Source organism: Ochotona princeps, chromosome 2 (genome assembly GCF_030435755.1).
Source record: "Ochotona princeps isolate mOchPri1 chromosome 2, mOchPri1.hap1, whole genome shotgun sequence".
Classification (NCBI taxonomy): domain Eukaryota; kingdom Metazoa; phylum Chordata; class Mammalia; order Lagomorpha; family Ochotonidae; genus Ochotona; species Ochotona princeps.
The window spans coordinates 118,456,260-118,517,207 of NC_080833.1; the positions used below are offsets into that span (position 1 = coordinate 118,456,260).

The 60,948-nt window shown below is 45.1% G+C and overlaps 2 protein-coding genes across 2 annotated transcripts; one reads left to right on the forward strand and one right to left on the reverse strand.

Moving 5' to 3' along the window:
• Positions 1-16,255: 16,255 nt before the first annotated feature.
• LOC131478178 (uncharacterized) lies at positions 16,256-38,474 on the reverse strand. The gene is made up of 5 exons (XM_058656229.1): positions 38,466-38,474; positions 38,145-38,364; positions 37,410-37,650; positions 20,206-20,302; positions 16,256-16,540 (listed from the first exon to the last, which is right to left on the reverse strand). The coding sequence occupies exons 1-5, from the start codon at positions 38,472-38,474 to the stop codon at positions 16,334-16,336; spliced, it is 774 nt and encodes a 257-aa protein (XP_058512212.1). The 3' UTR covers positions 16,256-16,333.
• On the forward strand, positions 38,173-56,957 carry LOC101522807 (mitochondrial pyruvate carrier 2). Its single transcript, XM_004589138.4, has 5 exons — positions 38,173-38,581; positions 50,533-50,573; positions 55,033-55,117; positions 55,542-55,653; positions 56,644-56,957. Exons 1-5 carry the CDS (start codon positions 38,473-38,475, stop codon positions 56,678-56,680), a joined length of 384 nt encoding a protein of 127 aa, XP_004589195.1. The 5' UTR covers positions 38,173-38,472; the 3' UTR covers positions 56,681-56,957.
• The last annotated feature ends 3,991 nt before the right edge of the window (positions 56,958-60,948 follow it).

The window sequence follows — 60,948 nt, forward strand, 5'->3', positions numbered from 1 at the left end:
CCACACAGTGGACACACAGGTGTCCCATGGATACGACGTCACAAGCGTGTATTTCTGTACATGCTCACACGTATACACACGCTCGCACACGTTCACCGTCCTCACACGCTCCAGCACACAGCACACAAATCCTCTAGGAGTGCTCACACACTCACACGGGATTTCACAATACCCATGCATCTACACGTTGATGCTCACACCCGTGAACACGGTGTACACACACATACACTCCCACACACAGCCCCTCCCTCCCCACACACACTCTCACATCCACTGACACATGTAAGTTGAGTATTTACACATACATCCCGCAATCCCAGGCATACCTAGCACAGCACTGAACATCACACAGACTAAAAATAAAGCACTTGAATTAGGAACAAAAAATCTTTTAATTCATCAACTTATTTCCAAGTTAACTACATTTTAAGCCATTTTTACAGTTTGTATCTATTTATTTTTGTTTTATTCGAAAGGCACAAAGAGAAAGAGAGAGAGACTTTTCCATTCACTGGTTCACTCCGCAAATAATCTGCCCGAGTAGGCCAAGGCCAGGTCAAAGGCACAAGTTTGGAATTCAATCCAGGTGGCAGGAACCAAAGCCCTGGAGCATCATGCACTGCCTCCCGGGAAGTTTCACAGGCTCTGGGATGCCCCCACCCCTCCCCGTGCCGTCTCCCCATGGTGGATTCCTCCACCTTGTTGCAGTGTTACAGTTCAAATTCAGTCAAGATTCTTTTCTTTGCATATATATACCAAGCATAGAGTCCAGCATCTTATTGTCCAGATAAATTCAACGGTTTCTTGGGGAAACCATCTGTGGTCTGAAGGTAGAGCTGGCAGAATATCATTCCGATCAATTGAAAGCCCCAACACAACATCAACAACAATTTACAACATTATAGAATTAATTGGGGCCCAGCGGCGTGGCCTAGTGGCTAAAGTCCTCGCCTTGAAATCCCCGGGATCCCATATGGGCACCGGTTCTAATCCCGGCAGCTCCACTTCCCATCCAGCTCCCTGCTTGTGGCCTGGGAAGGCAGTTGAGGACGGCCCAATGCATTGGGATACTGCACCCACGTGGGAGACCCAGAAGAGGTTCCAGGTTCCCGGCTTCGGATCCGCACGCATCGGCCCGTTGCGGCTCACTTGGGGAGTGAATCATCGGACGGAAGATCTTCCTCTCTGTCTCTCCTCCTCTGTGTATATCTGGCTGTAATAAAATGAATAAATCTTTTAAAAAAAAGAATTAATTGACATGGTATTGAGTAACCAATATGTTGAAAAAAAAAATGCAAGTTCTTAACCACATCCTGTAACTACTTCATTGACATTTCAATTTTAGTTTATACACAGAACCAGCTGCTACACACCTTAAAATGGCTATAGGGTACTATTCAGCTGCCTCATGTCTATTTTCATTTTAGTATTTAGCAGTTTATACTGTTGAAGCATAATTTTGCTGAACTTGGCAGGTTTTAGGATAGTCTAAACTGGCTTATAACTCTTAACAAGGCATTTGTCAACAGTTGAGGTGCAGAACCATTTTAGGAGGGGTGTGCAGAGAAATCTTCAATATCCTTAGTGAGGAGTAACTTATCTTTGTGTCCTACCTAGTAAGGTATATGTGGATCCACGCTGACCATTTCCTGTCTGGTTCTAAGCTTTCCTTGTTCTCTGTCTATCTATTCTAATTTTTTTTGTTTGTTTGCTTTTTTTGTTGGGGGGGGGGGGCTCTGGAGCGACTCTGATGATCATTGCAAGAGAGGGTGGGGATCCAAACTTGGACCTAAGTAAGGACCAGAGAAAGCTCCCCTCCCTAGTCCTGAAGGAAGTTTACTGTTCTTCTGTTTCTGCGGACCACTCAGGGCTCCTGGTTATCATTCCAATGACGCTGGTTCCTGCGAGGAAGGATTTGGGTTTCTTCCATCCCATGTGGGAGATCCAAACGGGGGTGGGTGACCTCAGAGTTCTCGGTCTCTGAAGGCACTCCAATTCCCAGTGGTCTCCTTGGCAGTTGGGATGTAGTCTTTGGTGGCCGTACTGATAGTCCTTGGTGAGGATCCAGGAGTCTCCAGGGTTGGGATACAAGCCCTCTCCTGTCCACCTGCTCCACTCTGGGCTCTGTGCATATGACCTCCTATTAAATGGTTGTCAGGATCGCTCTTGATTCCCCCCATAATGACTTTGTAGTTTTACTATTGTCTAATACTGATTTGAGTCTATGAGTTACCTGTTATGTTCCCGATAGGTTATACTTCACGTCTTCCTCACACAGTCTAAGGAGATGGAAGATTTCTCTGCTCTCCAGCCCCATTTACAAGTAGCATAGGGTCTTAAAAGTATATTAGGTTTTACAATTCTTTGATGTAGATCATAAGCAGTCTGACACACATTGATTGTACGTTCATTGGTTACATCACAATATCTTATTGCATGAGATACAGGCTGTTTGGCGTTGGAATAATATTACAGTTTACAGGTACTGTTTTTCAGATTGACATCATTTCATCTTAAATTAAGGCAAACGTGGTATCTAACCTTTTGGGATTGGCTCATTTCCCTTAGCATAATGGTTTCCAGTTGGGCTCATATGACCACAAAATATTGCATTTCTTTTTTTTTTTTAATAGCTAAGTAGTATTCCATGGAGTAAATGAACCATAGCTTTCTTATCCAGTCTTCTGTTGATGCGCATTTCGGTTGCTTCCAAGTTTTGCAATTATTGATTCAAGCACAGATTTCTGTGTGGTCATGGGTTACTCGGTGCTGCCTTGAGACTCAGGTCCCCACCAGCCGGAAGGACATCATCAGACGCAGCCGTCTCATGGGGGAGAGCCGGGTGCAGGGGCGAGGGGCGACTTCTACACACTGCCAGGGATCTGAGAAGGTGGCACTGGAGCAGACTCCAAGGGAGCCAGCAGACCACACTGTCTGCAGAAGATGTGACGTGTCTCCAGTCTTGGCAGGGGCGGGGTGGGGGCAGGGACAGCAGGCAGGTGCAAAGGTCCAGAAACATGCTCATGGACGTCACGTGTGAGGAATACACAGACAGGGCGGCTGGCACGCTGAGGTGCTTCACTCTGACTCAAAATAATCACAGAACACAATTCAGACATTGGGAAGATGTATTAAAATATTCACAAAGGTACAATTGAATAAGAAAGAGCAAACGACAGTGACCTTGATGTTTTTTCCCTACCTTTTCATCAAAAAACAAGAGTTGGGGATGTTGGTCTCCCCCTGAGCCCTTTCAGAGGTTTCATTCCACCAGCGAGGACATGCAAAGCAGAGGTCCACCAGCTGGACCCTCTGCGCCAGGCCCAGGACAAAGGGCTGCAGCCCATGAAGGAGGCAGTGTGAGGTTAGGTCACAGCTGGGGGAGTTGGGGCCCTGGCTGGGATGTCTATGTTGGCCTTTCCTGCAGATCAACCCTAGGAGCTGGCAGCCTTTCTGGCGGGGAGGGTCCGGGGCAGAATTTCGGCTGGAATACCTGAGTGCAAGGTGTGTGGTTGGGCCAGGACGTTGCCAAGTCAGGCATGTATGGGTGGGCAAGGGAAGGTGGACTTCTGTGGACAACCCCCTCAGCACCAGCTTCACAAACATAGGAGCCTGGAGCAGCCAGAGCTCTTGCTCTGAACACAGCCAAGGTCAGCCACGCGCCTGCGGAGGGTGCGGGCCCTGGCATCAAGCTGGAGAATGTGGATGATGCCCATGCATATCACCCCCCCCACACCACACACACACACACACACACACACACACACACAGGTAGGCCACAGGAGGTGCGGCGGGAAAGGAGGAAGCATGATGGGGCCACAAAGGAAGCAGGAAACACTCCCCCTGCACCTGCCCCACGCCGGCTCTGCATCTGCACCGCTGTTTGCCTAGCTGGTGCCACAGGACAACTCTCAAGGGAAAAAAGCCAATTCTCTTAAAGCACCACGCTCCACACAGCAGGAACATGCCAGGATAAGTCACCGTGTCACCTGCTCATCCCCAGACCCTCTGTTCTCTGTGAAATATCCAAACACATCGATTTGAGGTGGGGATGGGTCAGAGAACCGTGAGTGGGGGTCCCAAGCTCTGCACTCTTCCTTGTTGTTGATCAATTACACGTCAGCGAGAAGTGAGGGGATAATAAAAAGGCAAATCGGGAACAGCAGATTCCCAAAGTGGCCGTGTGAGCACGTGGGTGCTGAGCTTGGTGTCAGCCCCTTGCCTACAGGGTCTCTGGGGCACAAGGCGGTTTTGGTAGAGCCTGGAGTCTGCCTCCTGCTGGGCGCGGGGCTGAGCTTTACAGGGGGGGGGCGGGTGAACCCTATGGGCCCCGGGACAGCAGAGGGGCAGGCTGAGCTACCTCAATCTGCTCACAAGGAAAGAAATGGCCAGCCTTCACACAGGGGCTCTCTCTTTAAGCAGGAAGGAGCTCAGGAGAACCTCCGAGCCACCTGCCACTCTCCCCTGGGGGCCGGCCCTCCTCAGGCCAAGCCTGGATTTTCTGTGGAACTGACCCAGGAGTGACCTCCAGCATTCACCCTCTGCTTGCTTTGCTGTAATGAATCCAAGGCAGATCACATGAAAGGTGTGACACCAAAGGCCGTCTACATGATACGGAAGGCTAAAAAAATCACTTTGTATTTTAGAGAGAAAAACATCAATAAAAAACTTCTCAGACTGTCTTCAAGTGGTGTAGAGAGTGGACGTTTTCTATAACAGCCGTGCCCCAGCAGGCGGCTGCTGACACTGGGCTGGAGCCACCCTGGATGTACTACCAGAGCCACACCCCCACTCTCGACCTGTGGCAAAGCTAAGCCTGGTTAAGCCTTAGATGGAAAGGCCATGTTGACCGCACGTGTAAAAGACCTGCTCCTGTCTCCATGTAGGCAAAACCCTACATGGCAGTAACCTAATGAAATGGTAGAAACTGTTGTGAGATTTCCCAAGCATAAGTGACCCTGACAGGAAGTACAACAGCAAGACAATTTACATGCACATAGTCACACCACCTTCGCACGCGACACCACTGGCTTCTCATGTCGGGAAGATTAAATAGCATATTTATACAGATTCTTTTATATACATCTTTTTCTCCACTAGCAGCACACATGTGCTTGTCCTTGCCAGGGTCCCCAAGGCCACACGTGATTAACCAGAGTCCAGGACGGGTTCGTTTCTTGCTTTGCATGCGTTCTGGGCGGTTTTCTCTTAGTTTTTCCGGATGTCTGCATAGACCACGGACTCCGACTTGTTGATCCTGTCACTGTGACGTCCACCCGAGTGGTCTAACTGTGCGTATATGACTGGGCCCTGGAAGAGAGAAGCGGAATGAGGGCTGTGGAGAGGCCAGTGGCTCCTTTCAGTGTAGGGACAGAGGACGTAACTCAGAGGGGAACACGGGTTTCCTCGGCTGAAGGTTTTCAAGGATGCGCCCAGGAATGACAGTCAGGGTCTGACTTTAAAATGACACTGGGTATCTGCGGGCAGTGTGGACACTGTTGCATGGAAATGGTTACATTATTTGGGGCATCTGTGGGCAGTGTGGACACTGTCCACTGTCGCATGGGAATGGTTACATTATTTGGGGTATCTGTGGGTAGTTAGTTATCTGTGGGGATTTGTTACATTATCCTCTGTTTTTATATGTATTTGTAATTTCTTTGACAATACAATATTCCTTCTTAGAACTATCCATATAAATGTATTTATATCAGAGACAAAGTGACAGAGACAGACAAATATAGAGACAAAGAGGTCTTCTATTCGTTGTCCAGATGCTAAGCTGACCCACAGTCCGGAGCCAGGAGCTCTAGCCAGCTCTCTTATGAGGGTAGCAGAAACTCAAGTACTGGGCCCTCACCCACTGCACCCCATATGCAGCAGCAGGGAGACAGACCAAAAGTACAACAGCTGGTATTCAAATCAGTTCTATGATATGGGATGTGGGAACCCAAGTCGTAAGTTAGCCTGCTATGCCACAACAGTCGTCCTCTTTATCTTAGTGTCTGTCACAGAATTCTTCAAATGGAGAAGGAGAGAGAGGACCGCTGGGGCAAGCAGGGAGGAGGAAGGGCCAAGCGGCCCTGTTTGGTGGAAGAGGTCAGGGTGGAAGATTCCAGTGCATGTTGGGGATGCTACAGGACCCTTGCAGTCAACCTGGATTTCCGAAATTGTACAATAATAAACAGCATTCACTTTGGAAGAAGAGTTCAGTATAACCCAACATGTTGGGTTATACTAAGGGAGCTCTTGAGAAGTCTAATAGTGTGCTTAAGCTTACAACGTTGAAACTGAAAGCTAAGCAGCCAAAAACATGTGGAGCACCCCTACCCCCACCCAGGAGGAGCCCGAAGCTCCACTCTTCAGCTCCAGCCTCCACAGCAGGGACAAACCCAGCAGAGAGAGCTGTGCCATGGTGTGGGTCAAAGTGGAGTTCTTAAACAACCCTCAGGGTCTCAGACCCACGAGCACCTAGACAGAACTGAGGTCTCAATGCAGTCTTCCGTGAACTTGGCAGAGAAGCCCCAGTGGCCTTAAGCACATCTGTAAACTTGTAAGTGTCAGTTTCTTTACCCATGAGATGGCACTGCCATGCACAGCTCGGTCTGTGGGCACTTCTAATAATACAGCAACACAGACAAGATGGGCCTCAACATGCCTGAGCTGCTGCTATGAGCATCAAACACACTGAGGCAACTGCTCAAGGAAAGCGAATGGGCCGACTGGGTGTGTCTGTCTGTACTCCACAGGTGACACTCGGATGCCTGTCTCGGGCAACATGCACAGGTCACATGGCTAATACTAAATCACAGAGCCTTTTCTATGTAAAATTCAGAAAGCTACATGTTAAAGGCTAATGGACAGGAAACAAAAACAATAAGGTGGCCAGCCCTCCAGTTTGACTATATAATTGCCTAGATAATTAAAAAACCCATATTGTAATTCCTGAAGAGTCGTCAGGAATTTTAAGGCGTGATCATGGGAGGAATGTGCAATGTGTGACTGATGATAAAACGGCAGTCACCTTGTTCCTTTACTGCGTTTACACCCTTTGCCATGCAATGCTGCAGCTCTTTCCATCCAGCGTAGGAATCTAGTCCTTCCCACCCTGCACCCAGGCCAGTCTAGTGACTTGCCTTGACCAGTGGAATGAGGCAGAGATGATGTTGTGCAATTTCTGCACCTTGACTTTCCACTTGTTTAGAGATCTGGGGACCCATTCAACCACGTACTACATGAAGAAGCAGAAGTGAGCCTGCTCACTGAAGGGACACACATGGCCCAAGTGTCCTCTGTCTGGCCAGTGGCCTGCCAGTTATCAGACTGGGAATGAGACGCTGTAGATTGCCTAGCTTCTGGTCAACCCTCTAGCCAACTGCAGGTACACAAGGGAGCCAGCACAGATCAGCCAAACTCAGACCCAAACATCAGCCAGGCTGAGCCACAGAATTGGGAGCCAAAATGATGGCATGTTAGGCCACCACCTCTCAGGGTGGTTTGTCATGTAGCAGTAGGTAAGTAACTGATATACTAGGTGTAAAAAGGAAAGATCAGAGGCATCAAAGAAGAAAAAGAACACAGAATTATCTCTGAATAACAACTGATAAAATGCCATAAGGTCTTTGAATGGGAGCAGTCTTGTCTCGCAAGGCAGAACACAATAGCCTGCAAGACTGGGAACATGGACAGGATCCTTGCTGCTGATGGGCAAGGCTTTCTTCCAGTTGCTTACACTGCCTGTTACACTTCCTGCGTTTCTCCTTGGTGTGTAATCAGGTCTCCAATCCCCGACTCTGTCAGTGCACTGCCCGCAGTGGGCAGCCTATCCAGCAGGCGCTGGGTGACGGGACGGATGAGATAAGAGATCCTGAAGAAGTGTGCGATGTGGGTTGGGTTCAGGGATCTGCTGCTGGATTTTGCTCTGCGTAGAACAGCAGAGTCTGGTGCTGGGTGCTCTGTAGAAGCTGGAGGCACCGAGGCTCTGGGGAACACACCAGCTGCAGGAGCTTGATTTTGAGGGACAACGAAACTGCTCAGGATTTCGTCTGGAACTGAAACTGCCATTGGTAAGACATTCCCTTTTAAGTGTGTAAGATTAAAGGAGAAAACACCACCTCCACCACCACCAGCAGCAACACCACACCTCCACCAATCCAACACCACACCACCACCTACAAAAACTCATCGGTTAAGGTACATCTTGGCGTTCACCCTCCCCACAAAGAATCAAAATAACTAAGTGTAAAATGTGGGCATTTTGTCCCAACCATGTGCTGCACAGAAAGGCCTTACCTACCAAAAGTGTTTCAAGAAATTATCTCCTATATATTCACTTTTGAGTCCCACCTGCAGGTGGTTGGACAGGGCCACGCCGCGTCACTCTGTGGGCCTTGACACAGCCCACAGGTCCCACGTTCCCCAACCCTGCGTCAGAGGAACCGCGCCCGGCACTCTAGCAAGGGGTCCCCAAGAAAAGAACATCCACTTGCTCTGTGCATTCGCTGCTAACAAAGCACCTTTTGTCATTAGTTTCACTGCTTTTTACAAGCCAAGCAGAACAGTAAAACACAAATCAGCTACTTTTCCAGAAATCTCAATCCTGGACAATCACCATCTATTGTGCTTTCAAAACACTTCATCGTTCTCTCATTCATGTCTGGCCAGTCTCAAAGTTCCACTCATTCCACCTCTCCAACATTGTATAAGCACATTCACGATCAGTTCCCATCCATGTCACTTTAGACTGGATTCCTCATGACCTCTCACCAAGGCTATTTCAGAAGCTACTAACAAGCGCTTACTGTTTACAATCTTACTAACACTCTCACTTCCCTTGTGCACGCTGTCCCCTCTACACAATATGCTTTTCCAATTGTAACTTCTTACTTGTCCTTCAAATCTCATTAAATCACCCAGAAATAATCTACCTCCTTGTAATCAATCATCCAACACTACCAAAATGAACTAATTCATAAATCTAATCAGGTTTCTCTCAAGGCAAAACAATGTCTATAGTTCTCCACTGCTAAACAATTTGTTTACTCGCTTATTCAAAAAAAGTTTCCCAAATAACTGATAAAACTTTAGGCACTAAATATCTAACAGAGAATGTGGGAGGAGGAAGGTAGATACTAAATAATTCCCTACACATATGATCACATTACAGCGATAAAGCAAGTCAGAAAAACAAAGAAGCAGGGGAGAAGCCTGCAGCTGGGAGGTCACATGATCTCTGATTTAATGAGATCTGAAGGACAAGAAAGCTGCTGCAAATGGAAAAGTGTGTTGTGTAGAGGGGACAGCGTGCACAGGGAAGTGAGAGTGCCAGCGGAACTGAAGGTACGCCTATTTGAGAACTTAGTGAGGAGACAGTGGTCTGGGATGAAGTTCACAAGATAAAGTCAGGTTACCAGGCTTGTAAGCTAAGGCACGGGTTGGGTTTACAGGTAAGTGAATTACACAACTATATTTATGATTTTTGTTTAAGTTTTTCTCTGATTGCTAGCTGAAAACAGAGTATAGCCTGACTAGATCTAACCTGTCACTTAAGAAGTTATTACTCTAGTGCAGGAGCGGCAGGCAGTAACAGGCCATCTCTAATCTTGATTTTCACAGAAGTTATTTTAGGTAACATAAGCCTGTAATGTGAAGTCTTCAGGACTTTAGGAGCTCAACAGGCTAATTCTCCGCCTGCAGGTGCCAGCACGCCATATGAATATCAGTTCAGGTCCAGGCTGTTCCACTTCTAATCTGGCTCCCTGAACCCACATGGGAGACTCAGAAGAAGCTCCTGGCTCCTGGCTTCCAATCAAGTCAGCTTTGGCTGCTGTGGCCACCTGGGGCAATACGGAAGCTCTCTCTCTCTCCTCTCCTTCTCTTTGTAAATCCACCTTCCAAATACAATTAAGTAAGTCTTAAAAACAAACAAATAGGAGTTCTGAATTTTGGGGCACAGAATGTTTCTGTTCAGAGGTCTTATTGCAAAAATAATTTACGATGATGTATTTTAATGTAACTTCTGCCAACCTCACTCAGTATTTGAGCTCTTTCATACTATCTCTACTTGCACATACAAAAAGGCCTATCGCAGCTTGCACAGTCCACAATAAACTATCACCTCTGGATATCTGCTTTCAAATTAGTCAACTCCAGTAAACGACATCATCATTTTCCCAGGCACAAATCATCAGAGTGTTCAATTCGATTTTTCCTCTCATCTATAAATTAAGTAGCACCTTAAATTATATATAATAATATCTTATGTTACTGAACTGAATATAAAATGTAGCTATACACTCTAGTCAGGACATAAATCTTAACCCATAAAAACCCACTTTACCACATCTTCTTTAACTCTTGTTTTCAGTAGTTACAATGACTCTAGTTACAATTTTTTCTTGATAGTCTCTGTGTCTATTCACTTTCACATATAAACCACAGAAAAAATATTTCTTAACCTTCATTTCTGATTTTCATGGGCTTTGTGCTGAGAAAAGCATACTTAAATTCTGTTATGCTATATCCTAAAATAAAAATTAAAGATTTTGGAGGGCGAGCATTTAGCACAGTTGCGAAGACACCACTTCATACACGCAAGAACACTGGCAAGCCTGGGTTTGAGTTCCAGGCACCTCTGCTCTGATCCGGCCTCTTACTCATGTTCCTCTGAGCCGGCAGCAAGGGACGGGTCAAGTGTTTGGATCCCCGCCCCCACACAGGAGCTGCAGAGTGGCAGGCCAAGTCCTGGCAGTGTAAGCACTAGGAGAGTGCGCCAGCAGATGGAAGACACCTGTTGATGCTTCTGCCACTCTGCCGTTCAGATACATGCTATAAATAAAGGATTTTTAAACTGGAATAACTAGTTTTAGTATAACCTGATATTCTGAACTTATTTCTACATTTAATTCAGTGCTTTCTGATTTCTGTGTGTGTGTGTATACACACAATAAACATAGAAGCTCATACACATGCTGGCATAACAGCGCAGTGGTGCCAGTATGCCGGTGAGCACTGGCTGCTCCCTTCCTGACCGAGCTCCCTGCTAGTGTGCCTGGGAAGGCAGCCGGAGACTGACCAGGTACATGGGCCCTGCCTCCCATGGGAGAGACCTGGATGGAAGTTCTGGCCTCCTTTGGCCCAGCCATTTGGGGAGTGAACCAGCAGATGGAAGATATCTGTTCCCCACCCCTCTCTACAGCTCTGTCATAAATAAAACAAAAATTAATACCTAAAAAGCTTAATATAAACTGTAATGCTTTATAACTGCTTTTTATTTTCTGTTTCTTATCTATCTCAAATACCTAAAGTAACCTTTTTACTTCTAACATATGTTACTCACAGTACTAATTAGCAACCACTTAACCTGCTAGTAATATATTGAGCAAATTGTTATTTATTCCTTTCAAAAATTATCCAAGAAAAAGCAACTGCTTTAAATAGTGTATAGCAGAGAAAATAGCTTAGGTTAGTTATCTGGAGTCAAAAGATTAAATGACTCATTCAACACATCTCTCATAGATTTAAAAAGCATTAAAAGTGAATAAATGGGTGGGAGAACTTCCAGCAGCCTGTTGGCTGATGGGAGGTCCCAGCTGGCTCGGACTCCATTCTCGGGGCCCTGATTCCAGCCTCGGCAAACATGCGATGACCTGTCCCCGGACCTGCCCGAGCTTCCTGGTGAGTATGCTGAGAAAGGATTTCTGGAGAACAGGGCAGGCCCGGGCTCCACCCACTGCCAAATCATGTGGTACAAGGGACCAGGAGGGTACGACCTTGGGGTCTCGGTGGGAGAACTTTCATCAGCAAGGTCCCAGGCCAGGTCGGACTCCATTCCGAGGCCCTGATTCACACCATCGTGAACACGCAGTGAGCTGTGCCCGGGTGGCCAGAGTGACATTTGGCGCCAGGCTCTGCCTGCTGGCTGCCCGGCAGAAAGCTCTGGGGTCTTAGGGGTATGGAATTGCTGCCTAGGTTTGTCCATGTTGAGCCCATTGTGCTTTTGGGTTGCGAATCAATCCTGAAGGACTCCCAATGACAGAGCAGCTTTTCCTTGAAGGTACACGAGGGTACTGAGACCTGGTGGTTTGGAGGAGAGAGACCAAAGATCTGTATGGTTCACACTGATATACCAGCCTAGTTGTGAGTCCTGTGTAGAACTTGCTATCACCGAACAATGCTTACTACCACACACCAGTCCATGCGAAAGTTTGGGGTGGGGGTTAGTCGAGCAGGGCCAGATCCTAGTACCAGACAGAATGTTGGACCACGGGACGCGTCGCTTTAGGCAGGGCCATGACACTAACCAGCACATGAAAGAACCATGTCTGGGAGGTAGATTCTGTGGGGGATGTGTGGGCCAAACCCTGCGAAAATACTAGTCCCAATGGTTAGCTGAAGAGTTGGGGTGGTGATGGGCTGAGCTAGGTGTGACCGTGGAATCTGCCATCACTCACGGGTAAAGGAACCAACAACATTCTGGGCTGGTCAAGGCAGCAGCACCCGAATATGCATCCTAAAATAGGATGTGAGGTGGACTGGACTGTGGCCTTCACCAGCTCCCACAATGCCATGGAAGGCCAGACTATGTCAGGCACTGGTCTAACACCCACTGGCATGTATGAGAACTGGGTCTGGAAGTGGGTGAAGTGGGGGATATTGGGAAGCTCCCGTAATGGGTCATAACTCCCATAGTGATCACATGGTCCAGGCCTGGGGGTCAGACAAGTGGGCAAAGTGTCTCCAATGGCTGCCTAATGTGTGGGCTGGTTATGGAAGGGGGTGGACCATGCAGGGCCAAGCAAACCTTAGCTCACAAGCAAAAATAAAAATCAGGATGGAGCACAGGTCATGCCGAGCTAGGCTCTTATACCGACTGGTCTGCATGTGCCAGGGATGCCAGGCCACAGCAATGAAGGCAAAGACAAAGACAGGTGAGGGTATATGCCAAGCTGGGTCAGAGCAACTACTGGCATGCGCAGTATCTGTGGCTGGGAACAGGTCCAATTGGGGAGCTAAGAGGACACCCTGGCTGGGTTGTGGTTCCCACTGATGAGTGTGGAGGCAGGAGTAGGGGCTGCATTCTGGTCTGGATATGGCTGCAGTCTCCCTTGGCACAAGTGTGGACTGGGACTGGATGCACCAGGCTGGGCTAAACTCCAGCATATTCTGGTGCTCTGGAGGACCAGGGTGAATGAAGGACAGACTAGGCTAGGTCTCTGCCCCTACTGAGCCACGTGAGCTGTGTCAGGGTATGGACGAGCCTTGGCTGGGTTGAAACATCCAACAGAAAGAACCAGAATGGGTTGAAGGCCAGACATGGAAAGGTCATTGTTCCTACTAGGACAGAAGGTGGACTAAGTAGGGCTGGCTCATGGAGCCACCGCTATGCGTGAGATCTGGCATTGGGAGAGGTTCTGATGGAGGAGCCTGGACAACTCCTCTGGCAGAACACAATTCCTACAGGTGAGCAAGAACCACGATAAGGAGCAGCCCAGACGAGGCCAGGGAAAGGTACCCACCAGCATACATTTGCACAGGTCGGGGACAGACCAGGCTGAACTAGTTCACATGACCCACTGGTGAATCAGAACAGCAGAATAGTGAGGGTTGGAGCAGGTTTGGTCACAACACATACCAGTACATATTACAGCTGCGATTGGGTGTCTGCTGGGCTGGGCTAGACTGTAACCCTCACCAGCATCAGCTGGAAATGGGGGTGAGCCAGGCTGGATCAGGCTGTGGCACCCACTGGCAAATGCTGAAGCAAGGGGGGCCATGCCAGACTGGGCCGCAGTATTCAACCAGTACATGTAGGAGCCAGGGAGGGAGGAGCTAAAGCTGGTAGGGGGAATGTGGAGGGCCCTCCTGCTGGAACACCTCGCCCACTAGAGAGCATGAGTTGAGATGGGGGCAGACCAGACCAGGCAGGGCTACGGGTAACAACACACGTGGGCCTCAAGTAAGCCAGATCAGGGAAGGGCCAGGCTTGGTTGACTGTCCCTGCTGGTGCAAGCAAAAGCCAGAATGGGTGAGGGTTGGTTGGGCTTTGCCGCAGCATCACCTGGCAGATGCTGGCACTGGGGGCTGATTCTGTCAAGTTAAACTGCAAAGCCACCTGGAAAGTGCATGATCCAGGAGTGGAACCAGGAAGGAAATAGTGGGCACCTCCCTCTTGGGTTATCACTTCCACTGCAGAGCATGAAAACCAGGACGGAGCAGACCTGGCTGGCCAGAACAGCACGCACCAGCATGTGTGTGGACTAGATAGCGGGCCTGGTTGGGCTGAATTAGGCTTCAACGCCCATTGACATGTATGAGAGCTGAATGGGATGTGGGATAGACTGGACCAGTATGCTGTACATATGGGCAAGCACAGGAACCAGGGCAGGGGGAGGGTCTGGTGTGGGCTTTTTGCTCTGACTAGGCTGCAGCTCCCACTAGTTTTTGTGAGGGCTGAGTGTGTGCTGGGCAGAATTAGCCTGGACTACAACACTCGTTGGTTCCAGTGGAAGACAGAACTGACCCAGCAATTGCAACCACCAGCTGATTGGGGCAACGGATTATTCCAGACCCTGTACTGTTAAGCACACACAAGAATCTGGTCTGGGATCACCTCAGACAAAGTTTCTTTGGGGATCTCCCCAATTGAACTGCCAGACTCAGAACCCCAACCATAGAGAGAAGCCCAGGTTCTGTGGTCTGACCATGGAGTGCAAGGGTCAGAGCCAAGCCTCCTCAGAGACTCAGAGGGAGCAGTGGACAGCATATCCAGATGCACATGGAAGATATGGCAGTCCATCAGAACCTGCAGACAGCACCTGGTACCACAATAGAGGATGTTAATCAACTCCTTCAGCCATGTGTTGGCAGTGAAAATCTGGGCAAACGGAGACTCTAAGGTGGACTGCGTCAATCAGTGGATTCTGCAGCGATTTCATCATGCTAGGAATGGCAAGACAGGCAGCAATTCAGAACTGTTCAACTACCAAAACCACTTGAGCAAGACCCTCGGAGCATGCCCCACATTGCGGACCTGGGTGGGAGGCTGTGTGTGGCTTCTCCCTTTATCTCCCCCTTTACCCCAGATAAAAAAAAAAAAGCCACACACAAAAAAACACAATGTGGAAAAAATGATCATAAAAAAAGTGAGTAAATGATAGTAAAGACATGTTTTTGGAAAAGTGAGCTATATTGGATGAACATGTTGCTAGAAGCCTGTATCTTGTAGCCATTCTTGGCTTCACGGGATTAGGCACCAAGCTTATCATTCCTACTTAATAAGCCAACTGTCTTCATTAATAACTTAATATGATGGAAATTTGGAGTTTAAATCAGATGACAAGAACAAAGGATACTTTTAAATAAAAACTGGAGAGACAACTGCTTTAGACCAAAGTTGAGGTACTACACACTAAGCAAATCAGGCTAAAACTTAATATGACGTCAACACATGTTCAAGCTCCATCTCACCAAAGTGGAGCCAAGCTGCTCAGACTCCAGGGGAGTCAAGCCTGGGGCACCACCAGCTGCTCAGAGGCTCCACCCTCACCGCGCGTGATGACAAAGTCTCTTCCACTTTAAACAAAGCAGCTTGCTTCTATTTAGCTATGTTCCTATGATTTTGTCAGCCAGTTACCAAAGAACAAGGAAAGTAACTTTTAAATTTAAGTTTCTGTTCTGTTTTGTTCTTTAGCCTTTTGGGGAGGATAGAACCAACCTCTCCTCCTTAGCCCATAACACTATTCTAACGCTGCCCAGCTCTAAAACAGAAAATGAAGCCAATTATGATCTTCAGCGAAGATAGCCAGTGTCATGAATAAAAAAGACACATTGATGAATTACTGAAGCTTTTATAACAGAATACACTAAGCATGTAATTTTTTACAAATGTTTTAATATACAATCCACATATACATTTTCAAACTTCAACATTAGCATTTTAATCATTTTTGATATAAAATTCATATTCATTGAAGAAATTATCAAAATAATTTTAGATTTATGTATTTTTATTGGAAAGTCAGATATACAGAGAGGAGAGGCAAAGAAGATCGGCCGTCCATTGTTTCACTCCCCAAGTGGCTGCAACGGCTGGAGCTGAGTCAATCTGAAGCCAGGAGCCAGGAGCTGCTTCTTCTGGGTCTCCCACATTGATGCAGGGTCCCAAGGCTTTGCGCTGTCCTCAACTGCATTCCCAGGCTACAAGCATGGAGCTGGATGGGAAGTAGAGAAGCCGGGATTAGAACTGGCATTCATATGGGATCCTGGTGCATTCAAGGTGAGGACTTTAACTACTATGCTATCATGCCAGGCCTTCAAAATAAATTTTAAAATATTAATTCATAATTTCATCACTAAGAAATAATTCACAATCCAAATATAATCTTAGTTTATTCTGCATCATACTGTACAAAAGTTGAATTCTTACATCTTTGCAGTCTTCCTTGGTGCAGCTGGTCTTGATACGGGTATCAAACCACCGGACAGTCCCGTCTTCACCACAAGACAGAAAAGTGTAAGGGTCATTTGGAACAGTCATGATCTGAGGACGAAAACAAGGTACGGGTAATTACTGAACATTCAAACAGAAGGCTCCAGAACACCATGTTACTGCTCACAAAACTAACACAAAACATGCATTTAATCATTTATCACTTAGATTTGCTGATTCAAAACTACAGATGGAAATGCTTAAAACAATAAATTCATTCTTCATTACTAAAAAAAAAAAATCTTAATACAAGCTGTAATGTCTAACTTTATCAACTACTGTTAATTTTCTGCTCCTTGTGTGTCTCAAACATAAAGTAACCTTTTGGCCCCTGACGTGTATTAGTCATGTAGGGGACAGCAACCCAATGACTTGAGGTGTCCTCTGTGCCTCCCAGGGTCTGCAGCAGAAGAAGGCTAGCAGCAGGCGCAGATACCTACAGCTGGGGGAAGTTTAACAGTCTGAATGACCTGCATAGGGAAGAATCTTATCAAAGATCTGAAGATGGAGCCTTTAGCCTACTACACCACAGCACTGGCCTCAAAAAAATAAAATTTCCTAAACAGAAAATAACTTTCACATAAGAAAATGCTTCCTGAACAGGAAGAAAAAGTACTAACTGCAAAATACTAACCAATATATCAGACAACATGTAGTGCTTTTGTTTATCAAAAGGCATCATTTAGGGGCCAGCATGGAGGCTCACAGGCTAATACTCCGCCTTGCAGTGCCAGGATCCCATACGGGATCACCAGTTCCTGTCCCAGCGGCCCCGTTTCCCATCCAGCTCCGTGCTTGTGGCCTGGGAGGGCAACAGAGGAAGGCTCAAAGCTTTGGGACCCTGCACCTACACCTTTAAACAAAGATGCTGCTTGGGACAGCCACATCCTTCAGCAGAGGACTAGGGTTCAAAGTACTGGTCTCCACTTCTAGTTCCAGTTTCCGGGTGATGCATACACCCTGGGAGGTGGAGCAGGTGCATGGGTCCATGCCACCCATGAGGAGACGCAGATGAATTTCCTGGATCCCAGCTTTGGCCTGGTCCAAGCCTGGCTGTTGAGGACATTTCGGAAGTAATAGCGACGATGGGAGCTTGCACTCTTTTTCAAAGAAATAAAATTTATATGTGTGTGTGTGTGTGTACAGTATAGACAGAATAGGAGATAAGGAGATTTTTTTTTAAGATTTATTTATTTTTATTGGAAATGTGGATATACACAGAGGAGGAGAGACAGAAAGGAAGATCTTCCTTCCGTTGGTTCACTTCCAAAGCAGCCTCAACGGCTGGAGCTGAGCCAATCCAAAGCTAGGAGTTCTTCCAGGTCTCCCACGCAGGTGCAGGGTCCCAAGGCTTTGGGCCATCCTCGACTGCTTTCCTAGGCCACGAGCAGGGAGCTGGATGGGAAGTGGGGCTGCCAGGATTAGAACTGGCGCCCATATGGGATCCCGGTGGGAGCAAGGCAACAAGTTTAACCACTATGCTATCATGCCGGGCCCAAGATATTTTTTTTTTTGCAGCAAAATAAATATGATTTAATTCCACTTCACCATGAGCTTTCTCAAGTCATGATATAGGTAGATCCAAATATATTAATACTCAAAACAAATGTAAAATGATTGCACTCAGCAGTGAAAGCCAAAAACATAGAGAAAGGACAAGAAAGGAAAATCTCAGTATGTACTATTCGTGTAAGTACACATCCAAACATGGGGCTACAGAGGAGCTGAAATGCAAGTAAGCAGATCAACACAGTCATTTGATGGGAAGGAACGACATGCAAACACTGTGAGAGAACTTGGTAGGACGAACAGCTTCTCTAAATCAAATGAAGTATAACTGAGCCCTGCTCACTCCATTTCATGCAGTTCAACTCAGGGTTTTGGCAAATGAGCATCCTTCAGGAAGCTGACTGTCTTGTCCTGTGCACTAGCGCTCCCGCTGAGAATCTGGTAAGCATGCCAGCAACGTCTTCAGACAGGTCAGTGATAAAACTGTTTAAGGGAGACACCTAATACACAGCCCTGCATTTCAGTAGCAGGCATCTTCGAAGGCTGACAACTCTGCTTCAAGTCCGGCTGCTCCACCAATTACAAACGCAGTGGAAAATTCCACCACCTGCATCTTCCTAACTTCATTCACAGATCTATCAAGATAACATTTAGTGTCATGCTAAAATCTAAACAGTCATCAATAATCTTTATGCATGCATCTGTATGTATACGTATATACATATCTATACATACATTCCTATCTATACAAACACACACTTACACAAATCGAATCTTATCTGTGAACATAAAACTGTACCTCATACGTAGTTCCATAATGGCACGTCAATTGGCACTGCCTGTTACTTTCCGCATCTTGCTCCACATTGGTATAAAATATCACTCCATCTCCAGAGCAGGACACAATCTGTTTATCACTTGTGCAAGGTAAGAACTTTGCCCTGAACGAATTGTTGTCAAAACCTAAAACACACAGAAAAATTAGTTCACGTAATTTGTCTCCTAGAAAGAAAAATTCCTATTTATTTTGACGATATCAAGCAATAAATTCTCATTTGCTTTCTTATGTCAATTAAAGATTACAATTTTATTTTAGAAAACCCAAATCTCACATATTTTTTACTCCCTTTAAGATATGAAGAGAATCATCCACTAAAAAAATGCATGAAATAATGCCATTAAATCAAATATGCAGTTTTTATCTATTTGGTTTACCTCACTCAGTGGTAAGACTGAGTAACTAAGAACTATTTTGATGGACTTTTCCAACTGTATAGTAAATAATCAAGTTAACTTCCTTTCACGATGAAGAAGTAAAAATAAAATGAATTGGGCCAGTGTTGTGACATAGCTAATAAATCAGCCTGCAAAGCTGATTTGATTCTAGGCTGTTTTACCTCTAATACAGTTCCCTGATAATGACCTGGAAAAAGCAGTTAAAAACGGGCCAGCAGAGCCCATGGGTGGACCTCCCTCTGTAGCTCTTTCAAATATACAAAAAATTATTGAACAACCAAAAAAAAGTATTAAAATTAAATCAACTGTATGTATAAAATCCAGATAATGAAATAGTACGGATAAGAGCATCTAATTGCTTAATTATACTTAACTACAAGATTTACTCTAAAAGACATAAATTGAAACCAACATTCTTGGGTTTAGTGAGAGAGCCTAGTGGCTAAAGTCCTTGCATTGCATCTGTCAGGGTTCAATATGGGCGCTGATTCGTGTCCCAGTGGCCCTGCTTCCCATCCAGCTCCCTGCTTGTGGCCTGGGAAAGCAGTAGAGGACAGCCCAAAGCCTTGAGACCCTGCACCCGCGTGGGAGACCCAGAAGAACTCCAGGCTCCTGGCTCTGGATCAGCCACAATGGCCAGAGCTGAGCTCCTCTAAAGCTGGGTAACAAAAGCTTAAAAAAAAAAAATCACATTTTCTTCCCTCAAAGAGTGTTACAGAGACAATGTCACTTGGGACCACTGTTAACCACTTGGATAAAATAAAGCGTGCTTTAATTTTCTGGAGACTAATGCTGAATAAAATTGTTTCCTTAAGGAAACTAGGGAATTTCCATGTATTAACCTCCAAATTATATTTATATAATTAACCTTATTAAAGATAAACATTATAAATGCCCATTCCACAGTTATTTAAGCTTTCTCTACCTTCATGGTTTTTCCATTAAATTGTAGATTTTTTAAATCACTTCACCTTTCTGCTATAAGGATTACTAATTGCTAATTTGGTGTCATCTGAGCCAGATAAAATATATTCTCCAGTGTCATTCCAACAGATAGATTGTATTAGCCTAAAAGGAAAGCAAAAAAAAAAAAAAGAAAGAAATTTAAGCAAATTAGGCATCAAAGGGAGATTGCCATATTTCACTTACCTGACAGTACAAAATATCACTAAGAAGGTTATTATGACAATAAAAAGCACTTAACAGTTTCTTTATTGACAAAAAAAACAGACTCTGGCTTTTGTTCTACATGTATGAAGACTAGAAGTTATCGCGCCATACTAACAAGTAAAAAAAATGAACAAACTGCACAATCAAAATTCCTGTTACGTCCCTTGGAGCAGTAACGACACAGAAACATCGTTTCTACCAAAATGAAGCAACCAGGAATGGCACGGTGTGGCGAATTCAAGTCCTAGACTCTGCACTCCCAATGCAGCTCCCGGCTAATGCACCTGGCAAGAGTGGAAACGGCTCAAGTCTGGGTCCCTGCCACCCAGTGGGAGACCCAGATAGAGTTCTCGGCTTCTGGCTTTAGTCCGGCCCAATCCAGTCCTGGCTCCTGGGACCATCTGCGGGTGAACCAGCAGATGTAAATCTTTCTCCGTTCTCCCTCTCTCCATGTCGCTCTTCTGTCAAATAACTCAATTTTCAAAAAGAAATAAAAAGAATGAAAGCAACAGATCAATACAGAAGCTCGGCTTACTGGAAGAGAATGTAGAAACCTCTGCGGGAAGTAGTGTCACAGCAAGCTCTGTGCTATGACTGGGGATCTGGGGGAGGGCCCAAAGGACAACTCTGATTGTTAAAACCTACACGGGGAGTGGATTATGCGAGGGTCCATATTGCTTTAACTCCAGGGCCTCTAGAGGCTCTCACAGTCAGTTCCAGAGAAAAATACCCTGTGTTTCAAGCAGGATACAGGAGCCATTTTGAAACTCACTAATCTATTACACTTACTATAAAGTGTGCTGTCAGGAGAAGCTATTTAACCACAGCTTAACCTACAAGGATGTTCAGAGCCTTACTGACCTGCTCCAGCCCTCCCAACTCCAGCCCACGTTCCCACCCTCTCCCGGGTAAGAAGGTGGGAGGCAATGAAAACTCATGGTGAGGTTCACAGGCCAGAGGCACAGGGTCACTGAGAGTCAGGGATCCGTGGGCTGGCACTGTGTTGTAGCAAATTAAACCACTACCCACAGAGCTGGCATCCCATAGGGACATCGGTTCCAGTCCTTGCTGCTACACTCCCATTCCAGCTCCGTACAAAAGGTCTGGGAAAAGCAGAAGATAGTCGAGCCATGTGGGTCCTGCCACCCACACAGGAGACCTGGAAGAAGCTCCTGGATCTGACTTGGCTCAACACTGGCTTCTGTGGCTACTTGGGGAGTGATCCAGCATGGGAAGACCTCTCTCACTCTCTCTGCATCTCTCCCTCTCCGTGTAACTCTTTCAAATAAAATAAAATAAATAAATAAAAGTTACAGAGATCTACAAACAAAATGATAAAATGCCATCTCTTTACCTTTAATTATACATTTCTCAAAGATTTATTTGTATTAGTTCCATTTATCTGGTCTGTCATCTAGTCTTAAGGAAAAAAAAAATCACAAGAAATACTAAAAGGCAAAAAATACACTTTGAAGGTACAGGACAGGCATCAGCATGAAACACACCAGGACTCCTGGAGCTTCCAGACTGGGGATGTGAACAACTGACAGGGACCTGCTAAGGGCTCCAATGGACCAATTCAACAGCACGAAAGGGCAGGCACAAAGATGGAAATTCTAAGAAAGAACAAAAAAGAGTTGTAACAAAGCTGAAGAATGCTTCTGATGTGATATGAGCCCCCTGGACATGGCCGAGGGAAGAAATCTCCAACGTCAGGAACACATCAATAGGAACCTCCCAAACAAAACAAGGCTGGAGCACAGAAGAACAGCCCAGGATGTGGGAAACTTAGAACAGGTGTAACCACGGGCGATGGAAAGATCAGAAGGGGAAGAAACAGGGAAGAGAACAGGACATCTGAAACAATGACAGAATTTCCCCCAAACTAATGTCACAAACCAAACCAGATTCAGAAAAAATGTTCAGAATACGTGTTTTCAGATTCAGGGAACGTTAAGAATAAACATCCAAAGAATTGACTAGGCTATCATGTTTAAGCTGCAGAAAATCAAAGATAAGGAAAGTATTTTGAAGGAAACCAATGGGGTCGGGGAAGCCTTTACCTACAGAGGAACAAAACTACATGCAAATTGTCCTCAGAAAGCATATAAACAAGGAGAGTACAATAAAATGTTTAAAGCACTGAGAGAAAAAAATATAATCCAGAATTCTTTATCCTGAAAAATTATATTTCAAAATAACATTTTCTCAGTCAAACACACACTGAGGAAATTTGTAAGAACCACCTCCCACAAATGTAGACCAGATATCTGGATCTACACAAAGGAGTGTGCCAAAGGAGGAACCAGTAACAGTACTGCACTGAACTAATCTAAAAGATCAGTTATTGCTGTTAATATGCTAATAGCAATAGTGCATTCAATTATGGTTAATAAATATACCATATATATGGATTCTTACAAATCATTGAATGAATGAGAGCAATAATACAAGGTATAAGAAGGAAGACTTAGGACTATCTTATACGTACACTACCTTGCAACTGGTACAATTATTTGAAAGCAAGTTAACTTGGTTTACTTGGACACATACATTACAAACTATAATTAGTTTGTATTAAAGTTTTCTCCTCAGCTGCGGGCAGCTGCCTAAGTTGCCTTGTACCTAGGCAACTGTTACACTGCTGGGAGACGAGTGGCCAATAGTGGTGGGAATTCTGGACCTGGTTAATGCCAAATTTTTGTGAGCTATACCAATATGTTAGCAACTTTTTATTTATCTATTTATTTATTCTTTTAAAAATAAGTGTGGAAGGCAGGAACTCTGAGAACTCTGGGCCGGGACATGCCACACCGGCCCCCAGGTGGGGTGGGGGGCAGCAGGCTGCCCAGGGTAAGGGGACCTGAGGACTGACTAGAGTGAGAGCAAATCAGGACATCTGAAAGAAATTATTTCTGGGGTCTTCCACAGACCAGGCCACTGCACTCCCAGGTAGGCAAGGGAGCTGAGACCAAGTGGTTTAGAGCTGGTAAACTGAGGGCATGTCTGAGTCAGGGCTAGGCACCCCTGACATGGGAGCCTGGGTTGGGCTAACAGCATCACCTGCCGCCTGCTGGTGCTTGCATCGGGCTGGTGGGCATGCCTGGCTGGGCTAGGCCACAGTACCCACCCTTGAGTGTCAGAGCAGGGAGCACACGATGTCAGGCTGGGCCACAGCGCCACTAGAACATGAGAGAACAAGATCTGGGGACACATTCTGTAGGGGACTTGTCCCACACATCACAGGATATGTGGTCCAACCTTGGAGTGCATGTATCAGGACTGGGCCTCCTCAGTTGCTAATGCCTGTGTCACGCACAGATGCAGGTCCAGATACACATGGGGGGCATGATGACTGGCAAATCTTGACCAGCAAGGACATCAACAGCCTCGTCAGAGGATGGAAAGCAGGACAGGCTGGACAATTCCGGCCACCCTTTGTAGCTTGTTCCTGGGTCTGCGGATGCACTAAGGTGGACTTTGTCAACCAGTAGACCTCGACAAGATTTTCTCAACCCTGGAGCAACAAAGCTGACACCAACTCAGGGCTACAGCAACCACCAGGTAATAGCCTCGGAACACTCTTCCCCACACAGGGGTCTCTAAGATGACATCAAATGACTGTCCTCCATCCCTGGGTGCTGATGTAGTCTGACAGCAAGAAGCAGCCCTCTTCCCTTCTTCCCCTGCGGATGCCTGACACTCCCCACCCTAAGCAAAAGTTCACATGGCCATTCCTCTCGACTACATAAACAATATTAATAACAAAATAAAATAAAGAAAAAGAGCCAAATTACTAACACTGGAAGTGAGAAAAGGGAATCACGATGGGCCCTAAAAGGAAGAATTCTCTTCCCCAGCTGTCTAATAACCCAGACACACTGGACTAACTCACTAATTCCAGGAATGATACAATCTGCGAAATCTTCACACTAGATCAAGGATCTGAACAAAACCATGTTCACTTGGCAAATGGAACTAGTGGCTGGCTCTATGGCACAGGACGTTAAGCTGCTCCCTGCAATACAGGCAACTCAGTGCACATCGGTTCAAACTCTAGCTGTTGCACTTCGGATTCAGCTACCTGCTTCTGAGCCAAGCAAAGCAGCGGCCAATGGCCAGGGTACCTGGGCCCTAGCACCCACGTGGAAGACTGAGCTGAGGCTTCTGGATCCTAGTTTCAGCCCAGCCACAAGCCACAGCTACTGTGGTCATTTGGGTGGAAAACCAGTAGATGGAAGACCCCCCACCTCTGTAACTCTGCTTTTCAAATAAATGAATCTTTTATTAAAAAAAAAGTAGGAGAAGAAAGGCTAGCTCCATGGCCTAGCAAGTGTCTGCAGTGCCAGCATCCCATACAGGTGCAGGCTCTATCCCAGCTAGCTTCCCACTTCCAGTCAGACTCCATGCTTATGCACTGGGAAAGTAGAAGAGAATGGCTTAAGTCCTTGGCCCCTGGCACCCACAAGGGAGACTCAGGAAGCTCCTGAAAATATGGAAGAGTATATGCCTTCAGACTAGCTCAGCTCTAACCATTTTGGCCATTTTGGGAGTGAACCAGTAGATGAAAGCTCTCTCTGTCTCTTCTCTCTAATTCTGCCTTTCAAAATAAAAATTAAAATCTACTGTACTATTTTTTAGAAGAACAATGATTAATCTTTTGAAATAAGAAGCACTTTGGATAACCTAAACACAATGGACTAATTCAGTAATTCCTTCAATGACACAATCTGCCAACATTTACAAAAGAGTAAATAGGCCAGCTGAACAGGACTATGCCCATTAGAACAATGGAATTAATGATTAATAACCTTTTCAAACAGGAAGTACAATGCCCAGGTGGATTTGCTGGTAAAGGTTATTGCAGGTTAAACAAAGAAATTCCAATTGTCTACAATCTCTGAGATGCAGAGGGAATATTTCCTAATGCAGCCTATGAACCCACTTAACAGTATAATAACAAAACCATACAGACATTACAAAAAAATTATAGTTCAGTGTCTTTCATGGACATGGATGCAAAAACTTTTAATAAAATATCAGCAAATGGGGGCCCAGCAGCGTGGCCTAGCGGCTAAAGTCCTCACCTTGAACACACCAGGATCTCACATGGGCCCCAGTTCTAATCCTAGCAGCTCCACTTCCCATCCAGCTCTCTGCTTGTAGCCTGGGAAAGCAGTCGAGGGCGACCTGATACTTTGGGATTCTGCACCTGTGTGGGAGTTCCTGGCTCCTGGCTTCGGATCGGCACAGCACCGGCCGTTGTGCTCACTTGGGGAATGAATCATTGGATGGAAGATCTTCCTCTCTATCTCTCCTCTCTGTATATCTGACTTTGTAATAAAAAATAAGTAAATCTTTGAAAAAAAAAAGTCAGCAAATCAAACTGAGCGATGTGTAACGAAATTCATACACCACAACTAACTGGTTTTCTTCCAGGCATACAAAGCCAATTCAGCATCAATAAACCGAAGAAGAAACATCACACAATCATATCAACAGATGCAGAAAATGCATCTGACCATATCTAACATCCATTGGTGATTTAAAAAGCACTGAGCAAATTAGGAACAAAGCAGACATACATACATCAACTCAATTAAGAATTTCTACAAAAACCCTATAATTATCATATTAAACAGTGAGAAACTAGGAGCCTGCCACCAACATTAGGAACAAGACACATCTTTTTTTTTAACACTGTCCTCCTGGAAGCTCTCACGGACACATTAAGACAAGAAAAGGTATGCAGATTTGGAAATAAGAAATCAAATCATTGCTCACAGATGCTAACATGATCAAACTAGGAAATACAAAGACAAAAATACTTCTGGGACAAGTGATGACAGCCAAATAGCAGGTAAAGGTTAATAAACAAAAGTCAATCATTTTCTTACATAGCAATGGAGAAGAATTTTAAGTAAAAAAATCCATACCTTTTACATTGCAAAACTTTAATACTTAGATATAAATACAATACTCTATGTACAGGATCCCTGAAGAAAATTACCAAACTGTCAAAGAAGTAACTTTATAGGGAGCTATTCCATGTTAAAAGTTAGGAAACTTCAATGTTTTCAAGATGTCAATTCTTTCCAACCTGGTACAGACTCAGTGAATTCCAATTAAAATCCCCTCAAGTTCTGTAGATATCAACAAATATATTCCAGGTCTCCATGTAGGTACGGCGCATCCACTATGGCCATCCTCATGCAGCGTATCGAGGTACACAGGTTCACACTTGGCTCTGGCTCTTTACGCTCACTTCCTATTATTACAAACCCTGAGCATCAGCAGTGATGGCACAAGTAACTGGGACCCTGCCGTTCATGCAGGAAATACGAAATGAATTTCAAGATCCTGGCTTCTGCCCAGCCCAGCTCCAGCTGCTCTGGGCGTCTGAGGGATGAACCAGCACACGGGGGTACTCTTTCCCTCTCAGATACATTAACACTAATAACATTAACAATAATACAATGCTGTGCTTCACTGACGTCTACAGTCTCTGAGAAATGACTATTACATCTAGAGAGATGCACTCACCAGAGACCTCACCGAGCAGTGAATGAGGGAAACCTTTGAAAGGTTAGAAAACTTATCGGTACTTCAAACATTCTTGCATATACTCTTCCATATTTTCATGTAAAGCTTTATTCTACCAATTTACTAGTTATTCATTATCTCTTTTGTAAATTCTGGGGCAATTTACCAAACTTTAAACACTGAAGGCCTTCCTAGTTCATAAGGAATTAACTACTACTTAAACAGCCATTATGCACATTTAGGTTTGCTTCAAGTTTTAGTCTTTGGATAAATTCTCTTCTTCCTGTTTAAAAAAAAAAAAAAGAGCTAAATAAACCATATGATCTATTGTTGAGGAAAGTCTAACTCTTGAAGAGCCCCGGGCATAGCAAAACAAGGCAAATGCTGGCTCCAACTCCAACTCCAGCTCCAGCTCCAGCTCCAGCTCCGCCACTTATAAACTGAGCGACCCTTGGCAAATTAACTTCCAGGGGCTTCATTTCCCACAAGAATATCAACTTCATGTGGCTAATGTAAGAATTCAATGATTGAAGGACAGAAAAGGCTTAGCAGAATCTGAACCATAGTGAACATCCAACAGCGCTTCATCCATCCACTCATTCAACGTGCGTACTGAGTACACTCCTCCAGGTAGCATTCCAGGAGCTAGAAATACAACGGTAAGATGAGGCAAGATCTCCACCCTCTGTGATGGAAGATATATACACCAGGTCAGGAGCCAGCATTGCGACACAGCACGATAAGCCACTCTGTGCAGCACTGGCTTGAGTCTCGGTTGTTCCACTTCCAATCCAGCTCCCCGCTGCTGTGCTGGGAAAGCAGCACAAGACAGCCCAAACCCCGGGCCCCAGCCACACACACGGGCGACTCAGATGGACTTCTGGGCTCCCGGCTTTAGCCTGAACCAGTCCTGGCCATTGTGGTTGCCTGCGGAGCACACCAGCCAACGAAGAGCTTCTAAAATATCAAGAAGTCAGTAAAGTTCTTCCTCAATCAGGTGGTGCATAATTAACTTTCAAATCTGATTTGTAGGTTCAAAAATACACTAACTGCACCAACAGATAAAAAGTTTGACAAAATTATTTTTGGCCAAGCGCAGGTTTGGCAATCCTGCTAAAATACAGAATGAAAATAAGAAACAACATAGCAAACTAACAAGTGACAGCAATCAGAACTCATTAAAATGCTAAATATTAAAAACCTGGCTCTGGTCATACTGGTCTGGGGAACATGGGATGTTTAACATGAGGGAATACATGAAATCTGTACATACGATCTGAAGTATATGACACAATCAAAAACTCCTGAAAAACATTTTTCTATGTGACTCTGGAGATAAAATATCCAATCTACACATCCCACAGAGTGTGCTTCTATAAGCTAAAAGACAACATAGGTAAAAACTTTAAGTTTCCCAATGCTATTAAAAACTATGATGGGTCTGACCTATTTGCAAAGCTAGCCAATTAGCCCGCCACAGTTCTGCAGATGGTGGCAGGAGACACAGGACTCCTTGCAGGGAAAGGATTTTACTGTCCACAGCACAGCAGGCACATGTGGTCCACTCTGTCCCCCGCTCCCATAAGGCAGCTCAGAGAGGCCTGGGTGGACACTGTGCATGCAATGATCGAATCACACTAAGTAACCCTGCACTGAGGGGATCCAAATCTTTCAGCAAGCAACCCTGCCTGGGCCCTCATCTTGAAGGGAAACACCACCTTTATTCTACTAGATAATAAGCAAATGTGTCCTCTGCTCCAGAGACGCATTGCATCTCCCAAAGCCATTCACTGCAAAACCACTATTGCAAAGACAGTGAACAGGACAGACAGTGCCTCTTTCACAACAGGCGCAGAAATATCAAAGAGCCATAAAGAACCCTCTCCCAACAACCACACACCTGTTATGGGTGATCTCACTATTGTGGCTTTCTAATCAAGTCTTTCTGAACTCCATGCTGGGTTTCATCCTACAATAACAGTCCAAAAACGGCTCAAAAAGGAACACTGTTTTGCTCACCCAAGTATTACAAGGGCCTACAAAAACTGCCCGGCATCAAGCATACATTCAACAGACATTTGCTGAGTCAGTAAGTAAAAAGGCAGGACAACAGCATTCTATTTCGTGCTCCGTATTTTCATTCAATAACATGACAAGCACTTTTCAATGACGGTACAGCTATTGCTCACTTTTTATGATTGTGTAATATATTAAACAGCTGTTATTAATATATTTTAAAATCTATGTTACTTGCTAGACTATGAGATGCAGAAGACATAGATTTAAACATCTATCTTGGAACATTCTATACTTATACTGGAGAAAAAAAACTTCAGTGCAAAAGTAGAATAATACTTCAACTTTCCAGGTTTACTGCGAGGAGAAATTTAACGCATGTAAAACTCCAACATGTGCCTGATATACTATACATAAATTAGTTCTCCCTGGGTTTGCCGATGGAACAAATTGAGCCACTGCCAACATAGGCATCCCTTATGGCCGCAGGTTCGGGTCCAGATGCTCCACTTCTGACCTAGCTTCCTGCTAAAGGCTTGGGAAGAGCAGTGAAGAGATGATCCAAGTGTTCAGACCCCTGCCACCCATGTGGGGACACCCAGAAGGCGCTCCAGGCTCCGTGCTTCTACCTGGCCCAGCCTCAGCCAGGAGGTGGCAAGATCTCCATCTCTCCCTCCCTCCCTCTCTCTAACTTTTTCAAATAAATCAATAAATACATCTTAAAAAAAAATGTCAGGCTAGTAACACTAAGAAGGAGAAATGGAAAGGCGCTTTCACAAAATTCTTATTTTGTTTTACCTAATTCTTCTGCCCTCAGATACTATCCAATGTCAAACTTCCCAGTCAGCTGCATAGGCTGCTTTCCCTAGCTCACCCCCGGGGCTTCACTTTTGTGAACTGTCCTTCAGTTCGTTTAGATCGTTACAATGAAATATTTTAGGCTGGGTATCAAATAAGCAACAGAAATTTACTTCTCATAGTACAGGAGGCTAGGGAATCCAAGATTAAGGAACCAATAGGCTCAGAGCCTGGTGAGGGTCTTTCCTTTACAAAGCACCTTCTTGCTGTACCTTCAGATGGCAGGAGCAAACAAACAAGCTTTTATAATGCGTTAACTTTGTGATCCAATTAATCTTGCTGTCAGTGCTCAGGGAACAAGGATTTCCATGGACAGTCCTGGAGCACGTGGACATCCCAACCACAGCAGTCTCTGCTCTCCCACCTCCCCCTTGATTTTGTTTGCAAACATCTTGACTGATCAGTAAATCCAAACATCTTTTTTATGATCTATCAGTCAGTTGCTTTCTTCTTGAAAGCAATTTTCATCTTTGACAGAGAATGAAGAAGTAGCTACCAATGAAGAATGTTACAGAAAACAGCAAAAATTAAAATAAAAGCCAAAAGCCCACATGGCAAAGAGATAATCTAGAATCTCTGCCTGGCCTCAGGCAGTCACCAGCCCTTTTGATGAATTCCAAGTTCTCAAAGGAGGCAGTGAGAACAGGGCAGAAGACTCGAGAAGGCCCTTGTCTGGGAGAGCACAGGGATGAGACATCACTCGTGATTCAGGCCATTCTCCCAGAGAAGCCGAAGCTGTAAGCCACCAACGGAAACCCTGCAAAGCAGGGTCTGCGCAAAGTCAAGCAGGAAACCCTCACAGTCCTGCTTCAGACAGGCTGACTGCTCCCAGGGAGGGGCACAAACTGCCTGTCCTCCAGGTAGGGGTGGGGAACCCCAAACATCCCTCCCAGGAAGTTTCCACTGAACAAACATTGAAAAAAAAAAAAAAAAAAAACACAAAGTAGTTCTGAAATGTGTCAACTTGGTTAGATGACTATTTTCCAGGAGTGCTTCCACGCAGGTTTCTGGTAGAGATGGGTCACCACACACTTCTCCACAGTATCTGGGGGGCAGAAGTAAAGCAACATCCACCCTGGACCGTCAGCTTGGAAGGCAGGAGCAGGAGGCTGTGCAATTCGCAGCTCACACACATCACTGCTTATCTGCAGCCGCACCTTGTTGGAACAAGCTGCACCTAAGCCTGTCTCACTTTTCACTGGATCCCCCTTTCGCCTCCTTAATTACTGGGCTAACTGCATATCTGCTGCTGTGCATTCGGTCAGCAAACGATGCTGACTTCTCCAGAATAGCTACATCGGTTATGCTGTAGTCAGCGAGAACTGACAAGGATTCCGTGTCCCAGGAAGATCCAGCTTACGTTCCTGCATTCACACCTGCCCGTACTTCCCCAACTTAACAATTCCTCCCCCTCCCAACCGGGAACATGAAAAAAAAATTGTCCAGGTACCTGGATCACTGCCCCCCAGAATGGGAGACCAGAATGGAGTCCCAGCCTCCTGGATTCAACTGGTCCACAGTCCTTGCAACCATTTGACAAGAGAACCAAAGCATAGCAGATCTCTATAACTCAGCCTTTCAAATAAATACTGCAGTCAGTGACACTCACTCACAAGCACTAAGCAACAACAACACACAGTCTAGACCTGCTCTGCAAAGCTCAGGACAAGACCTGATGGGTATTTACTGGATCAACATCAGTATTTTAAAGAACATGAACAGGGCCCAGCCCGAGAGCCTAGCAGCTAAAGTCCTCGCCTTGAATGTACCAGGATCCCATATGGGCACCAGTTCTAATCCTGGCAGCCCTGCTTCCCATCCAGCTCCCTGCTTGTGGCCTGGGAAAGCGGTCGAGGACGGCCCAAAGCCTTGGGACCTGCATCCGTGTGAGAGATTGTCGGGGTCTTCCGTCCCGCAGAAGAATTCACCCGACACTCCAGGCTCTGTTTCTTGAGGAACTTTATTTTTCCAACCAGTCCGTTTCCCAGCCGGTTGACTCAACTTCTACTACCTCCCGTATTTCTTCCGTTTCTCTCTGCTTCATTTCCCAGTCTCCTCGTCGCCCCTAGTCATCTTCTGTCCGTCCCAGTCGTACCCCGTCCTCCATCTCAGTCCGTCCATCCGTCCGTCTCCGTCTTATTCTTCCTATCTCTGTCCCGTTTCTTCCTGGAACCCCCACCACTATATACAATCCTAGTTCAATCAGCTTAAAGGTCACCGATGCACGTGGCAGGCACGCCAATCATAGCTCTGATCACGCATAGCACACGCGCCAAGCATGCAGCCATGGGTCAATCAGAAGGCACTTCCTGAAACCTGTGTACCGCCAAGCAGCGAGAGCAGGAGAGGTCTCAGCGCCATCTTAGGGCACACGTGCAATGCTCCCGACAAGAGATCTAGTAAAAGCTCCTGGCTCCTGGCTTCAGATTGGCTCAGCTCTAGCCACTGCGGCCACTTGGGGAGTGAACCATTGGATGCAAGATCTTCCTCTCTGTCTCTCCTCTATGTATATCTGCCTTTCCAATAAAAAATAAATCTTTTTTAAAAAAGAAAGAACATGAACAGAAAATAAAATGTACTCCATCTAGTAAAGAAAATTCACATCTGAAACATCTTTTTTTTAGTTGTATCCCGGGACACCATGTCAACATATTCTTACAGTGGATCATTGTCAAAATGCACATATTTAAAAACATCATGCTGACCTAAACTATAACACTTCTGTAGAAGTTCTATGCCAGCTGGGCCCGGCGGCGTGGCCTAGCGGCTAAGTCCTCGCCTTGAACGCCCTGGGATCCCATATAGGCGCCGGTTCTAATCCCGGCAGCTCCACTTCCCATCCAGCTCCCTGCTTGTGGCCTGGGAAAGCAGTCGAGGATGGCCCAAAGCCTTGGGACCCTGCACCCATGTGGGAGATCTAGAAGAGGTTCCTGGTTCCTGGCTTCGGATCGGCACAGCAGAGGCCGTTGCGGCTCACTTGGGGAGTTAATCATTGGATGGAAGATCTTCCTCTCTGTCTCTCCTCCTCTCTGTATATCCGGCTTTCCAATAAAAATGAATAAATCTTTAAAAAAAAAAAAAAAAAAAGAAGTTCCATGCCAGCAGAAGCTTCTGGAGTTCCTGGGCACTCTCAATTTATATCAAAATGAAAAAAAAATGTCCATAGCAGACCTATCATCATGTCTACGGCTGTTAATACACATAACATGGGATTTCCTGAAGTGACTGTCAGCACATCCTATTCCATGTTTGTTATATCTGAGTTCTTTTTCACCACTAAAACCGCACCTCTTAAACTCTGTACTGACGTCCCAAAACTAGAAACAAATGTTCCAGTAGCTTTCTCCAGTGACTACAAGAAGACAGAAGACAAACCTTCTAGAACATACTGCAACCTGGCAACACCCCACTCTATCATTCAGAATGCGCATACAGCCATAACACACTGAGGGTAATTTAAAACAAAGGTATCCATTTCCATACATACAGACTTCTAATGGTGTTCAAAGGAAGGAGTTCCTACACTCCACATGAGAGACTTTTCAGGCTCCAGCAAAAAACGTTCACTGGCTGACTAATCATAATTTAAGCATTTTTACATTATAGCAAACAATTCTCTTAAAGTTCCCTAAAATTACTTCGTCAAACTGTTAGAGTCCGGGCCAAAGCCCCCAGACGTCAAGGTGCGAGCTAGTCAACCCCCAGAGAATGACAAAGAGTCTCACTGGTAATGCAAACAGCAAACAGGGTTTATTGCGCCAGCATGCTGGGGTCAGACTGTACTTGGGGCACACAGGCCAGCCAAGCAGGGCGGTCGGACCCTGAACAGCCCAAGACAGTAGCTTATATAGGCCCTTTGGGGCTGGGAAATACATCAAAAGTAACAACCTTAGACATGTTCATTATTTTATGGCCTTCAGGCACAGGGAGCCTGTTCCGTTCCCATACCTACTATCTGTATGGCTCATCCCATTTTCACACTCTTATCTTCCTCCTGTTTTTGGGACCGGAGAAGAACTGTGCCCTTGCCTTCACAAAGTTGCAAGGCAGCAAAGAACAGATTTATCGTTAAAGGAAATCCTCCCAAAGTCTAGGCACCTCCTGTCCTAGCAAAGTAGCAGTTGTTCAGTACAAAGGAATCTCACACTGCCCAAAAATAACATTTTACCCACACTCTAACAAAACACATCTCTTAATTAAGAAGGGTTAGAAACTGTATTTCAAGGTGTACGCAGTTCTGTCCCAAAGAAGAGAAATAAGGAGTAGAAATGAGAAATGTATAGAAATAACCATTTCTTTTATAAAGAATGTTTATCTGGGGCAAAGATAAGAGGGCAGCAGGTTAAGCAGCCACCTGCAAAGCTAGTTCTTGTCCCAGCTATTCCACTTCCCATCCAGCTCCCTGCTCCCGTGCCGGTGACATCAACAGAGGATGGTCAAACTGCTCTGGCCCCTGTACCCAAAGTTGGAGACCTAGAAGCCTCTGGTTTCAGCCCAGCCCAGCCTAGCCCAGCCCAGAGTAGCCCAGCCTTGGTTATTTGCAGAGTGAATCAGCAGATATAAGATCTCAGTTTCTCTTCTCCCCCTCTTCCTTTTAAATAACTAAATCCTTAAAAAAAAAGTTTACTTCATAAAAATTTACAGAATGGAAATGAAATACGTAATTGTAACATAACAATCACTGAATTCTAAAAGCACCACATTATAGCTAACATGGAGTTGAATGATTCTTATAACAAATTTTGTTTTTAAAAAATCCAACATTGGAACAACATTGGAATTCAGATCAAGCTCACAAAGCCTAAAAATCCAACTAGCTTTAGAATCCATGTTAGTTTACAATAGCACTCTACCGGACCAGGGAAACACACACATCTCCTTGATAAACAACATATAGGAAATTACTGAACTCCATTCCCACAACACACACAAAAAAATACTGTAAACACTATAATTTTGTTTTATGTGAAAAAAGGTATTTAATAAACTTAAATACAAAACTTGAATGCAATTGTGTATCTTTCTCTGAAACTTAGAAACAAGAAGAGTGTTTCCGATTTCAGGAATTTTACCAATTCTGGAATAAGATTTCTTTATCATTTTAATTAGAAAAGTTCAATCCTCAAGTGGCCACAACTGCCAAACTGCTCCAAAGCCAGGAGCCTCTTCCAGACTTCCCACACGCACACAGACACAGTCTGGTCCCCAGGCTCTGGGCCATCCTCGACTGATTGGTTTCCCAAGCCATAAGCAGGGAGTTGGGCAGGAAGTAGAGCATCCGGGACATGAAACGGCACTCATATGGGATACAGGTGCTTGCAAGATGAGGATGTAGCCACTGAGCCATCGTGCCAGGCCACACCTAAAACTTTCTGAACATAAACGCGGCACACATACAAAGAGTATCACATTCTGGAACATTTCAGATTTCAAGAACGAGGATACTCAATCTGTACTACCAGAGAGACGCAACCTACAGTGAAAAAATTTTAAACGTGTTACCAGCAATCTCTTTCCATTCATTCCATCTTAATTTTTCTGTAATTTAGCAGTAATTCATTTCAGAAATGCAAACAGAAATATATCAGAATTTCATTCAAGCTACAAAGCAATTACAACACCTACATGTATGATTGCTCAAAACATTTTCCTACGTAAAATCTTCAGAGTTGGAATTCACAATTTAAAAGGAAGCATTGGCATAGGCATTTGACCCAGCAGTTCAAGCACTGGCGAGTCCCACAGGAGAACATCCTGGGCTCAGGCCCGTTCAGCACTACGCCAGCCTCCGGCAGGCCAGTGGGTCAGTCCCATAGGAGAGCACCCTGGGCTCAGGCCCGTCCAGCACTAAACCAGCCTCCCGCAGGCCAGCTGGTCAGTCCCATAGGAGAGCACCCTGGGCTCAGGCCCGTCCAGCACTAAGCCAGCCTCCCGCAGGCCAGAGGCTATGCCCAGGTGCACCTAGCTGGAGTCCCACCCCCCAGCTTCCAGCTGGCCCCGCCTGGGAATGAACCAGCAGATGGGCGCTCTGGCTGCCTGTGCCTGTCAAAAATGTATGCTTGTTACACCCTGACATTCGTGGCCTTTATTCACGAGGTGCCTTCTCCAGGAACTTGCTGAAGATACCCCATAAGCACAGCTTTCATGTTACACTAAGACACAGAGCTTTTAATTTCAAAACTTTTTGTACCAAAATTATGTTTTGATTCCATTTTCCACAAACTGTTAAGAAGTACCATTAGATGCTGTGTAATAACTTAAAAGACACCCTGGATCTAGTTTTGCTGCCATGGAAGGATCTCTAACGTGTAGTGTAAACAGCAAGCAGCCAAGCAGTGCTCCCACCGGACGCAGCGGGTTCAGGCTGCCCATCACCCACAGCTGTACCTTCTCTACCTCTTCACACACACAGACGCACCTGCAGAACGGAAAGGAAAACATCCTGAAGACTATCCGGGAAACACAAGGCCGTGCCTCTGAGGGCAGGGGTGTGAAGCAGGAACGGAAGAGATCACAGGGATTTTGCTTCATGTTTATCCGGGTTTTGTTGTTGTTTTGTTTCGACAAAGAGCATGTATTCATATGTTAGGAAAACAGAAAGGATTTTTTATATCACACGTTAACTTTTCAAAAAATTGACAAACCAGAACTGCTGGCTGTAAAGAGATTTCGCTTTCTCCTATTCTCAGTTTTTTCCAACTCAAACACAACAAGAAATACTTTCTTACCAAGCAAGAAGCGACAAAATTTGGGAAGAAAAAAATCTTACTTAGTGTTGCCTGCCACATCTCTAAAAAGAAAAGAAAAGCGACAAAAAAAACCCGAAAGACTCCCTTACTGGGTCCACTAGGGAAAGAACTGTGACTTAGGAGTGGCCTCGGGCGTGACCCAGAATCCTCAGACAAGCATGTTGTCCCAAACAGCCCAAAGACAGCGTTCGCTCAGGTTGTTTTTAGAACGCTTAAAACAGTACATGCCGAGTGTGTTTTCCAGGGGTGCGAACGGGAACGCGAAACCCGACACGACCTTACAGGGTCGGAAGGCGCTGGGCACGGGGGCGGGGAGGGCTCAGGACCGATCCCTGTGGGCCGTGAGGTCAACACGGCGCAGACGACACCCAAGCCCTCGGCGGGTCTCCCCAAGCCCTCGGCGGGTCGCCCCAAGCCCTAAGCTGATCACCCCAAGCCCTCGGCGGGCCGCCCCAGCCCTCGGCGGGCCACCCCAAGCCCTCGGCGGGCCACCCCAAGTCCTCGGCGGGTCGCCCCAGCCCTCGGCGGGTCGCCCCAAGCCCTCGGCGGGTCACGCACACGTGGGTGTCCGGCATTGGACAAGAGCGAGGACACCAACTTTGGCTCCCCAGTGCCAAGCCGCGAGCCACCCCGACCCCTCTCCCGGCCGCCGTCTCGGAGCGCATCCCCGGGCAGGGCGGCGGCTGGCAGCTTGCAAAGGGGGCTCGGCCGCGGGAGGCACGCGGCCGGCGGGGGAAGCGGGCTGAGGGGAGGCGGACGCCCCACCGGGCGCCCTGCCGAGGCGCCGTCCCCCCCTCCAACAGCCCCGGGGGCGCGCCCCCGCCCGGGACCCCGCTCACCCAGGTAGCGGCTCCGCAGCCGGGACGGGTCCTCCAACCCGAGAGACCTTTTCCTCACGTCCCACAACAGGTGTGGGCAGGAGCCGCCCCGAGACATGGCTCTGCCGGCCGGAGGAGAAGGGGGAGGGGAGCGGAGGGGACGGGCGGATCAACACCCGAGCCGCACCGGCACCATGCGCGCGCTGCAGCTCGCGGGCGCAGCGAGTCAGACGGCGGCGGCCGCGCCGGGGCCCGAGCTCGCCTCATCCTCTCCGGCTCAGACTCGCCCACACAGCCGGAGAGCAGCCACAGTCCCTCCCGGCCGCCTGCCCTGGCCGACACCCTCCCCGCCAAGCCCTTCTCGCGAGAGGACGACCACCTCCGGGAACTGAGGCGGCTGCACGTCACGGCTGCCCTCACCCTGGAGAAGTGGCTTCAGGCCATTCTAGCCAAGCCCTTGATTCCCTATGGATGGAAGAGCGGGAGAGAGAAAGAGGGGGGCCGCTGAGCTTCGTAATCGCTTCCACGCGTCTCAGGTCAAGGGAAGCCAGAGCTGCGCGGCGTCAACCTTAGTTGGGGCAAGAAGGTTTGAAAAGCCCATATTAACTACGGGCTGCCAAGAGCCCAGGCGAAGGGTCATGCAGGAGCGTGCAGCTTCACTTTCCCTTCTCCAATATGGCCTCGGGGGCAGGAAGGAGAGGAGGTGGGTCCTTCGGGTCCCCGCCCACAGCGCGCGGCGGGCCAATGGCAACGGGCCTCTCCTCCTGCGCACGCGCGCTGTCTGCGGGGCGCCGGCCGGACTCGGGGAGGCGGCCCCTTTTGGCACCTGTTGCCGGACTCCTCCCCGGTCTCCCTCCCGGGAGGGCTGGAGGCGGACCCGGGCGGGCCGTCCCCGAGCCTCCGCCCCCTGAGCCCTCCCGGGGCGCGGGCCGCTGGCTGGTTTGCCCAGCGCCAGGCGAGCCGCGGGAAGGGCACCCTGGGGTAAAGCGGCAGGGGACGGTGACGAGCTGCCCTTCGTTGTCAGTCAGGGACGAGGACCCGGCGACGCTCCCAGGCGGCTGCCCGCGATCACCCGGCCGCCGACATGTCAGCCGCCGGCGCCCGAGGCCTGCGGGCCTCCTACCACCGGCTCCTGGATAAGGTGGAGCTGATGCTGCCCGAGAAGCTGAGGCCGTTGTACAACCACCCGGCAGGTAACGGGCCCAGCCTGGCTCCCTCCGAGGCGCACCTTGGCGGGTCCCGCCGGTGACCTAGCGTCCGGAGGCGTCCGCTGCCCCGGCCCTGGAGTCCGTCAGTGTCGGAGGAGCGCCCTGCCTGACCTTTAGGGCATCCGCGCTCTCCTGGCTGGACCCGGACCTGGCCGCCCCTCCGGGTCCACCTCCCTGTCCGCGGCCCCGGGAAGCCCTGACGGGCCCCTGTCCCCCTGCTCGCACCCACGCGGGGCCGAGCGCGGTGGGTGGCTTGGAGCACCGCAGGGTGCGGAGTGAAGGTCACCGTCCCTGGCGAGGCCTGTAGGGTGAGCCCTTCCGAAGCCGCCCGCGTTCCCGCGGTCAGTGTCACTGCGCATCCTCTGGGGCCAGACGCCGAGTTAGTCCTTGTCTGTGAAATGACTGGAAGTGTGTGTGTGTGGCCAGGCCTGGGTAGAATTCTGCTTTAGCACTCGGCTGCAGGCATGACCTTGGCCTGAATGGTAGAGCTCTTCCTGTAGAGAAGAGAACTAAAGATAATCGTGTACTTCCTCATAAATGCTCAGTGAGTGTTAACGCCATTGCCCTCCCGGCAATCAAGACTCCTGCAGCTGAAAAAATAAATCTGTATGAAACTGGGAAATTCTTTAATAACAAGAAGTGGACTTAAGTTTCCCCTTTACTCGGAGGTCTCCTTCAAACCTAAGACTTGGTCGATAAGAACAGTTGTTTTACACGGAAAATCTGAAGTGTCCTCCCCTTGCCCTCCGCCCCCCCCCCCCCCCCCCGTCTCAGTCATAGAAGTGGCTTTCCCTCCCTCCGTGGTCGGTCCGCGTTCTGCAGTGGGCGTCCTACAGTATGTGCACTGCCCCTCCCCGTCTCTGACTACAGCTGCAGTTCTAGTTACTGAACCTGATTTCCTGTTAGATAATGGAGTGAACGACACCTTCAGATCTCACTTTAATTTAACCCTTAATACTGCTTACTGCATGTGAAATCCACTATGAAACTGGATCACGTTTATTTACCTGATTTACTTCTGGAGGGTGTTTGGTTATTAGCAGTCGATTTTCTTGGAATTGTGTTGTGTTTTGTGGCAAAGATTGTTCAGGAGGGAGGGTTGGGCAGTGCTGCCATAACTGGACACGACAGAGTCTTCTGAATTCAAAGTCTTCTGAGTTCTGTGACCGTCAACTGTGACTCCAAAGCTTTGGGTTAAGGATAAAGGTGGAGCAGAGGAGGAGCAAATTGACACAACACAGAACGGGAAATGAGTCTCACCTGATCTTTTCCAAAGCCTTTGCTTTTAGCTGCTGTAATTGTTGCGTATAATACTTGGTTCAGCATCGGGAATGGCCAGTGGGTTGTGCATTTCATGGGGATAAACTTGGCTTGGTTGTGTTAGTACCTTTTCAGTGTGGTGGACAGAGCACAGGCATAGAAAACAAGCAGACCTCAGCCTGAGTCTTAGCCATGTGACCTTGACCTTAAGTTCCCAAGTCTGGGTTTTCCAGCCTAGAAAATGGACTAATAAGGTCACCTCTGCAGGACTGTTGCCAGAGAGAGACTAAGTGAAACGTGGGGCACAGTACTCACACTTAAGCTGTCAACAAATGCAGTTCTTTCCCACGTAAGCTTTGGAACAATGTGCAGGGCAGGGCACCTCTCAGTGTAAATGTATTTAAGAGTGAAAGGTTGTGGGCCAGGTGCAATGACTCAAATGGCTAATCCTCCTCTTGCAAGTGCTGGAAGCCCATACAGGTGCTGGTTCATGTCCTGGCTACTCCACTTCCCACCCAGCTCCCTGCTGTGACCTAGGAAAGCAGCAGAGGAAGGCCCAAAGCCTTGGGACCCTTTATGCACGTGAGAGACTCGTGGACAGCAACATGGGATCCCGGCACATGCAAGGCGAGAACTTGAGCCAACTAGGCTGCTGCACCCAGCTCTACTTGAGAGCTTTGCATACTGCTTTACACATGTGTTTACTGAATCACTGTTTACACATTAGACTAGGTTCATATTAAGGCATTTTTAAATGATATGCTAAAAATGCTAAATAGTTGCAAATGATGCATTACTGATTTCTAAATTTTGAGTCTTTATCACTGACAAATCTGTCTTGACTGGTAACAAGAATGTTTCTGGGGCTGCCCTAGTGGAGCAGCAAGTTCAGCTGCCACCTGTGAGGCACCGTTTCAAGTCCTGGCTGCTCATCTTCTGTTCTAGCTCCCTGCTAGTTTGCCTGGGAAAGCAGCAGAGGCTGGCCTGAGCAATATTTGGGCTCCCGCCACCTACCTGGGACTCCAGGCTGGAGTTCTAGGCCTGGCTTGTGCCTGAACCAGTTCTGACCTTTGCAGCCATTTGGAGACTGAACCAGTGTACGCAAGATTTCTCTTTTTCTCAGTGACTCTGCTGCTCAAGTAAATAATAAATCTTGTTTTTTAATTTATGTAGATATATATTATTAATTTGAGTATTGTGTCTCTGACTTACGGCCCAGAACTGTGAGGCCTGCTTCATCCATTGCCTGTGTATGGTTCCTGGACCATCAAAGTCTGCCCATCTAGAGGAATTACACACATCTAGCCAAATATGTGTCCTTGTCAAGTTACTCAACTCACATGAACTCCCCACCTGACTATCCATGAGAGTATGAGGTCCACACTGAACAGTTGCATAGCTACCCTTCAGGTATTTGTCAGAGAAATAACCTTGAAGTCATGTTGCCCAATGTTTGCTTCAGAGTTTAGTTGAGGGCAGAGGGCATGGGGACACATTAATGGAAGAGTGGCATTTCATGGTAATTGCAGGTCCTAAAATGGAGTAAATCATTCCAAAAGGATTCATAAAACGCAGCATTGGAATGTAGGAAGAAAACAAGAGTACTTCTATAAATGCTTACTGTTACTTCATCCTTTGGAATTTTTCCTCATATACAAACAAAATAGCACAATAATTTTATAGTTTATGAATATGTAATAATTAGGGTATATGAACCTTTTTTTTAATAGTAGAGGCATATGTTCAAAAGAAATTGGAAGACCACTGCTCTAAAAAAAAATGTAAAAACTATCCCTTGGGTAAGTGAGCTCAGAAAGCTTCTGTCTAACAGTGTCATTCTAGCTCACTGTTGTTTTACCTCTGTTGAATTGCATTTGGCTTAACTGGAAGAGCTTTTACAAAATCAGTTCTGGGAAACTTCGTGCAGAGCTTGCTGGGCTGCCCCTGGGAGGGCCACCCTCTTGCTGCGTGCTGCTCTCCCGCACAGTAGGAGCTGCTCCCCGGCCTTCAGCTGAGCATTGGTGGTGTTCCTAGGAGAAGCAATTGTGTTTATTTTTAATTTTGATGCCCTCAAGGAGATTTTTTTTTTTAAAGCAAAAGCATATTAAATCAACCAATATTGGTAGTGTTCCTAGGGGATTATGTTAAGAATAAAAATCAAAATTAAATATTAAGAGGACTGATATTATGCTAGATAGCTTAAAGCAACAAAAATCAGATGTTTTTGTTATATATACATAAATCCAAGTGCATATCATCAAATAAGTGATCAATTAGAATATTTACTTGCTACCCAGATTATTAGTGAAGAATTTTAATGCCTGTCTAAGATTTTGTGGATATGTGAATATATCTTAGTACATTCCAAATATTTATAGTAAGTATTGAAATAGACATGTAATGATGTCTGAAGTCTAAATTGACTATTACCCTAAAATTAAGAGATGAGAACAAAAGTAGTTGGAAAGTCAGACTTGCAGTTTTAGTGATGAAGTATTTTTAAAAGAGTTACAGGGAAAGGGAGACAAAGAAAAAATTTCCATCCACTGATTCACTGCTCAAAGGCCAGAACAACCAAGGCTGGGCTAGGCAGAAGACAGCGGCAAGGAGCTTCCTCTAGGTCTCCAAAATGGGTATAGCGTTTCAGGTATTTAGGAAAATCTTCCACTGCTTTCTCCGGCACATTTTCAGGGAGCTGGATCAAATACGGGCTGCAACCTTGCAAACAGCAGCTTAACTTGCTATGCCACAGCGCTGGTCCCTACTTTAGAATTCCAAACCACACTTTTATAAACATTAGATAAAAAGAATGATATGGTTCTAAAATGATAGCCCAGTCATGTTCTTGGTGTTATATCGAAACTGGCTCTAGCAAAAACAAAGATGCTTTTGGCTATCATATGACAGTGAACAGGTGGACCTGTGTAATAACAGTAAGCAAGGGCTGTTAAAAAAGGAACAAAACAGAGTGCAGTGGTTTGAAAGGAGTGGATTTAGGAAAGGTGATGATTTAGGGCCTCCTGATCTTTTAGTAAGAAATTATGTTCACGGTGGGACACAATGAGTGTCCATTCAGTTTTTGTAAGTGTGTGTGTGTGCGCGTGTGTGTTAAAATTGCATCATTTGTTCCAAGAAGGACATCTTTCCTTGGGGAGAGAATGATACATACAGTAAATGACCCATTTCCTGAGTCGAATTCATGTAACTCTTCATTAGAAGAAATCTCTCAGATACAAAAATGAGGAAGTCGATGTATTCCGTGTTATCAGGAGGTTCACCAGGTTCATGAGGCAACCTGGTTTTCTTCATTTGTTTGAATATTTGTCTTTGTTACTATCTGGCTGTGATATTAATCACTTGTGAAACTTTTCGGGTTCTTCTGTGAAAAGTTAAAACATCAAAAGTACCGGGGTGGATGTCTAGCCTAATGGTTATGACAACCTCATCCCAACCCCAGAAATGTCCCTGTGACCACTTCTATTCCATGGTTAGCTTCCTGTCTTCTATTCCCAGTTCCACTGTCTTGCAAATGCATACCCCAGAAGAACAATGTCTGTAGTAGTTGGGTGCCAGCCATCCATGTGGGAACCTGAATTGAGTTCCCGGTCCAGGCTGCAGGAGTCTGCAGCTGCTGTGGGCATTTGGAGAGTGAACCACCACATGGGAACTGACTCTCCCTTTCAGATAAGCTTGGTAAAAACAGAAATAATTTCATGGGCCCGGCAGCGTGGCCTAGTGGCTAAAGTCCTCGCCTTGAATGCCCCGGGATCCCATATGGGCGCCGGTTCTAATCCCGGCAGCTCCACTTCCCATCCAGCTCCCTGCATGTGGCCTGGGAAAGCAGTCGAGGATGGCCCAAAGCTTTGGGACCCTGCACCCGCGTGGGAGACCCGGAAGAGGTTCCTGGTTCCCGGCTTCGGATCGGCGCAGCACCGGCCCGTTGCGGCTCACTTGGGGAGTGAGACATCGGATGGAAGATCTTCCTCTCTGTCTCTCCTTCTCTCTGTATATCCGGCTTTCCAATCATAATAAAATCTTAAAAAAAAAAATAATAATTTCAAGTGCCAATATTGTGGTACAGTGGGTAAAGCCACAGCCCACAATGCAGGCAGCACATCTGGGGTCCTCGCTGGTTCATGTCCCTGCTACTCCTGTTCCAGTCCAGCTCCCTGCTGGAAGCAACAGACCTAGCATGCATGGGGGCCTCTGTCACGTAAGTGAGGACCCCAGATGAAGCTCCCAGGTCCTGGCTTCCACCCAGCCCCTGGGTGCCTGTTGTGGCCATGTGGAAGGTGAATCAGCTAAATTCTCTCTCTCTCTTTCTGTAACTCTTTCACAATAAGTAAATAATAATTAAATAAATTTCAAAAAAATTTTTTTTTAAGGTTCTGAGTGCCCAGACACGGTAACCTACTGGCTAAAGTCCTCGCCTTGCGTACTCCAGGATCCCATCTGGGCTGTGGTTCATATACCAGCTGCTCCACTTCCCTTCCAACTCCCTGCTTGTGTCCAGGGAGAGCAATTGAGGAAGACCCAAAGCCTTGGGACCCTGCACCTACATGGGAGACCTGGAAAATGCTCCTGGTTTCGGATTGGCTCAGCTGCAGGTGCTGCGGCCACTTGGGGAGTGAACCAGCATATGAAAGATCTTTTTCTCCTTCGCTCTGTAGAACTGACTTTCCAATAAAATCTTTAAAAAAAATTTTTTTTTTTAGACCATCAGTTTTTCTTTAAAAATAACATCCAAAAAAATTATTCCCTGTATTTTTCACTGTTTTTGAAACTAGTTCAAAGGTTTACTTTTCTTTTTAAGATTCATTTTATCTGTTTGAAGGGCACAGTGAGAGAGTAGAGGCAGAGAAAGATCATCCATCTGCTGGGTCACTTCCTGAATTGCCTCAGTTGCTGGGGCTGATCCAGGCGGGAGCCTGGAGCCTGGGACTCCATCCCGAGTCTCCCACATGGATGGCAAGGGGCTGAGCTGACTGATTTGGGCACCAGTATCAGGTGGCAGCATGATGCTGGCCGCCAAATCTTAAATGTGTATGTATATGTTTTGAATTCGTGTTTAATAGTTCTGAATGGTCCATATTTGAGGCTATTCCCAACTTCCAAAGGTAGAGTAATCTCGTTTATCATAGTGAGTGTTAGCCAGGTACTCAATTGATTTGAACTTCTGTTTATACTGATCTAAGCGTGTTATCGCTTTAATTCAGTTATCTCATCTAATTTGAGAACTATGTCAGTGTCAAGAGCATTGCCCACATCGTTCAGTCTAGAATGGCACGTATAACATTGTTTTATCACTGAGTGATCTCTACTTCCAAATGTTTTGTAAGTCGGAGTGTTTCCTCCCTGTCATATCCACTGGTCACTGCTGTTTTCTGGAAGATGATCTCTGTATCTGAACTCCTCCACAGCTAAATTTATTTGAACTTACTCTTTACTCTCAAGATTAAAAAAAAAAAAGAAAAATAGCTAGCTAAGGTAAAACAGTAAGTTAAATTTTCTTTGAAAAAATTTTGGCCCATTATTTGATCACAGGTATTTCTTTGAAGGTGGCTCATTGCTACTAAGAAACTGTATGAGCTTGCAGGCCTAAAGGCCTGTGTGACCTTTAGCACTGATGGGTCCCAATTCTTATGAGTCAAGGCCCACCTAAGCCTGGTTATCTCACAGGTGGCTCCAAGTAATTAAATGGGTGCTTCCCTTAGTTGCTGGAGGCATGGGCTGTCCAGTAGAGATAGGTAGGGAATGTGTGCTATTTCCCCTCATGTTGCAGGCTATTGTGAATTGCCCCTTTTCAAGCTATTGTGGACTGGCCCTATAAAAACCCTATGAATGGTCTGTTCAGGGCCACACTCCAGTAAGTGGTGTTGGTCCGGGCTGGCCGTCTGGCCAGTTTGTCAGCCAGCTGCTTGCTCTCAACCAAGAACCCAGGATTGGATGTGCTGAGCTTCAATAAACCATCCTTGTGCACTTGGATCAACTTCAGACTCCTGGTGATTCTGGGGATCTCAAAATTTGGGCACAACAACTTAGTCATTTCTTTTTAGTAGTTAAGAAAACACAGCTTGATTGCATTTGTAGAACCCAGCTCTTGCTCTTTGAATCACTTGTCAGCCTCCTTTGGTATCAGAAAAATGAACAATTTAGACTTGCTACTGATGTTTCTCTGCTTAGGACTTGAAATTATTTACTGATTAAAATGCTTTTCTTGCCCCTGGTTCTAGCAGGTGCAGTTTTGTCTTTAAAGGGGGTGAGAGGTGTCTGTGTGTGTGTGTGTGCCCCATGTTTTATTTAATTGTCGGTGGAAAGCAAAGGCAGTTAATATTTTAAACTCTCAGCTAACTCAGAGCATTTGAGTAAATTAGTTGCCAGCAACACTACTGGGAACCGTGACTGTTCATTAACTGCAAAGGTTAGTTTTGAAGTAGAAAGGAGTTTGCTGAAGAGTTCAATATAAAGATAAATGATGTTCAGACTGTGTTTTAAAAGCTTCATGCAGGGAAAAAGTAAACTTAGTAATTGACCTTGTGTGTGATACAGACTGTAACAGAAAAAGAAAAGTAGGTATGGTGATAGGAATCCCAGCAGCACAATCTAAAAGAAATTACCAGGTAGTTTGAAAAGATTAGCTTATCCAATCAGTGCATCCTGGTGTCAGATTCATGGAAAGAGGGCCACCATCTTAGAAACTAAGGAGTGAAAGTCCAGTATTACAGCCCTGGTATAAAGGGACCTACCATCCCGAGAGATAGGTAACTAGTGAATTCCAGCCATGAAGACTAATTAGCATTGAGGAAAATCTGAGGCCGACCTAGTGTGTTAATGTTTGATTAGCACCTATCCTCAATATAATTAATCTGGTTTAATTCTCATGACAAAGACTTAATGTTTGTCATGGAAAATTAAAAATCACTTTGTCTTTAAGGACAAAGTGACAGGTGTGTAAACATTTTAGTTGGGAAAACAAGGAGCTGGTGTAGTGGCTCAACAGGCTAATCCTCCTCTGCAATGCCAGTGTGCCGTACAAGCGGATCTTCCTCTTTCAAGTGCCAGCATCTGCTGCAGTTCCCATCCAGCTCCCTGCTGAGGGTCTGGGAACTGCAGCAGGGAATGACCCAAGTCCTTGGGCCCCTACACTCTGTGGGAGACCTGGAAGAAGCTCCTGGCTCCTGGCTTTGGATAAGCTCAACTCTGGCCCTTGTGGCCATTTGGGGAGTGAATCAGTAGATGGAAGATCCCCTCTTTCTATAAATCAACCTTTCAAATAAAAAAATAAGTAAATCTTAAAAATATAGAAAATAATGAAAGACTATACAGGTACTAAGATGGTCAGAGAAGGGGTAGTTCGCCTAATTTGTTATAGAATAGTTCCTTTAGGGAATGAAACTGAAGGTGACTTTTTGAAGGCCAGATATTGGGAGGGAGAGCACAGACTAAAGTGTGGAGACATACAGCATCGTGAGGATCGTGGAATTTTTGGCTGGTTTATCGGTCTGTCCAGACCGGGGTTTTTGAACTTTGCATTATTGACCTGCACTTCGAGCTGGATGGTTCCTGGCTGTGGGGAGCCATTCTCCCTGAGGCAGAAGGCTAGCATCACAGACCACTGCCCGCAGATGGCACATACCCACACACCTGCTAGCCTGTGACAGCTAAACATGACTGTACACACCGCCTAATGCCCTGGGGGGCCAAGTCCCCCTGGTTGAGACCACTAACTTAGACTAAAACTTGGCAAAATTATCATTATAAATATATTTTCTGAAGCTCAGTCGCCTTCATGTTTTTAGGTTATTTTTTTCCTTGATAAAATCTCTTTTAAAATTCCACCCTAGTCTAACCAAAGGGCAAAACATTTCCTCACATATCTTTTCAAAATAGAGAGAGATGGACAGGGTTCTGGATGGAATGATGTCTGTGATCAGAGCAGCACAGAGTTGAAGGAACCTCAAAGTGAATATTTCACTCAGCTGCAAGGACATCACGATTTAGAATTCCTTGATCGTTTTAATTCTCCCAATAATTGTTTTAGCACTGTCTCCAGATTCCACAGTATAAAATATGCAAAACTAGAACACACAGGAAAATATGAAAATGATTAGATACCAGATATATATGAGAAAATGAAGTTTAGCAATGTAGTTGGTTGGACCCATAAAGAAAAGATAAAGTCTGTGCCATGACCTTCTGGTGTTTGAAAAAATTATTCTGAGGACAGTATTTGGCTCCTGGTGAAGACTGGTAAGACTTGGCTTGCAGTGGCTGCATTATATGATTAAATTAGGAAGTCAGAAAATTTATTTTAAAACACTAAAAAGTATAAGACAAAAATGAATATTTAAAAATATTAGATTGACAAAAATAGCTTACCATCTTATCATATTTTAAGTTTATGAACATATGTGTGCATTGTTTGTTATGGTGTGCATGTGTATATGTTATATATGCACAAAACATAGTTCTTATATTAGAACAATGCAAGTTAATATAACTATGCTGTCATTGTGATACAGCAAGTTAAACTGCCACCTGCAAACAGGATCCTCTATCAGGAGCACTGGTTGGAGTCCCAGCTGCTCCACTTCCAGAACCAGCTCCCTGCTAATACGAAAAACCATAGCGACTGTGGAGTAGTCCAAAATGGCTACCACAGCTGTCCCTGAATGCTCTAGGCAAGGACCAGCTCACAGAGTGTCTACCACAGCTGTCCCTGAATGCTGTAGGCAAGGACCAGCTCACAGGGTGTCTACCACGGCTGTCCCTAAATGCTCTAGGCAAGGACCAGCTCACAGAGTGTCTACCATGGCTGTCCCTAAATGCTCTAGGCAAGGACCAGCTCACAGAGTGTCTACCACAGCTGTCCCTAAATGCTCTAGGCAGGGACCAGCTCACAGAGTGTCTACCACGGCTGTCCCTAAATGCTCTAGGCAAGGACCAGCTCATGGGGTGTCTACCACGGCTGTCCCTGAATGCTGTAGGCAAGGACCAGCTCACAGAGTGTCTACCAAGGCTGTCCCTAAATGCTCTAGGCAAGGACCAGCTCACAGAGACAGCTGTCCCTAAATGCTCTAGGCAAGGACCAGCCATGGCATGTAATCCTTTTTTGAAACTGTTGTTAATCAAAAGTTACAGAAGCGGGTGCCGTTTTTACATTTTCTAAAATTTTCTGCTTACTGTTACACTTACCCAAGTGTTTTTAACAGAACTTCAGCCCAAATGCGCCCCCCAAAAAAGGAGTGTTTGGGTCCGTTTTTCAGTGGGAACAATGGCTTTACATAAAACTGAAAATAGCAGGTATGGTTTTGCAAAAGTACCTGAGAATGACTGTTTTTATATGGCTTTCAGGCATAGCCTTACACATGCAGCCTTCATGTTCCTGGAGCACAGAAGGCCAGTGGAGTGTTTGATTTAGCAGCATATGCTCTGACCTAGTATACCAAGCATGTAGTAGCTAATCTGAGTCTCTCAATGGATTGTCTGTAGCACCACAACTGCTTCTTAGCTTATTCTTTATTTTGCCATCACTTTGTTGTAAGGGAAGTTTAACTTGATTACTCGTTTCATCAGAGACATTGATGGGAAGGTAGATGTGTTTGGCATTAGGTGCCCGTCTGCTCCCTACCCTGCATTCGGATCTTACAGCAGTTCGATCCCTAAGGCTGCCATGGCTGCTACGTGATCCCTCACAGAGCTCACCTGCACATACTTTGGCAACTTGGCTAGTGCTGTCTTTTTTTTTCTTTTAAAGATTTATTTTAAAAAAATTATTTTTTCATTGGAAAAGCAGATATACAAAGAGAAGGAGAGACGGAAAGAAAGATCTTCCTCCCACTTCACTCCCCAAGTGGTTACAATGGCACTTGTCCCCTGAAGGTTAAAAATGTACCCTGGAGGTTAAAAGAAGTGCATGATTTGGAAGAGTTGATCGTGGCCAGTTGAGAATTTGGAAATGTGAGTTCCAGTCGTAATCTTCTGTTTCCTAGCTCCATGGACTGAGTGTAGTTCACGGAGCTGCTCTGAGTCTTGGTGCTGAAATGAAACATTTGCATTAGATGAGCTGAGTTTCCTTCCAACTCTGAAATATGCTTCTCAAATTCTCGGTTATCTAAGAAACCAGAGTGGCTTTCACTGCTTTACTTATTTATTTAACATTTTGCACAAAGTGTATGTGTGTCATGGTGACTAAAGCAGCAATTCTGCTAATTACACATCTTGTCTTTTGTGTTTCTTATGTATGTTTTAAAATTTGTACTAGACTTTTGAGTAGAATACATCTGGTAAATATTCTTAAAGCTATAAATATTAATAAAATAGTGAATTTCCATACCTATCACTGAAATTACATAACTTGAAATTTCGTCAATTTGAAGATTGTGACTAAAGTAACATTAAGTTCCTGGATTGAGGCAAAGAGCTGGGAATGGTCTCCATTATATATTAACTAATTTAGCATCTCACAGGAATGTCAAGAATCGACAAGGAAATCATAAAAAGAGTGTGTGAAAGAGCGGTATTGTGATGTTCTTCTGCATGTAAAATTCAAAATATGCAGACAGCATAGTAAACACAAGTAGAAATTGATGCATCTTTGTGCAATTTGATGGTGGCTATTAAATGAAGTCACATGTAAATATTTGACTTATTGCTGATTTTTTTCCTTTTTTCAGGTCCCCGAACAGTTTTCTTCTGGGCCCCGATTATGAAATGGGTAAGTTTTGAGTTTATGCAGACACTATTAGAGAAAAAAAATTCTGTAGCAGGAACTGAGCAATTTGAAGTAACGTTTATGAAAGGTATACTTAAACCATTGTTATACATCTGCTTATACGACTTTCATGACAAATATTCTCAGATGTATCATTTTTACTGCATAAGGCATGTGATCTATAGTTTTTCTGAACTCTTTAGATAAAAGATTTCCTGTGAACATGTTTCTTACCAAAAAATTTACAATTTGAATTCTTAAGAACCTGAAAGTTGACCGTAAAATTTAAACAAAAAACATTAAACTAGTTAGAATCATCAGAGTAAGTTTTGTTAATAATTTAATGTGAGAACTAAAACTACTAATCACAAACTATGGTTTAAGGGAGTCTGAGGGCCAGCGTTGTGGCACATCAGGTGAAGTCACCGCCTGCAGTGTCGGCAGTGTTCCTGTACTGCAGCTTCACTGCTGATCCAGTTCCCCGCCAGTGGCCTAGGAAAAGCAGCAGGAGATGACCCAAGTGTTTGGGCCTCTGTGTCCCTCCTCTCTCTCTGTAACTCTGACTTTCGAAATAAACAAATCCTTTGTAAAAATCTTAAAGAGTGGATGGGGTCATCCAAGTGCAGGGGTACTTCGGAGAAGCCTGTGAACTAACATCAGGTCAGGGTGGAGCCTGAGGTGTCTGACTGCAGGCTTGGTGCTTTTGTCCTGTACAGGGTTCCCTTTCCTGCCTAAGTTTTCACTTAACTGAAAAGAAATAATTGTGGCCTTTTATGGCAAATCACTGGTTTTATGTGACAAGGCCAGCATTGGTCTGTATAACGCCCTGTTCCCTACAACTCCCGGTCCACCATCTGACTGTCTGCATTTTCTGGGTGCCTACTGTAACTGGGAACATAGATTTGTCTTTTTGTGGCTGATTTATTTCACGGAACACAATGTCCTCAGGATTCATGCCTGGGGCCAGCATTGTGGTGGCAGGGTAAGCCACCACCTGGGATTTCAACATCCCATGTGGGTTCCTGTTCAAGTTCCAGTCCAGCTCCCCGCTAGTACGTGGGGAAAGCAGCAGCAGAAGGCACGTGTTCCTGTAGCCATACAGGACACTCAGCTGACACCTCTGGCACCTGGCCTGAGCCTGGCCCAGCCCCAGTGTCTGCAGCCATTTGGGGAGTGAAGCAGTACATGGGAGATCTCTCCCTCTCTCTGTCGCAGTACATGGGAGATCTCTCCCTCTCTGTCGCTCTGCATTTCTGCATTTCAAATAAATAAGCTTTTAAAAGAGAGAGAGCAAGTATAAATATGTATTTATTTGTGAGTAATCTACTGTAATGCCGAAGCTTCTACTTGTACATGGAGCCACTGATATTTTTGCACCTTGCTCTCAGGTAGATTATTCATCCAGAATATTTTTCTTTTTATTTAAGACTTTGGTCATTGTTACACGAAGTTGGACACCTGGCTCCAAGGCCTTTGCTTTTATCACCTATGTGCAGAAAAAGAAATTGGCTTTCTTTTGTTTTGTTTTTTGTTTTTTTTGTTTGTTTGTTTTTGCAGCTGGATGGGAAGTGGAACAACCAGGACATGAACCCGCGTCTATATGGAATCTAGGCATTTGCAACGATGTAGCAATAAGGGCATTATGCAGGCCCCAATATAATTTTTAATTTTACTTTTCATTAAAGCATAGTAAGTTAACAAATACTTTCAAACAGTATGGAAAAAAAAGAAATCCACTTTTTCTTTTTTAAAATTTATTCCCTCACAACCTTTTTTACATTTATTTGCTTCATACCAAATTTAAGAATTGGTCTTAACAACTTGCCTTATTAATCTTTTTTTTCAAGTTACGTTAGTTTTCATTGAATTAGCAGCCTTCTTGTGTTTCACTTGTTTATCTAATACTTTATTCGATTAACAAGCATAAGTGACATTAACAAATTTGTATACAAATCCAGTGTCTTAGCTAATGAGAATAAAAACGCAGGAGTGCAACAGAGAGCATCCTACTAGCCATAAGCAATTGACGTGCCATGGGTATCTGTTAGCTTATTTATAGAAGGAGTGGAGAACATTGGCTGCCCTGGGTAACAAAGGTACTTAGGAGAGCTTCCATTGTTTTTGAGTCATCGTGTTTTGGGACAACATGTTATCACTTAGCTCTTGAACAATTTGGTGTGGCTAATTTTTCTTCTCATTAAAAGCAACTCAAACTATTTCAAATTTTTCCATATAGATTTTATCTACTTGCATTTCACACTGAGGTACAAATTAATTCTGTTTAAAATCTTGAGGATTTTATTATGCTTAAGCATGTTGGGATTGAAATACATTGTTGTGGTATTCACTTTTTAAACACTCCTCTAGGGCCCGGCAGAATGGTTCAGTGGCTAAATCCCTGCCTTACACATGCCAGGAATGCACACTGCTTCATGTGCTGGCTGCCCCACTTACCATCCAGCTCCCTGCTTGTGTCCTGGGAAAGCAGTCGAGGACAGTCCAAAGCCTTGGGACCCTGCACCCATGTGGGAGACCCGGAAGAAGCTCCTGGCTCCTGGCTTCAGATGACTCAGTTCTGATCATTGCTGGTATTTGGGGAGTGAATCATCAGACTGAGATCTTTCTCTCAGTCTCTCCTTCTCTGCAAATCTACCTTTTTAATAAAAAAACAAATCTTAAAAAAAAAAAAAACTCCTCTAGAACTGCCTTGTGACATGTATCTTATTAAACATAATAAACAAGAAAATATATTTTTAAAAAAGAAGAGAAAGCATTTTAAACATTGTCATGATTATTTATCTCAGCCCAGTAAATATAATGACTTGCCAGCAAGAATCACAAACATGGGGCCTGTTGCAGTGGCCTAGCAGCTAAAGTCCTCGCCTTGAACACGCCAGGATCCCATGTGGTACCAGTTCTAGTCCCTGTGGCTCCACTTCCCATCCAGCTCCCTGCTTGTGGCCTGGGAAAGCAGTCGAGGATGGCCCAAAGCCTTGGGACCCTGCACCTGTGTGGTAGACCTGGAGGAAGTTCCTGGCTCCTGGCTTCGGATCTGCGCAGCACCAGCCTTTGCAGTCACTTGGGGAGTGAATCATCGGACGGAAGCTCTTCCTCTCTGTCTCTCCTTCTCTCTGCACTTCTGACTTTGCAATAAAAATAAATAAATTTTTAAATAAAAGAATCACAAACATATTAGATATTGGAGAAACATTTTCCAGATGACTGGAGCAATGGGAGCCAACCTGTGTCTGCTGGGTGCCAAACTGTATTTTTTGAATATATTATCTCACTTAATCCTCATCCTCTCCCAAGTCAGAGAAGCATTAACACTGTTTTGCATGCAAGCATACTAGGGTCAAAAACTAGATTACTATTCCCGCCTCTTAGTAAGTGGCTGTGTGAAAATGTCAACCTCCAGACAATTTGTTCCAAACTGTGCTGTCAGACACTTGCACTGCTGTGTTGGAAGCATTCACAGAGCATCTGCCTCTTTCTTAGTGTGTCAGGGCATCTCCACATAACTGTTAGCATCAAATATTTTTTATGATTGAGTGATTTATTTGAAAAAGTTTATTTTAAAGTTAATGTAATCAAAAGCAATTTCTAATAGATCTTTTCTGACACTTCTGCTGCTAAAGAAGAGTATTGAAAGAAAGGAGGAATCCATGCAATTGACTTCAAGCAGCTTTTAGGCATCTTCCACATCAGTGGGTTCTACCATGTGCACAGTAAAAAGTATAAATTCATATGTGGAATTCATAGACCCAAAAACTCAAAACGTATAAAACAGAACTACATAAAATACATAAAACAAATATATGCTTCTATATCATATATGCAGTGCTGATTTTTAAGTATATGAACCTGCTACATAATATGTGAGGAAAACAAAAATTAGCCCAAAAATTATTCCGCACCTCATTGTAGCTTTTTGTCATGATTGACATTTTTTAAATGCATAGATACTGAAATTATAGCTACTGTTGTTTGGAAACCTAAATATTTCGTATTTAAACTTAAAAACTATCCACACTCACGATGCCTTTTTTGTTTCAGGTTTCTTTATGATTGCTTTTTGTATCTTTGTTTTGTTTTGTTTTGTTTTGTTTTTCCCTTTTAAAGCAGAGTTACAGAGAGCAAGAGAAAGAGGATTACAGAGAGCAAGAGAGAGATCCTCTGCCCACTGGCTCACTCCTTAAATGGCTGCAATGGCCAGGACTGTGCCAGACCAGAGTCAGGAGCCGGAAGCTTTGTCCTGGTCTCCCTCCAGGATAAGGTGTGGGATACACCAGGATGGTTGTAGGGACCCAAAGACTTGGGTCATCTTCTGTTTTTTCTAGGCCATTAACAGGGAGCTGAATCTGAAGTAGATCTAGAACCAGGGTCATATGGGATGTTGGCATTGCAAATGGTGGCTTAACGCATTTTGCCAATTTTTCTTTATATGTGTTAAATTTTCCAGGGGCTGGTGTGTGCTGGCCTGGCTGACATGGCTAGACCTGCTGAAAAACTAAGCACAGCTCAGTCTGCTGTTTTGATGGCTACAGGTGAGTGGTCATCTTTATGTAAATTATTGTTCTTATGTTTTACATCAGTTCATTTCATGGTTTAAAATTTCAAAATTTATACATACACACAAAAGAATTCAGTGTTACCTCTAGACAGTTACTGGATGGAGGGAAAAAGGAAGATGGCTGTGAGTAGTGTGTAGGTTTTGTTTTCAGGGTTTTACCATTACCTATTATTATAAGTAGAAAAATAAAGCTAATTAATACTCTGTTTACCCCAAGGAGAGTCCTCACTAGCAGAACTGGATGTTGTTGTTTAGTACTGAGTTTTAGAGACTTTTTTGAGGACTCGGGGCATAGCATTTTTTTGTTCTTCAACATTGTGTCAAAGTCTTATAATTATGTTAATATTAAATATTGAGGTAAACGATATCAGCAGTATCTTAAAATTTTGTGTCAACAGGCTTTATTTGGTCAAGATACTCTCTTGTAATTATCCCCAAAAATTGGAGTCTGTTTGCAGTTAATTTCTTTGTGGGAGCAGCAGGTGCCTCTCAGCTCTTCCGCATATGGAGGTAAGTCTACCAAAGATGCTCTTCCAAGAGAGACTTCAGCAATGACCCAGGTGGCAACAATTTCTTGCAGATTCACATAGAGTGTAGAAGACTGCAAAGTGTCAGAAGCAGATATTTAACACTTAACCTTTCTAGAAATCTCTTTGATTTACAAATCAGTGAAAAACAGTGAAAAGACTTGAATGTCTACTTGTGTAGTAGTGGAAATGATAAGAATGAAGGCATTTGGTTTAATTGGGAAGTGCTCCAGGAGCAGTGGAAATTTTTTAAGCTATTAGTAAGAAGTTTATATTATTCATGGATGATTGATGATAATGATAATCTAGTCAAACATTTGATGTTGAGATCTTCTGGGAAGTGTAGGAAGTATGGCAGGTGTTTGGAACAAGATCCTTCATGCACTTATATGTTCTCTGTAAGCTGGGGGGCAGAATAAACAAAGAAGCCCAGGATGTTGTGAAAGGGAATACTTTGTGGATTGTTCTTTGAGTTGATGAGAACGGAAGAAATGGTCCTTAGCTACAGTCAGTTTAAGTTAGAGTCCTTGATTCAGTATCCTGCCTGTTATCACACAGATTGATTTTTCTCGTAGTGATTACATAGGAACCCATTCCACATTTATTTTAAGAGTACAAGGTGCTTCATGAGTATACAATTAAAACTTCTAAATGACCACATTTTGCCCCATTTTATACATTTGTCATGTAGTTCAAGAAGGACATCATCCATTACACAGGAAACTGTAAATTAAGGTGTTAAAATTTTTTGACTTTAGGGACCTTCTCTTATCAGAACCACAAGCCAGGAGCAAATAAACTCTTTGGGCCACTTCCCCTCTGCCTATTTCTACCTGTAAACAGCTGGGAAGATTATATTTACAACCCATGGTCATTTGGCAATTGGAAAAGAAATGGAATATGCTTCTTATTCTCTTATCATAAATTAATCTATTATTGTTGGTCATTATTTTTCTTTCTGTTTGCTTTGTAGATATAACCAAGAACTAAAAGCAAAAGAAAACCAGTAAAAGAGTTCCTGACCAGCTGAGCAGCCTAGATGTGGACATAAGCGCTGGGACCTATTTGATTATTGATAAGGCATTGCTAATTGTGCTATATTTGAGATGGCACCAAAAAAAAAAAAACCTAACTATAGCCGTTAGCTACTGCTTGATTCAACAGGAAAATAAAGGAAACTTTTAATAACAATCTCTCTTTAAATGTGACTGAAAGAATTTAACTCCGCAAGTTAGTAGCACTTTTTTCTACCATTTGTCCATAATAAATCATAATTGGTCATACATACCCGTAGCCTCCTTCTGTTCTGATCAAAGTGTATTCATGAATGAGCACACAGCTCCAAGCAAGCGGAAAGACAGCTGGAAAGTTCAACAGTCTGCTTATTTGGAGCAGGAAGAGCAAGTCGCTGTCAGTGACAAGGTGAGAAGCAGCTCATGAATGGCTTACCTCAACATGGCCTGAAACTTTCAGAAGTGTTTCAGTACTATTTCACTTGACATGCATCTTGGTTTTCTTTTTTTTTTTTTTTTTTGTATAGTGTATGAAATTGTTTACAGCTGTAGATTATTGATAGGATTGTTAGAAAGATTCATTTGGATGATATTTGACCAAGTCTCTGGCCCATGGTGAGTGCTAAGTTGTTGAATTGTGCTCAGTAACTGATGGACGCAGCAGAGAAAAGACTCAAGGGAGACAGACCTGAATTTGAGTCCCGTGACTTGGAAGTGCCTAGCAGAGTCCGTGGGATATAAGCAGGCTTTCTGTAAATGTTTCTGACCTTCGTCTCCATCGTGAGGACAGACAAACCATAGCTGCCTTCTTAGAAATAACAGTATGTGGGACCGATGCAGTGGCTCAGTCCACCCTCAAGCACTGGCATCTCTCATGGGCTCAGGCTCATGTCCCACCTGCTCCACTTCCCACCCAGTTTCTTGCTGGTAGCCTGGGAAAGCAGTGGAGGATGGCCCAGGTCACTGGGACCCTGCACGAGCAGGCTCCTGGCTCCTGGCTCCTGATTGGCTGTCATGGCCATTTGGGGAGTGAACCAGCAGATAGAAAATCTTGCTGTCTTTCCTCTCTGTAAATCTGCCTTTTCAACAAAAATAATAAATTAAAAAGAAGAAGAAAGAATGGTATGTTCGATTTGGGGCTCAGTTTGGAATTCTCAGCTCTTTGAAAAAGGTCTTTTAGACTTTCCTAAAAAGTCATTAGAACTATAGTCAGACTAATCAGAAAAGTTATTTCAGCATTTGAACAAACACAATTGATGTTTTTTTTAAGATTTTATTTGTTTTTATAGGAAAGGTAAATCAAATTTATACAAAGAAGGAGAGAGAAAAAGATCTTCATTCATTGATTCACTCCCCAGATGACCACAACAGCCAGAGCTGAGCTGATCCGAACTAGGATCCAGGAGCTTCTTCTGCGTCTCTCACATGGATGCAGGGCCCTGAGGCTTTGGGCCATTCTCTACTGCTTTCCCAGGCCACCAGCAGGGAGCTGGGTGGGAAGTGAAGCAGCCAGGACACAAACTGGCATCCATATAGGATCCTGGCACGTGAAAGGTAAGGATTTAGCTTCTGAGCCATTGTGCCGGGCTCTAATTTTCAAATGATGCTGAGCAATGGCTGATTTCTTTTAAAAGACTTATTTTGTTTATTTGAAAGGCAGAGTTACAAAGACAGAGAGAGCGGTCTCAACATTCTGGGGTTCATTCCTCAAATGGCCACAACAGCTGGGGCTGGGTCCAGCAGAATCTAGGAGTTTTTTCCCAAATCTCCCATGTGAGTGCAGGGGCACTTGGACCGTCCTCCACTGCTTTCTAGGCCCATTAGCAAGGAAATGGATCAGAAGTGGAGCAGCCAGCATTCAAATGGCATTCACATGGTATGCTGGTGCTGTAAGCAGCAGCTTAACCCCACAGTGCTGGCCACATACATATAGTTACTTTTAACACTTGGCACTTAGTTGAAAATCCAGCATTTAATCTCTAGTTTGTTGAAATTTGTATGTTAAATTAGCATTTCACCTCCTTTCCAGTAAACCCTTTCTTGGATAGGGTTTCCTAAGTCCCAACTTGTTAGTAGCATTTCGATGCACTCAGGAACAATGCTTCTCTTGGTTTGCACAAGTTTCCTTAACAAGGCACCACATGCCTGCTTTCTGTGCAAAAAATTTCAATCCCACCCAATATTGGGTCCTAAATAACTCCCTTGTGTACCTTGTCAAAAAATCTCATGGCCAATGCCATGGCTCAGCAGGCTGATTGTTCACCTTCAAGCACCAGCATCGCATATGGGCACTGATTTGTGTGCTGGTTGCCGCACCTCCAATCCATATCCCTGCTTATGGCCACAGAAGGCAGTGGAGCATGGCCCGAGCTCTGCTTATGGCCGTGAAGGCAGCAGAGGATGGCCCGAGCTCTGCTTATGGCCATGAAGGCAGCTCTGGGCATGGCAGCTCTTTGGGGAGTAAAGCAGCAGATGGAAGATTTTTTTCTCTCCTTCCGTTAAAAATATATCCTTTCTGAAAAAATTCTCAGTCCCATTTGGATAACAGCTAGTGAGCAGTTTTCCCACTTCTCTTCAAGATACAGAAGAATGTTTAGGCCGAAGTCCTTGCTGTCACTGTAGAAACCTACTCCATGAAATGCCTTCCACAATGGTGAAATCTGTTGTTCGGTGCAGTTTCACAGTTTCTAACAGGTCCTTATGGATGGCTTCGATAGATAAGTTCTGTTAATACAGATCTGAGTGTGCTAAGCTTCAGCTCACTTCTTCCTCTTACCCGAGTTCTGATGTTTTCAACAGTAAAGCAGGTGTAATACTTCACAGAATGGTTGCAAAGATTGATTGAGATGGTTTAACACAGTACCAGGTCTGTGATAAGTGCTAAATGTAGCAAGTGTAGAAAATGCTAAAATCATTACTTGAAAGTAGACTGAGAAGGTGCTTTCTTTCAGCTTAACTGCAAATAGGGTACACAGTTGGCCCTCCATGTCTGCAAGTTTCCCATTCATAGATTGAACTAACTATAGGCCAAAAATATGGGAGGAAATTGCATGTACACGGGACATTTAAAAACTTTTTTATATTAATCCCTAACAGTACTGCATGGCAATTATTCATGACATTTATATTAACAATTATAAGTAACCTAGAGATGATTTTAAAGTGTACAGGAAATAGATTATCTGCAAGTACTAGATTATTTCAGAGAAGGGACTGGAGCATCGTTGGGTTTTGAGCACCACAGACGTCCTAGAGTCCATCCGCTGTGTGTACCAAGAAGTGTTAACCAGTGGACTTGTCATCTGAAGACAGCTTTGGACTCATGAAGCTTTCATATTTGACACCAGTGAAACACGCTGCTTCTGCTTTGGCTTTCATTTCAAGGACCACTGATGCGGGGAGCATCAGAGCAGCTGTTTTTGCCACAGTGAAACAATTTCTTCAGGTTGTTAAAATGCTAGCAGTTGCAGGTTAGTAACATTGACCTCTGCTAGACCTGCTTTGTACGAGACACAAATAGAATATACTGGCTCTTCCCCTGAGGGGCCCATTTAATTGTATGAAGTATGATTCTAATTATAAGACTGGTTTCTGCACTAATACCAGTAAGTTCACACACCAATTAAATGAACCTCTTTGTTCCCTCCTCTAAGATAATTATGTTTTGCAACATTTTGAAGCACACATTAAATTTAATTGTAGCACTAACCATGTGAGAACATTTGCTTGCTCTTCAATTTAGAGAGTCCAGGTAAGTCTGTTCAGAAACATGGGTACCTTACTCTCCCAGCCACATAACTGTGGTGGGGAGAACCCACCACCTGGCCATACTTCCTGCTGGGAATCCTAGCTCCCTGTTCACTGCTGCAGTGGGAGAATCCTGGACATATCCAGGCCCGAGGTCTGAGAATTTCCTCTGTTCACAGTGATGATGCTGTGGTCGGCTCTCAGGGATGGCTCTGGGCATGCCCGGGATTGTGGTTCTGCCCACTGCCTTCACGTTGGTGGGTGTAGTCCAGGTAAGTCGGCTCAGAGGCATGGGAACCTTACTCTCCTAGCCAAATGGCTGTGGCTGGGAGAACCCGCACCTGACCAGGCTTTCAGCTGGGGATCCTAGCTCCCTGTCCACCACTACCAAGCAGTGGGTGAATCCTAGGCTTGCAGGTAGCCAGAGCATCAATCAGCACTGGGCTATACCTACTGGCTGCCAGGCAGTGAACGCTGGTGTCTTGGGGGTATGGAATTACTGTCCAGGTACATCCATG

Coding starts and splice junctions, on each gene's coding strand:
- LOC101522807 (XM_004589138.4), top strand. CDS start 38,473: ATGTCAGCCGCCGGCGCCCGAGGCCTGCGGGCCTCCTACCACCGGCTC. Junction 50,574..55,032: donor GGGCCCCGATTATGAAATGG/GTAAGTTTTGAG, acceptor TAAATTTTCCAG/GGGCTGGTGTGTGCTGGCCT. Junction 55,118..55,541: donor TGCTGTTTTGATGGCTACAG/GTGAGTGGTCAT, acceptor TTGTGTCAACAG/GCTTTATTTGGTCAAGATAC.
- LOC131478178 (XM_058656229.1), bottom strand. Junction 37,651..38,144: donor GCGCGTGCGCAGGAGGAGAG/GCCCGTTGCCAT, acceptor GGAGAGGATGAG/GCGAGCTCGGGCCCCGGCGC. Junction 16,541..20,205: donor GTAATCCTTATAGCAGAAAG/GTGAAGTGATTT, acceptor TTTCGTCCTCAG/ATCATGACTGTTCCAAATGA.